At 38.4% G+C, this 71157-nt stretch overlaps 6 protein-coding genes and 1 long non-coding RNA gene across 9 annotated transcripts in view; 3 read left to right on the top strand and 4 right to left on the bottom strand.

The window, feature by feature from the left end:
- The window catches only part of LOC110878321, a 2754-nt gene extending 1911 nt beyond the window's left edge, over positions 1-843 (top strand). The window contains exon 4 of the long non-coding RNA XR_002557831.2: positions 606-843. This is a non-coding gene — a long non-coding RNA (uncharacterized LOC110878321). The remainder of the gene's footprint in view (positions 1-605) is intronic.
- A 19534-nt stretch (positions 844-20377) lies between these two features.
- On the bottom strand, positions 20378-22039 carry LOC110878324. Its single transcript, XM_022126606.2, has 4 exons — positions 21882-22039; positions 21690-21795; positions 20546-20629; positions 20378-20472 (listed from the first exon to the last, which is right to left on the bottom strand). Exons 1-4 carry the CDS (start codon positions 21981-21983, stop codon positions 20429-20431), a joined length of 336 nt encoding a protein of 111 aa, XP_021982298.1. The 5' UTR covers positions 21984-22039; the 3' UTR covers positions 20378-20428.
- Positions 22040-25807: 3768 nt separating this feature from the next.
- Positions 25808-27813, top strand: LOC110878322 (tRNA (adenine(58)-N(1))-methyltransferase catalytic subunit TRMT61A). Of its 2 annotated transcripts, XM_035977523.1 has the most exons (4): positions 25808-25865; positions 26106-26864; positions 27353-27607; positions 27655-27801. In XM_035977523.1, the coding sequence occupies exons 2-3, from the start codon at positions 26171-26173 to the stop codon at positions 27595-27597; spliced, it is 939 nt and encodes a 312-aa protein (XP_035833416.1). In that variant the 5' UTR covers positions 25808-25865; positions 26106-26170; the 3' UTR covers positions 27598-27607; positions 27655-27801. The 2 variants fall into 2 exon arrangements, with proteins under 2 accessions (XP_035833416.1, XP_021982296.1); XM_022126604.2 differs by having other exon boundaries at positions 27353-27813.
- Positions 27814-28645: 832 nt separating this feature from the next.
- Positions 28646-30846, bottom strand: LOC110878323 (transcription factor MYB98). The gene is made up of 3 exons (XM_022126605.2): positions 30105-30846; positions 29786-29912; positions 28646-29192 (listed from the first exon to the last, which is right to left on the bottom strand). Exons 1-3 carry the CDS (start codon positions 30296-30298, stop codon positions 28665-28667), a joined length of 849 nt encoding a protein of 282 aa, XP_021982297.1. The 5' UTR covers positions 30299-30846; the 3' UTR covers positions 28646-28664.
- A 218-nt stretch (positions 30847-31064) lies between these two features.
- Positions 31065-38887, bottom strand: LOC110878325 (ATP-dependent RNA helicase-like protein DB10). Of its 2 annotated transcripts, none has more exons than XM_022126607.2 (9): positions 38699-38887; positions 37734-38099; positions 37382-37534; positions 36726-36794; positions 35948-36217; positions 35499-35849; positions 34391-34668; positions 33264-33656; positions 31065-31543 (listed from the first exon to the last, which is right to left on the bottom strand). In XM_022126607.2, exons 2-9 carry the CDS (start codon positions 38067-38069, stop codon positions 31327-31329), a joined length of 2067 nt encoding a protein of 688 aa, XP_021982299.1. In that variant the 5' UTR covers positions 38070-38099; positions 38699-38887; the 3' UTR covers positions 31065-31326. The 2 variants fall into 2 exon arrangements, with proteins under 2 accessions (XP_021982299.1, XP_021982300.1); XM_022126608.2 differs by having other exon boundaries at positions 38695-38884.
- Positions 38888-49289: 10402 nt separating this feature from the next.
- LOC110878327 (ras-related protein RABH1e) lies at positions 49290-52988 on the top strand. The gene is made up of 6 exons (XM_022126609.2): positions 49290-49583; positions 50768-50838; positions 50947-51035; positions 51569-51680; positions 52227-52317; positions 52659-52988. Exons 1-6 carry the CDS (start codon positions 49467-49469, stop codon positions 52800-52802), a joined length of 624 nt encoding a protein of 207 aa, XP_021982301.1. The 5' UTR covers positions 49290-49466; the 3' UTR covers positions 52803-52988.
- A 3245-nt stretch (positions 52989-56233) lies between these two features.
- LOC110878300 lies at positions 56234-60152 on the bottom strand. Its single transcript, XM_022126577.2, has 5 exons — positions 59843-60152; positions 57890-58150; positions 57100-57196; positions 56886-56991; positions 56234-56491 (listed from the first exon to the last, which is right to left on the bottom strand). Exons 1-5 carry the CDS (start codon positions 59867-59869, stop codon positions 56419-56421), a joined length of 564 nt encoding a protein of 187 aa, XP_021982269.1. The 5' UTR covers positions 59870-60152; the 3' UTR covers positions 56234-56418.
- Positions 60153-71157: the final 11005 nt, after the last annotated feature.

Here is a 71157-nt window from a genome sequence, read left to right as displayed (position 1 = left end):
GTGCATAACCAAGGGGAAAGATTTAAACTTAAAAAGTTTAAATCTTCGAAATAGGTCAAAAGAATTATGCGCATAGATTGGGTACTAGCTGCGTAATTCATAAAATTTACAAAACCGAATTAAAGAGTTTGAGATAAACATGTTGATGTATGCTTAATGGTTAATTAGAAACAAGCTTGTGGTTTAAAAAACTCGAACAGGTCAAAAGTCTTTAAAAATGAATTTTAAAGCCAAGGGCTCGAAGCCTATTAATTTGTGAATTCAGATGTTAAGTTTGAAAGCTACCGTAAGTTAAGGTAGCCACCGTAACTTACGGTAGCGAATAAATTGTTACGGCAGTTTTCTACTGCCTTACGGCAGACCAGTTTTGCCCAGTGGCTACCGTAACTTACGGTGGCTACCGTAAGTTACGGTAGAGCCCAGTCACTTTTGCTGAATTTTGCATATCATAGTTAATCGAATCCGTTTTGAGCATAGTTTCGATTACGGCACGCGACGGGTGTAAAACCTGCAAATCCTTGTTATTTTAATTGTTTGATACATGGGACTTGTATTAACTTGTAAATAAACTATCAAAACTAACTTTTTGTTGGTTTTGATTCTAGGTGAATGTTATATGCTTCCGCATGAAGATCAAGCCACAAGCAAGAACCGAACACACCTCTCAATGAAGCTTCCGCATTCGATCTAGTTTTCTTTTAATAAAAGTGGATTATGTAAACACTTTTAACGATGTTTTGGATGTTGTAAACATGTTTAAATACTTATGATGTAAAAGTTTTTGTTAAGTGGCATTTTTCATATAAAATGCTTACTTTAATGTTATGTAAATGTTAAAAATTATTATGGGTGTTACATTCGAGTAAGCCAGAGGGTCTTTGATGTTCAGCCTTGACTCTTGCACAAGTCAGGCATCTTCCGACACAGAGAGCGATATCCCTTTTCATGCCCGTCCACCAGTACTTGTAGCGAATATCCTGGTACATTTTATCGGCACCGGGATGAATAGAATACCGGCATTTGTGGGATTCGTCCATTAAAATCTTTCGCAATTCGGTCCGCTTAGGGATCCAAATTCGGTCCAGAAAATAGAAGATCCCATTCGATTTGCTTACAAGTTGAGCTCCATCGTGATAGATTCTCTCCTTCTTCAAGGTGCGTTCATTAAAACAAGCATGTTGGGCTTCACGGATGAGGGTTTCGAGATCGTGTTGGGCTTGGGTATTACGAGTGCTGAGCAAATAGCTCCGTCTGCTGAGCGCGTCGGCAATGACATTTGCCTTGCCTGGGTGATATCGAATCTCATAGTCGTAATCGTTGAAGAGTTCTACCCATCGGCGTTGACGCATATTAAGTTCTTTCTGATCAAAGATATGTTGTAAATTCCTGTGATCGGTGAAGATCGTACACTTGGTACCATACAGGTAGTGTCGCCAAATCTTTAATGCAAAAACAACTGCGCCTAGCTCGAGATCATGGGTTGTATAGTTCTTCTCGTGGATTTTGAGCTGTCGAGAAGCGTAGGCTATAACCTTGTTTCGTTGCATGAGAACACAACTAAGACCAAGGTTGGAAGCATCACAGTAGACAATGAAACCGTCATTCCCATCGGGCAATGTGAGAACAGGAGCATTGCAAAGCTTGTACTTGAGGGTTTGGAAAGCAGACACTTGTTCAGTTCCCCAAACAAAAGACCTGTCTTTATGCGTAAAAGCGGTAAGCGGCACAGCGATCTTAGAGAATCCTTCGATAAATCGTCGATACTAGCCCGCTAATCCGAGAAAAGAACGGACTTCAGACGGGTTCTTTGGCGTAATCCAACTCTTAACTGCTTCAATCTTCACAGGATCGACATGGATACCTTGACTATTCACGATGTGACCCAGAAACTGAACTTCTTCTAACCAGAATTCGCACTTGGAGAACTTGGCATAGTGTCGGTTCCCCTGGAGTAACTCAAGAACCAAACGTAGATGTTGCGCGTGTTCGGCTTTCGATTTGGAATAGATCAAGACATCGTTGATGAACACGATGACGAAACGGTCGAGATAAGGTTTACACACGTGATTCATCAGATCCATGAAAACCACGGGTGCGTTGGTTAGACCAAAAGGCATAACAACGAACTCATAGTGGTCGTAACGAGTGCGAAAAGCGGTTTTAGGTATATCTTCTTCCTGGATGCGTAGCTGGTGATAGCCTGAGCGTAGATCGATCTTCGAGAAACACGTAGCACCTTGCAGCTGGTCAAATAAATCGTTGATACGGGGTAGGGGATAACGGTTCTTGATGGTTAACTTATTCAATTCCCAGTAGTCGATACACATCCTGAACGGCCCATCCTTCTTTTTGACGAAAAGGACTGGTGCGCCCCAAGGAGAGGTGCTCGGGCGAATAAAGCGTTTTTCAAGTAATTCCTGGAGTTGGATCGATAGTTTCCGCATTTCGGATGGCGCGAGTCGATAAGGGGCTTTGGCTACGGGGTTAGCTCCAGGAATGAGGTCGATACGGAAGTCGATATCACGACTTGGCGGGAGTCCTGGGAGATCATCAGGAAACACGTGAGGGAATTCACAAACAACAGGTACCTGGTCTACCGCCATTTCTTTCTTTTCTTTCTCCGCTACTACAATGTTAGCCAAGAAAGCTCTGTATTCCTTGCGGAGATACTTGCTAGCTTGAACACACGACATGAGCTTAAGACCTTTCGAAGCAGTTTCGCCATAGACACATAATAAATTACCATTCGCGAGTGAGAATCGAATCATCTTGTCGAAGCACACAACTTCAGCATGGTTTTCGCGAAGAAAGTCCATGCCTACTATGACGTCAAAACTTCCGAGCTGCATCGGAATGAGGTCGATTGGGAAGATGTGATTGTTGAGCTCGAGAGTACAATCACGAAGAACAGAATTAACGGCGAAAGTTCTTCCAGTGGCGACTTCAACTTCGAATGACGAGGGGAGATAAGAGCGTTTACGACTAAGGAGCTTCTCGATTTCAAACGACACAAAGCAGTTATCGGCTCCAGTATCAAACAAACATGATGCATAAATACCATTCACGAGGAACGTACCATTAACCACGTTGTTGTTAGCCTGGGCTTGACTAGCATTGATGTTGAAGGTTCTTGCGCGTGCTGCTTGTTGATGTTGTTGATGCTGTTGAGGTTGCTGCTGCTGCTGGGGCTCTTGCTTCACCACCCTGTTCGGGCACATGTTTGCAAAGTGGTTGGTCACCACATGCAAAACAGACTCGAGCATTGATCGCGGGTGCTTGAGCTGCGTGTTGGCCTTGCGGGGCTGGGAGTAGAGCTTGATGAGCAATGGCAGGAGCTGCGGTGTTACGGGGACCATAGCGACAGTTGGCAGTGAAATGACCGTACAAATTGCAATGAGCGTAGAAACGATAGGCAAGACCCACCGGATGATGATACGAGCATGTCGGGCAGAGCGGGTGGGGACCTGTGTAAGCACGCTTTGCTGGCAGCGCTTGAGTAACTGGTGCTGGTCGATGATGAGACTGCTGCTGAGCCGGTACGGCCTGCAGAGGAGGAGCAGTGGTAGTGACAACACAGTTCTTGTTGTTGGAGCTGCTGTTGTTGTTTTGCTTCTTCTTGCGGCGTGATGACTTGGATGGTTGAGCAGTGGCGGCTTCGGCGGTTGGTGCAGTGGTGGCTTGATGCAGAGACTTGGAGGGCTTATCCCAGAAACCAACTTTTACTCGCTTGTCGTTGATCTCGGCGGCAAGCAAGTAAGTCTCTTCAATCGATGAGGTCTTCGCGGCGTGAACAAAATCGGCAACACAATCTGGTAGAGCTCGAATGTACTTCTTGATGGCCATGTCTGACGTCTTGACTTGATCGGGACAAATGATGCTGAGCTGTTTAAAGCGAGCAGTTAGGGCTGCGTTATCTCCATCCTTCTGCTTAATGTTCCAAAACTCGTCCTCCAGCTTTTGGCGTTCATGGGGAGGGCAGAATTCGTCCATCATAATGGCTTTCAGCTCTTTCCATGTCAGCTCATTAGCTACATCATTCCCACGTTTGTTTCGCTCGGCCGTCCACCAGTCTATAGCTCAGGACTGGAAGACGCCGGTTGCGTTTAGGGTACGGAGATTTTCTGGACAGTCGCTTTGGCGCAGAGTGACTTCGATGGAATCAAACCATTGAAACATAGCTATTAGGCCATCTTCTCCGGTGAATTCCTTTAGTCCGCATGCCTTAAACTGTTTGAAACTGAAAACAGTCTTGGTAGCATCTTTGGGAGCTTTAGTTCTCGACTCCTCAGATGATTTGCTGATGTTTTCATAGACATCGCTCACAGCTTTTGCTACTTGTTTGGCGATGATAGCAGCAAGACGTCTGTCTCTCTTTTCTTGGCGGGTAAGTGGGGTTCGGTGTCCAGATGACGACATGGTCTGCAACAGACATCGTCGTAGGTCTCAGACACATCAAAATCGAATCTCACCTCACACGTCTACTACTTACTAAAGCTTAGGAACACGTCGAAATACGTATCGCATAAACACATAAGCACATAACCACAGATTCACGTAGTCACAGAAGCACATAAGCACGTAGGCACGTAGAGCACAGAGACACATAAACACAGAAGCACATACACATTTAATCACAGATGCAGTCAGAATACAGAAACCTATCATTCAAAGCTCGCGTGTCGTTTGTAGATATAGCATATCGAGTAGTAAAGCATAATCGTATGGCATGTCGAGTATAGTATAAGCGTATATCGCAGCATAATTCGTCTAGATTGTAGCGACTTGTCAGCGAGATGTGGCGAGTGTTGTGAGATCAGCGGAAGAAAGAGGTGTTAAATCGAAACCAGTGGTATCTCAAAACACTAACAAATAAGCACAAAACCATATAAACACATAAACTACCCATAAAATCGATGGGTGTCAGAGTTGGCAATTGCGAGCTCAGAATCGAAACACATAAAATCGAGAAATAGATTGTCTGCGGCTATTAGACATTGACTACCCAAAGCGATTCGACTATTCTCAAGAACTTGTCATCACATTTCGACTTTCGGAATCGGCCTCTGCCTCGATTCTTGGGCATTCGGCGCACATCCCTTGAGCCATACTCGTGAGTTCAGTTCGTTGGAGTCCGTCGAGGCCTTGGTGAGAGTTTTGGTAAAATCACGGGCAAGCTGGCAAGGTTAGGGTTTCACCCCTGGCTTGACAACTTTTCCTTGATTTTGGTAAAAATAGAGGAGATTATTCATCAAAATATGGATTTCACTCCTGATTTGGTATAATCTCCCGTAGAACAAGCGTTCATTATTAAAAGAAATAATGAAGAAGTCATTGATAAGTTTGATAAAACAGCAGTGATCAAGCAACTTAGTCGAGAGTTTGCGGTTTTCACACCTAATCTCGACTAAACCTCTTGAAAAATCGAGTGCAGTGATAGTGTAGAGTAAGCGAGAGATAGCACATAAACTTGGTCTGTTGGTTCCTAACTATAGTCTAGGTCTCTAAGACATCGACCCGGACTAGGTCGTGTCTAGCGTAATTCCCTATAGTTATGGCTCTGATACCAATCTGTCACACCCCAACCGATGGCGGAATCATCAGGGCATGGCACTGAGCGAAACAGATTGTCCAGAAGTTTCCATAACAACTATCATTACTATTCAATTTATATAATACGTCCCATACCGTACCTCAAATAGCAAACAAATTATTACAGATAACATCTAGTCAAATATTCTGTTCCGACAACTCAGATTTAAATATAAATACATCAATTGTTTATCTGCTTCTAGAGACCCATAATTTGACCACTACAGACAACTATTTGTTGGGCTCTAGAGCTTTATTCTAGCCTCGCTTTCCTAGCAGATAAGCATCTTAAACACCTGTCACATACGTTGAAATAAAGTCAATACATAAAATGTAAAGGTGAGCATACAAGTTTGATAATAGCATATAGAGTTTGAAATAGTTTACGCATAACCAGCACGTACACAGAGGAAAACGAAGCATGTTAATTATCGACATGGATCTATCGATACCAATGACTGCGGGTTGACTGCCCGAGGCAGTTCTCAATACATGATTATCACTGTAATCCATGCAAGTAATTGTCCTTAACAACCCCCGTGTGAACGGGTGCTGAGTCCAAACTATAGTACTATCGTCGTTAAGGCAGGTAGACAGCATTCCACGTGTAAACATAACAACAAGCATTCATTTAGTCACGTAATACATGCGGTAACGGTTAGCGTTTAAAGTAATTGAGTAGTGTGATCGATTGTGGTTTAGAATAAGTAACGTATGTAACACCCAAAAGTGCTAAAGCAAAAAGGGTTCGAGTATACTCACAGTGATTGATGGATTGAAGGGAGCACTTGAGAGTAGGGTTAGCCTGAATAGTTCGATATCATAACGATAAGCAACGCATAAAACGGAAAACAAATGTCAGAGGGTCGGACAGCTGGTCGATTGGACGGTTGTCCGATCGGACGGCTGGCCGTTCGGCTTGACAGTCCGTTCGGACAGCTGTCCGGTCGGTCGATAGGCCGATCGGATGGCTGTTCGAGTGGATTGTTTCTTCCTCTGAGAAGGATGTGTTTGTGTATGATGGTTTGACTTTTGAAGTTTTCGTTGTAGCATTTGAAAACATTGAAGTATCTTTACCTTTCAGGTCAGTCGATCGGACAGTTGTTCGATCCGGCTAACCGATCGGTTAGGTACTTCAGCAGACAAGTTCTTGGCAGGGTGTCACCTGATCGGACGGCTATTCGATCGGGTGGCACTCCTAGTGCATTGTACAAGTTGAAAAATCGACTAAGTGTTGAAGCATAGTATCTCATGATCCGAAGAGTAATCCAATCGGACGGTAGTCCGATCGAACAACAGTTCGTTCAAAACTAGACTTCAATGAATTGCTCAAGTGTGGGACCATGTGCTAGTCGATCGGCTGGCCCGGTCGATCGGCTGACTGTCCGATCGGCTGGCTGTCCGTTCGGACAGCAGTCTGATCAGTCAGCATCCTGACCTGATCAGCTTGTTCGTCTAACACTTGGCTGTTCTGATCGTTTGTCGTTATATCGAGGTGTTTTAACAAGAGGTTGAACCATAGAACCCTCATTCTTACTTGTTTCTCCTACTCGGACAGGAATCACCCAAATCCGGCCGGTGAACTATTCGGAACAGAGTTTAACGTTTGTTGGGATTGAACCCTACCAGAGAAACAGATAATTAAAGCCAAAACTAGATCAGGTCAGTGGATCCGGAATAAGCAGATGTTATGCATACAAGTCTCTCCCCTTGAAAGTGGTTTCAACATCTGCTGACCTCCTATCTACTGATCATACAAACTGCTAACCTATAACTGCTGATCAAGTCAAAGACTGATGAAGAACTAAAGCCCTGCTGCCCAATCTACTGCCTTGAGTCAAGCACTGCTGATCATGACAAGTACTGCTGGGTTCACAGCAGTGGAAGGATGCAGCAGTAGTTTTGAAGCCACTGCTGGATCATCAAAGTCACCAGCAGTGGCTAGCTCAGATGATTCACATCTGCAGCCCTCACCACAATATGCCATTGTTCCATACCAAGGATAGTTAATCTTCTTGAAATCTCATCCACCAGATCAAATTATTGGCAACATCAATGAAGGGGTGCTCACAAGAAGTCAATCCCAAAACATTTGTCTTTTTGTTGGTTCTCTATCACTCCATCAGCCAGTCAAGTACCAAGAGGCACTGAAAGACAACAGCTGGGTAGAAGCCATGCAAGAGGAGCTCCAACAGTTCAAAAGACAACAAGTATGTGAGCTTGTACCACTGCCAGAAGGTGTATATTGGCACAAAGTGGGTCTTCAAAAACAAAACTGATGAAAGGGGCATTGTTGTCAAGAATAAAGCCAGGCTTGTGGTTCAAGGTTACAGACAAGAAGAGGGCATTGACTATGATGAAACATTTGCCCCTGTAGCAAGACTTGAAGCTATCAGACTCTTTCTGGCCTTTGTTGTCAACCACAACATCAAGGTGTATCAAATGGACATAAAATGTGCATTCCTCTATGGTAAGATTCAAGAAGAGGTTTATGTTTGTCAACCTCCAGGCTTTGAGGATCCATTTAATCCAAATCATGTCTACAAGCTGAACAAAGCTTTGTATGGCCTGAAACAAGCACCAAGGGCCTGGTATGAAACTCTTTCCACCTTTCTACTTTCCATTGGTTTCACCAGAGGCGGAAATGATAGAACACTGTTTTTAAAATGGAGAGGGAAGGACTTGATGATTGTCCAAATTTATGTGGATGACATCATTTTTGGAAGCACATGTAACAAAATGTGTGAAGAGTTTAGGCAACTCATGACAGCTGAGTTTGAAATGAGTGCAATGGGTGAACTCCAGTGTTTTCTTGGTCTCCAAGTAAAACAACTGCAAAATGGCACCTTTATCCATCAAGGCAAATATGCCAAAGAACTTTTAAAGAAATTTGATATGGATGATTGTAAGCCATGCAGTACACCCATTGCAACCAATAAACTAGTCATGTTTGATGAGAAGGATGAATTGGTTGATCAGACCTTATATAGAAGCATGATTGGGTCTTTACTGTACCTAACTGCATCTAGACCAGACATCATGTTTGCAACATGTGTCTGTGCAAGATCCCAATCAGCCCCTAGAAAGTCAAACCTTATTGCTGTAAAAAGGATGTTCAGATACCTCAAAGGTGCTCCCACACTTGGTATCTGGTATCCAGCTGATGGTAAAATTGAGCTTTCAGGTTTCTCAGATAGTGACTTTGCTGGATGTGACAAAACAAGGAAGTCCACTTCAGGAGGGTGCCAATTCCTAGGCAATTGCTTAGTGTCTTGGCAAAGCAAAAAGCAAGCAGCTGTTTCCACATCCACTGCTGAGGCAGAATATATAGCTGCTGCAAGCTGTACAGCCCAACTGCTCTGGCTTCAAAATCAGTTGCTGGATTTTGGTATCACTGCCTTGAAGACAGCACTCATGTTGGACAGCCAGGCAGCAGAAAATATCATCAAAAATCCAGTTTCTCATTCAACCACCAAACACATTGACATCAGACATCACTTTGTGAGAGATTGCTATGAAAAAGGTTTGATTTCTCTGCATTATGTCCCAACTAAGGATCAGCTGGCAGATGTGCTAACCAAAGCATTAGACACATCCACCTTTGAAACTTTGATCTCTAGGATTGGCATGCTAAACATGGAATAACAGGCAAAATCCTGTTTTTCTATGAATAAAAGCATTAAAATATTTTCAGAAAATCAAAAATCTATCCTTAAAAATAGCTAAAAATGAAGTTTTCATTAAAATCCTTAAAAGTCTGCCATAACCACTGATGAGTTCAAAAGTCTGTATTACTTCAAAAATCTGTCCACTGCTGAAAATCATCCCCTGCTCTCTCATTCCTTTGATAAACACTGTTGTTCAAAAGCAGTTTTGTATCCACTGATGACCTAGCCTCTGATAGCAAAAATCATCCACTGCCTTCAGTACCGTTACATCCACTGCCTTCATCAGTAATTTTCATAAAAGTACTGTCCTTCACTTCATCAGGGGATGGTACGTGGACAGTACATCGTGGTCAGACCTTTCGTAACCGCTGCCACGTCAGCATTCACTTTTCCACCATAAAACCCCCATTCTAAACCCAAACAGGGTTTACTGTCGAATTGAATTCTTAAAAATTCTCTTCTCAAAGCAGTTTCTTCAGCCTTTGTCAAATCTCTTCACAAATTTCTTCGATCGTCTTCTTCAAAATGACTAAATCGAAGTCCTCCGCAAAATCTTCCAAAGGGGCCTCTCAAAAGGCTAAACCCACAGAAATTCCACACAAACCCTCTCATAATCTTCTGGGTCTTCTCACAAAACCCGACACCATCGATACCTTTGATTCCATCCTCGATATGATCTCTGCGTCAAAGTACAAAACTTTGCTTACAGCAGATGCTCCCATCTACCTGCAAACCCAGAGAGAGTTTTAAAAAAATTGTACCCTTGACAAATAAGGCGAAGATGTCATAGCCATTAACTCTACTCTACAGGGAAAAGCAGTCCAAATAACACCACAATCCATATCAGAGGTCTTTCAGCTCGATGATCAGGAAGGTAAAAATTCTTTTCCTAAAAATGAGTTAAAAATTGACTTCATTGAAAGAGGGTATGCAGACACAATGATGAAGAGGGATACCTTACAAAAAGGTTTCTTCCCTCCTGCAACAAGGTTTTTATTCCATACCCTCCTTATGTGTGTTTCAAAAAAAACCAATTCTTTTAATGAAATACCATTGAAGATTCAAAACTTAGGATATGCTATTCTACAAGAAGAAAATTTTAACTATTCTAAGGAAATCTTCAATGATTTGGTTAAAAATGTTGAAACGAAATCTTCAATGATTCTTACTGTTTCAAGATTTCTAAGCTATTTTTTGAAAAGAAATTCAGTAAGGATGATATTTCTGTAATAAACCAAGGTGAATTTTTCCAAATGCACAGCTTAACTGCTGAAACTTTTACAAGAATGTCAATACCTTGCAAAACACAAGCAGAGGTGCCTGAGCAGAATTTAGCAGCAAACACTGCTCCTCAGGTATCTGCTGCTGAGCCCACTGCTCAAGGTGATCAAGGTAGCAAAACAACTGCTTTGAAACCCACACCTATAATCACCAAAAAGCCACAGAAAAAGAAAACTCAAAAACCCCCAAAACCTACCAAAAAGGCAACTCTGGAGGATGAGATACCAGAGAAACTGCCTATGACAAAACAAAAGTCACAAGAAACCACTGCTGCTACTTCCTCACAGCAGTTGGTAAAAATATCTCAAACCATGGCTGAAACTCCTCCTGCTTCTTCTAAAAAAGAACAGGTTGTACAAATAGGGACACCACATCATGATGCTCTGGAAGCACTTGTTTCCATCATCCACAGCCCATTGCCCGGGGTAAATTCTCTGTCTACACCTGCCCTCACATCCCCAATTCCACCAAATACAAAAATCGTGTTGGATGCAATTGATTTGAACCAGGCACAAACCAGTCCTTCTCAATCACCTGTTCATGAGAATATGCCTTAACAAAAGACTGGGCCTGATGCATCAATCTTTGCTAACCCACCAACACAACCTGAGGAGGTTACACCCCTTGAGTTACAAGTAACTCTTGGTGGTATTCCAAGTGAAGCAGCCACTACAAGTGTTGAACCCACTGGTTTACACTTGGACAGTGGTTACATCAATAAGACTTCCTTGGATGCAATTCCTTCTATAACACCTCTGATATCTACTAGTGAGTTTGTTCTGACCACTGGTTCCATCAAAAGACTATCAAGTGTTGAAGGAAGAAGACCCCAGTACCAAGAAAAAGGGGCATCAGTTGTTGATGTTTGGAGTACACTCCCTACCTCAACCTCTGATAAAACCACTGCTAGTGGGAAATCAGATGATCCCATTAAATTGGGTGATGGTTTAAAGTACCGTGAATTGACGAAACGTGTTGAAAAACTGGATACTTCGGTTGCAGAAATCAAAGAAATGCTGCAACAGTTGTTAACAGTACAAAAGGTGCAATCCCCTGCTGATACAACAGTTGTTCCACCTCAAACATCTGCTCCACAAGCATCTGTTGCAAATGAGCTCTGGAACTTCTTTCAATCTTTTCTCCAACAACAACAACAAAAAGCTGCTCAGCAACATGAAAAACATGTCCAAGAGCTGAGAAACACAATGGAGTCTAGGTTCAAGAACACACAAGCTGATATCAAGGCTATAAAGGCCCATCTATTGCAAACCACTGGCACTGTTCCTCCAACTGTTCTTTTTCTTGATGAACTCCCCCCCAGATAATGCCAAAAAGGGGGAGAAAATTCGGGAGTGGAGGAAGAAAGGGATTGATAATGGTCTGTATATTGAGCTAGAAAAGGATGCTATGCTCAGAAAAATCCCCTTGCCAGATGGTAGCAAGAAGGTTGATGTTACTCGAAATGCACTTGATGAAGGAGTAGCAAGTGTAAAAAGAGATAGAGCGGCAAAGGATATGTCAAGGTGGAATGAAGAAAAAAGAGCTTACATGGAGCTGAATGCGCAGGGTTGTTCTGGGTTAAAGGATGTTCAAAATCCTGTGCCAAAAAGAAATCTTACTAGAAAAGTAAGGAAACCCAAGTCCACACCATCCAGACTCACTAAGCATACTTCAAAACCACCATCCAAAAGCCACCAACATCAAACCTCCACCCAAACAGTTGCTGAAACTCCTGCTGTATCAACATCTGCTGGTACTTCAGTTGTCTCAACAACTGCTCTCACTACAACACACGCCACTTCAACACACACTACAACCACTGCCTTAGCACCACCACCACCATCACCACTTAAAACAACATCTCCACCATCACCTCCTGTCAAAAAGCAGAAGACAGCAGATGTTACAACATCTGTTGTAATGACAACAGTGGTTGAAACACTAGTTGTTTCAACAACTGTTAGTCAATCACAAACCACTGCCTCTCATATCACCACCACTGTTCCACTCAAAACATCATTTGCCTCTCCTACAATTAAAGGAGAAGGGTTATAATACCAGATGATGATTCTCCATCACCACCACCAACATCATCAAAACCTCTAGCACTTGTCACAATTCCAAATCTCATTCCTCTCTCTTCAGCTCAAATTCAAAAGCCATTACCTCCTGCAGGTGTTTTATTTCCTTTGGAACTCATAGCAGTTAGGGAAGAAATCAAATCTTTCTATTATGAGGATGACCCTGCTAAAAGGAGTTTGCCATCAGTTGAAGGATATCCCAGGCCAAACAATATTGAAGAATATTTGAAAATCAAGGCCAAGCAAGCAGAAGATATCTCAAATAAGAATAAACAAGGGAAATCTAATAGAGAATTTCAGAAAAATTATTAGTTTCTCCTCACACATGTCAGATCTTTGGAGCAATTTGCTAAAAATGTATGTCAGCAAATCTCAGAAAAGGCAGATGAGTCCATGAGAAAAGACTACATTGATAACATCATGGCCTACAAGAAATACAAAGGAGAGAGATATATGTACAAAGACTGGACCATTTCTGAGCTCGAAAATGAAGCAGCCAGGATTCAAGAAATGATAAAAAATAAGGTCAAGCAGACTCCTCCTGAAAAATTCAAAGAGTTTGAATCTGACAAAGCTTTAGAGTTGAAGAGAATGAAAGAGGAGCTGATAGCAGCTGATTATGGGTCAAAGAATTCTGTATCAAAGTGGGGAGAAGATAGGGTCAGGGCCACCTACAAAAAGTTGGAGGAACTTAGGAAGAAAGATCCAACAGTTCCACAAAAGCCTGACTATTCCAAAGCAGAGGGCTCAACAAGACCACCAAAGCTGCATGTCAAAAGAACCACTGCTCCAGCTGGTGCTGCCATCTACAAAAGAAGGAATCAAAACCAGATGGGTGCTGAAACAATCCAAGAACTAATGGCTGGTGATGCTCTTGTAAAAGAGGGCATTAAGATAATGATTAAAGAAGAATCTGGATTGGAAAAATCTGCAAGTACTGTTCAGACAGTCATGAATAGGCCTGCATCACTAAACTCCTCATCCAATAAAAATCTCCCAAGAAACCCACCAGGCTCAAAAGTACTAAAGTGGAAAACTGATAAACAGACCCACGTACTGACAGTGTTCAAGTCTAGTGGAGAAGTGAAGAAATTAACAAGGGAACAAGCTCTTGGCCAGAGTCTTGAAGATTTGCAGGATCTCCTTGATCTTCCACTTAGCAGGGATGATGATGACACAGATGCCTTAACCTTTGAATTACAACTCAAAGGGCAAATAAGGGAACTGCTGATGAGGCAATAAAGATCTACAATAATGAGGAGTTTTGGCATTATCTGTTCCAGGGGGAGATTGTTGGGATTGAACCCTGCCAGAGGAACAGATAATTAAAGCCAAAACTAGATTAGGTCAGTGGATCCAGAATAAGCAGATGTTATGCATACAAGTCTCTCCCCTTGAAAGTGGTTTCAACATCTGCTGACCTCCTATCTACTGATCATACAAACTGCTGACCTATAACTGCTGATCAAGTTAAAGACTGATGAAGAACTAAAGCCCTGCTGCCCAATCTACTGCCTTGAGTCAAGCACTGCTGATCATGACAAGTACTGCTGGGTTCACAGCAGTGGAAGGATGCAGCAGTAGTTTTGTTTACTTTATGTAATGAATTGTAATAACAGTAGTTAGTATAGCAGAGGTTGTATAGATCAGAGGTTAGAGTTTGTTAGGAGGTTATATATCCCTTTCATAGTGACGTCAGCTTAGATGCTTCAGTGGTTTGCTCGTGCCTATAAATAGAACAGTGCTCTGTACTGTTCTGTTTAGCTCTTTCACCATCTTCTTCCTGCACGAACAAATACTGTGAGCTCGGGCTGAGGGGGAGTTTGTATTCATTCATGCATTGTAATCGTTATTGAAATAAATTCAATCTTTCGGTTCTTTGTGGAAAATGTTTGATTAAAGCAATTCTCCTGTTTGATTGTGTACAAAGTTTGTTTCCATTATAATTCCGCTGCACAACTCATTCATCTTCATCTTATTTCAAACGTAAAACACAATCAAAACCAAACTCAGATCCTAACAACGTTTAACCCGAAATCGGTGAACCATGTGGATAGAATCCGGATCTTGAGTCATGCAACCACCGGAATGATTAGCAAGTCGGCAGAAGCTCCGTTTCTATCGGTTTGAAGGCATTGAGTGTAAAAGAGTTGAAAGAAAGTTGGAAAACCATCTTTCAATCCTTTTCACCGTGTAAATGTTTAGATCTATGAAAGATCCTTGTTTGTTTATGTGGAAATCGGCTAGATCTAAGTGATTCTTGGTGGATTGAGGCCAAAACATGAAGTTCTTCAAGAACACGATGATGACATCTTCCTATAACACTTGAATCTTGATGATTTCACGGTTAGAAATCAAGATTTGAAAGATAGAAAGGTGTAGGAGTGCGTGTAGATCAAGAAAGTGCAAGATTTAGGATGAAATCTTACCGGAATCGGAAGGAATCTGAGAAAAGGAGGGGAGCACGAGCTGGTCGGTCAGAGGTTTCCAAAAGTAGAAAGTTTGAGAGTGACAAGGGGTATTTATAGGATGCCATAAGAGGAAAGTGTTGGCCGATCGATCAGGCAGCACGATCGGACAGCCTGTCCGATCGGACAGCAGTCCGATCGGCTGACATATCGATCGGCTGGTAGCCTGATCGTTCAGCTGCACGATTCAAGTGTTCGGTGCGACGATTTTTGATTTTTCGATCTTGATTGCGATTGATGAGAATACGATAGAGTTTCCTATTCAAATTACTTTTAATCCCTACCACTATATCTAACATACAATCATCTATATCTCGCGTTATCTCTTCTCCACCAATTATCATGATTCGATTCCGATTGAGTTCGATTGAGTTTCGATTTCGAGTCGAGTTTCGATTGATTACCACACATAACATAAAGTAAACACGCACAAGTAACATATAAGGCACACACACACGTATATTAACACCAAAATTCGCGTAATTCGAGTCTCGAGTTCGATGATGATTAGATTAGCTCGATTATTGATTAATTGACTTTATCGCATTGTTACTTCCTATTATTCACAGTCGTAAAGCAGTTCGCATCGATAAATAAACTTCGATTAATTCGATTGCACTTAATTACTCCACATAATACAACTAACGTAAACATAAACATAGAATAGACTAACTACGGTCAAAGGAGTCAATCTTGACTTTGACTTTGACTTTGACTTTCGGTAACACGGGGTGTTATAATGATGGCTTATATGACTTCGATTTTGAGAAGAATGTCACTGATACCACCACTACTGAAGATATCTTTGAATTTAATGTTGATACTCAAAGAATTGACTTGGAAACCACCACTGCAGATGTACCAGTTACGAATGTTGTTTCTGATCCTGTCATCGGGACAATGCCACCTGTTACCTCTGAAACTGAAGGACCATCTGGAATTATTCATAACGAGCCTGGTAGTTCAAGTGGTAAGAGGATTGAAAAGCCATTGAGGATGTTATTTGATGACGATTCAAGTGATGATGATGAGTTCATCAGTATGAGGGAAATGAAGAAACGACTAGTTGTGCTTGAGCAAGATTCGATCCATAAAGATGCTAAGATCATTCAACTTGAAGATACTATAGTGCAAAAGAATCAACAAATTGATCAGCTTCAAGGAGACATCAATTTGTTGTTCAACATGGTTTATGATCTGCGTGGAAAGTTGGAAAAGAAGTTTGGTAGAGAGTTCTCTGATCCAACTGATGTGGAAAGTCGAAGAAAAACCGATGAAGATAGAGCAAGAGCTTTTGCTAAGGATGATGCTGAACGGAGTGCTGCTATGGAGCATTATTTCACTAAAGTTACTGATGTAGAGGCTGACAGGGCAAAGGCTGAAAGAATCAAGAAGAAAAGAGAGTTCGTTATTCTGAAAAATAAGAATATCAATCCAGAAGATGAAGATGCTAATGCTACTCATCACTTGATGGATGTTGGTGAAACTGTTTATGATAAAGTTGGGAATCGTTCTGGAGTAGTAAGCTAGGGTTTTGATCATGACAGACGAAGATGGTGGATTAAAAGAAAGGTTGGACCTGTTGAATGGTATAAGAATCCCGCTCAGTTCCAGACATTTACAAAGGTAGATTTGATCAATTTGTCAAAGTCACCTTATGTGGATGATCAGCCTGGTGGTCGTGGATATTTTTTTTGAAAGATTACAGAGGGAAGTTGCTCGCAATTTTCCTTCGATGCATACTGCTGAATCAATTGTTACACCAGCTAAAGGCATTAGAGATCCATACACCAACAAGCGGATGAAGATTGTGCACTGGCCACCTACTGATAAGGAAAAGACTATTCCTTTTGTCAAAAGGATTCCAAAAGGTGCTCTGAAGACCTTGCATTTTTGGGCTTATGATGAGCGTCTAGGGCAAGCAGTGATGGTGTGTGATGTTGAAGTGACTTTTTCATATGGTTGACCAAGTTGATCTGCTGAATCTTGCCTATGAAGATTTGGAAGTGCTAGCTCGTAATCAGATTAGAGCTACTGAGAAATACGAAGAAATCGCTAAAGGATGGACTGCTGTTGTTGCTTCAACCATTCATATTCGCACAAAAGGGTTTGGTGGTCTCAAGGATCGTTTGGGTGGTGACAGTGAACGTTGAAGTCTCAAGAACCTCTATGCATAAACCTAGGGGAGATTGTTGGAACCTGAAGGTTTATACATAGAGGGTTATAAAGTTTAAAGGTTAATTAGTATGTTTTGTTCATTAGACTTTTGGGTCGATATGTATTAGTTGGGTCGTGTAGGTGGTTTCGAGTGGGCCTTAGGGTTTAGACCCATGTGATTAGTATTTAAGTAAGCCTCAACCTATTGGTTGAGGTTGATCAGTTGTCGAGAACAAGAAGGGCCAGCCGAAACCAGTTTTGTGTCTTGTATCCGTCACCTTCAATCAGTGAATGCAAGATATCTTGGTTTGTTTTAATTACTTTTAGTGTTTCGGTTATATTTGTTCTTAAATCCACTTGTGTTTGATTTCCGCTCTTACACAAGTTTCTGTTTGATATCATTGAAAGATCCTCAAGGGTTTTACAAAATATAGGAAAAAAGAGGAGTGTAAGGGTATCTTGGGAATATCATATTTATTGAGTTTCTCTCTTCACATGCAAGACACATACATATTTCACCCTCATTTTTTAAACGTTCATAACTTTTTTATACAACATTATTTTTCATAAAAATTTCACTATAAAATCGAGCGTTTTTTTTTTATCTTTAATTTGAGTACCATATTACTATATAAAATATGACGACTAAAAAACCCACAAAAATGTGTTATATTTCTATCTTGTATAACATTTTTTGTACTGGATTTTTGTACTATATTTTTGTGCTAAATTTTTTGTGCTGAATTTTTTTGCCTTAAAATTTTTTTTCTCAATTTTTTATGTTGGATTTTGTGTACTATTTTTTTGCTGAATTTTTTCGTGCTATATTTTTTTGTACTAGATTTTTTGTGCTATATTTTTTGTACTGCATTTTTTGTGCTATATTTTTTTGTGCTGCATTTTTTATGTTATATTTTTTTTGTACTTGATTTTTTGTGCTAGATTTTTCGTACTGTATTTTTTGTTGTATTTTTTAGAAAACAAAAGGGTGTCACATGTCATTTTCACACTCCTATAAGGAGCAAAATGTCCTTCATTCCTACTTATATGGAGTGTCACATGGCATCATCACAATCCTTCTTAGGCTACTTAGGAGACTGAGGGTGGTCCGTGATGAAGGTTCCATCACGAGTGATGAGCATCGGAACACCACTGCCACCATTAAGTTTCACGCGTTAAACTTATAACTCGTGAAAAAGTTCACGCGTTGAACTTCAACAAATTTGGACATGCAGCATCTATATAATCCACTAACAACATCTTTGTATTACACTTGTCACCCCTACACTTATACTTTTATCCCAAAAACACCCCCACTCCCCTAAGTGATGTACTACAATTTTTCTCAAATCTTTATCAATGTTTTCTTTTTATTTAAATCTGGAGTGAAGTTTTTAAATTTTAAAACTGTAATTTATTTTTTAAATAACTTTTCATATTTTTTTAGAACCGAAATCCACAAAGTGGAGCGAGTGAGGCGACTATCATGCAACAAGCCACCGAAGAATATTTTAATGAAATTTATAATTTAGTGTTTTATTGTTAATTTCTAGTTTAAAAAAAATTGTGAGTGATGGAATTCCATCATGAAGAGGTATGGTCCCAATTCTTTGCCTACATGGCAAGGACCACACCACTTTTTCATCTAACATGGCGCCTACCTCAGCAAGTGCATTCAGAAGCTTCCAGAAGCTTCTGGAAGACTTCAAGGTGGCACCAAAAGATGCTCCTCCCGACAGGAAGGACAACACGTGTCACCAGTCACCAAGCGCCATGTGGACCTGCAGCAAATCCAGGAGCAGACCGACAACAGCAGTACGACGTCTCCAGCATGGGCAAATATAGGCGCGTCACGTGTACCACCACCCTGACCACAGCAGAGGGGACCAAGAGGATATTCCCCTTGGTTGGACAGCTGACGCCCTATAGCAGCTGGCAAGGTTGCTCCTCCCTCCTTCACCCTCCGGCTATAAATAGGACCCTTCATCATTCAGGTTAATTCTATTCTACTCTCCACACTCTCACACTCAACACACACTGTTTTATTCATCAGAACAGTACTTATTCTCACGCCGGAGCCTGGTTAAGAGGAAAACCCCCATATTCCCCTCTTAACGAGCTAACGGTGTTGCTGTTTTGCAGGACCATAGCCATTCGACGAGCAGAGAAGGAGATTGAACCCACAGAAGAGACAATCCCACAGATTAACCTTAGTGTTAACCTGTGTTTCATCACTAGTGATGACCACCGCCACTAAAAAATGCTTGTGAGTGATAGAATAGTGGTTGCTGACATGACGGAAAATGATTGGATTTTTATGAGTGATGGAATTCTATCAGTAGGAACACCCCACTTTCCTTAGACAAAATCTACTTTTTAATGAATCTTTCCCCTTTAATAACCTATTGTTTAAATGATTTATACGGAGAGCAAATAACTCAATTTTACATCTTTATTAAAACTATTTAGATTAATATAATATGTGTGACCCATTTATAACTTGGGCATTTTGAATAAATTGATGGTTTATATTCCTAAACTTGAAATTCAAAATTGTCAATGCTCTTACTGGCAACTCGGGTTATGGAAGTCCATGAACGATGACATGGCACATGACGAATGAATGTAGCACGGACACGTAACGTGTGTGTCTATAGTGAATATTATTTTTATATGTTTTGCGGTGTTCGTGGGACTACTGCGATGTTAAACTAGACGGAATCTACTAGTTCGATGGGTGTTGAGTGGCGGATCTAGGAAATTATTATAGGGGCAACGTTTTAAAGATAAAGGGGTAACGAAATCGAAAAAACGTGGGTGTCCCCTCCTACCCTGCTATCATCTATGTTCTTGGGTTCTTGGAGTTCGAATCGATTTTATTACTTGGCAAAATAATCATATTTGGATTGTATATTTGTTAGAGAAAATGAAATATGACGGTGACCACAACCGTGGTGACAGGAAGTCTATATGGTGAAAGAGCGAAAGATTTTGTTCTTTTGCGTTACATTTTCAAATCAACACATAGTTAACTATTGAATTTTAGATTTCAATGTATTACCCCCAAACAAACAAGTTCAGATTTTGATTTGACCAAGTAAAGTAAGGAAAAAAACATTACAAACTATATAAATTAAACATTTATGAAAAAAAAAAAAAAAAAAAAAAAAAAAAAAAAACTATGTCACCTCCTCCATGTTCTTCCATTACTAGTCTCTTGTGGGTGTCCTGTAACAATATATAAATCAAACATTAATAATGAACAATGAAAATTTGGTTGAGTATATATTGATAAACTTACTGTTCAATACATTGCTTGGTAGCATACGACGTCGTGAGTACGCTTCAAAGAAGACCTTATTCTCTTTAAGCAACTCATCCCAAACTATATCAAATTTTCCGACCAATATAAATATCAAAACAATAATTTAGTATGAACTATGAAGAACGTTTAACCACTAGTTATTTAGTATGAACTATGAAGAACATTTAACCACTAGTTATGTGATTTGATGATAAAATTATAACTTATATGAAGCTTTACACAGAAAGTTAAAAGAGAAAATACAGTCACACATTCGACCTATAAATTAAATTAAAAAATTCACTAATTAATCTCAAATAATTTTAGTGGGTTAAGTTATTCTACAAAGTCTCCTTAAAAAAAGAAGTGTAAGAAAACATTATAGAGTGACAAGTGTCCAATAACCTAAAACCTAAACTCACTGCATCACCACCCAAAACCTAAACACCCACCCCTACCCAAAAACCTAACCCCCCCCCTCCCCCCACACACACACACACACAATAAATGCTAAAAACTAAATCATAAAGCTAAACCACACAACTAAATGCTAAAAAAATCTAGAAAACACACAATTTTTTTTAATATATATATATTTTTTAAAATCGTTACTTTTCGTCACCACAATAAAAAAGGGTGGAGAGGGGGAGGGGGGGGAGGTTAGGTTTTTGGGTGGTTGGTGTTTAGGAATTTTTTTTTTTTTTTTTTTTTGTAGTAGATTTATTTTTAGGAGCCTTTGTACACTTCTTATTTTAAGAGTTTTTGTATTTGATTCTAAACCTAATTTTAGTATATATAGTTTATTTTTTAGAACTTGTAACATCAAATAAATAATTTATGTTTTTTTAGTTTAATATAAGTCTCATGTATTACAAAAGTTTCAAGGAACATAGATGTTTGATATAAGTCACATGTATTATAAAAGTTTGAAGGAACGTAGATTACAATAGTGTATCTAACTCATCACAACGGTGCGTCCACTTCTTGAGTTTGATTTATTGTTGTAATGAATCTTGATGCACGTATACAAGTGTACGTCTTATCCATTACAAGAGTATGCTCAGTTGAATACTCAAATGCCAAACAAATGTAAAAACACAAGTAATTCTAAAAAAAATACGAATATACTTCCAAACTATACCTGTAAAGGTAACAAGAGGACTAATATTAGCATGCTTAGCAAGCGTCCTCATGCATTCATCCCGACCCATACGGAAAACTATGCACCTTTCTATTAGATGATGCACCTATAAATACAAAACTTTTAATACATGTGAGCATGTATAATGTGTATGTATGTGTGTACGTACGTATATATGTTTGTAGGACTTACCATTCTAATGAAGCCCTGAGGATTGCAATCTAAGCATGGTAGCTTATGGCCATGAGGGTGGAAATGTAAGCATGATGGTTTGTGGATTTGAAGCCTTCTCATATCTTCTTCTCACTGTATATGTTATATCTGTTTCGCTACATTTATATATGTGTCAAGTAAATATCTTGTAGGTGTCACCAAAAGTGCAACTATTTAGATATTTTATGGATCAGATATTTTTATTTAATTATTTAAAAGTTAAATGTGATATTAAATCTGGTTATCCATAGGGATATCCAAGTGAAGGGCCAAAAAAGCATGAGAAATCCTATCTATTTGTGATAAGTCGTCTTCTTATTATCTTATGCTGGGCCCTGGGACATTTACTATAAGTGGGCCGGATATCATTACGTGTCCATAACCTATAAACCCAATGGAACAAGTTTTTGATTAGTCCAATAAAAACTAAAAAGGCCCATATACCCATGGAGCATAAAATTCTCATTAGATTTGTTTCATTTGGATTATTTATTTATTTATTTTTTGCATGTGGATTAGGGAACTTGATTAAGGTTGTTTAATAAGGTCGTAAACAAGCGATAAAAGTTTAAATCGAACTGAGTTTGAATCTAATTTGAAACTTCTTTAGTAAATAAGCCTTTTGCTATACTAAATTTGATTAGGCACGTGAGTTTAAACAAGTCTATTATTTTTATAAATATAATAATAATAAATTTTAATATAATAAATATATTACACTAAATTATACTATTATATAGATAATGTTTATAAAATAAATAAAGAATGTTTATTATGTTATATATAGCTATAACTATAAATAGTTAGCAAAATAATTATGCATTAAAAAAATAATAAAGAATAAACGATTCAAACACGGAAAAGCTCTAGCTTTGGATATAGGAATCAAAATAAGTCGAGCATGGGCTATGATGCGGCTCATGTACACCCCTAGTTGTTCGTAAGTTGAATCAAAACTAACATCAACTCGGACTTGAGTTCGTTATAGATAGTTATCTCCTATTGAAAGCTTAGCTTGTATTTAACTCCACTCAATTCAACTCGTGACTTAATAAGTTTAACTTTTTTTTTTCAAATTTCAATAATTTTACATCTCTTTATAAAAATCTCAAATCCCAAGAAAGCTAAAATTTCAAATTAGGAAAAAACCCTCAAATTATCTACTAGAACTTCTTGGAAGTTTACAACAAGACTAAATTCAATAAGAAAATACAAATTATTTATCCTAAAAATATAAGAATTTCCGTTTTAAAAAAATACTAGCAAGTTGAGTTAATAAGACAAAAGATCAAATACAAAGTATCTTATCGTACAAGACGTACGAATAGAGTGGAAAAATAAAAAAAAAAAACGCGGTATCATTTTCGTAATTATTTTACTCATAGGGTAATTATCAAAATTACTCTACAAATGATCTTGTAGGGTAATTTTGATAACATAATTACTCTACAAGTGATCTTGTATGGTAATTTTGATAATTACCCTATGAGTAAAATAATTACGAAAATGTCACCACGTTTTTTACCTTTTCACCCTATTCGTACGTTTTGTACGATAAAGCGTATGTGTAAAGGATCTTTACTTAATAATCGAGTCCGAGTAACGTGTAAGTTCGTCCACGAACAAGATCTAGAGGACTTACTTGTCATTTATCAAGTCTTAAAGGGTGAAATAGGAATTTAGTAACTCAATTATATTATATATGTATAGTTTTCGAAGGATGATGGATAGTAATTCCAATTTTAAAACTTTATATAGCTTTTTAATTATTATATTAATATATTTTTTAATATTTATTTTTTACTTTTAATATATTTTAATTTTTTTCCTATTTACTTTTAGCTTTTAACGTATTTTTATTTTTCCTTTTCTAAAAACCATATTTTCTTTATTATTTATTTTGTTTTTCATAATATTTTCTTCTTTTTCTAAATTTACCTTCACTTTATCAATTAATTTGATATTTCTTTAATAAATTATGTTCGTTAATTTTTTTCTAAAAACTTAAGTACATAGTTGAGCTTACTTTTTACCCTCGATTAATATAAGTTTTATTAAAAACGAATTTATATTCAAAAATAAAGTATTTATTTGCTATCGTAAAATGATACGATGATAAACTGAACCGATTCTAACGGTTTGGTTTTCTAAAGAGTAAACTGCTAAATTCGTCCCTGAGGTTTGACTCAAATTGCTAGATCAGTCCAAAATCAAGTTTTGTTGCTAAAACAGTCCCTGAGCCTAGTTTCTATTGCTATTTCAGTCCAATAAATTAACACCGTTAGAACCTCAGTTAATGAATGGGTAAAACTGCTAAATTCGTCCCTGAGGTTTGATTCAAGTTGCTAGATCAGTCCAGAATCAAGTTTTTGAATTTGTTAATTATAAACTTATTTAGGTATATAATTTTTCTAGACTTGCATTAATTTTTTGAATTTGTTAATTATAAACTTATTTAGATTATAAACTTATTTAGGTATATAATTTTTCTAGACTTGCATTAATTTTTTGAATTTGTTAATTATAAACTTATTTAGATTATAAACTTATTTAGGTATATAATTTGTTAATTATAACTCAATACTATTTAGATTAAGTGTGATCTTATTTAGATACTTACGTATATAACTACTAAATATTTACAAAGTTATAACAATAATAATACCCAAAAACAGTTTAAGGCGGGTCCAGTTATATTTATGTTCGTTGAATAAATTATTAATATCACAAGAGAAAAAAAATGGTAAATGACAGGTTCTTAATGCATCAATACTTGTACCAAATGCATTATATATTTTCTTAAATGTCTTAAAATTTAAGATAAATTACAAGTCTACCCTAAATATATAATTTAAATTTGTGTTTAGTTATAAAAATATAAACAGAATGTAGCTCTTTTGGAGAGCGCAATTTTATTTGACCTGTCTTAAACACTGGTTTGACACGACATGTTGTCTGACCTCACCTGAATGATAATATTATTAAATACGAAACCACTTAATTAAGTAGAAAAAATGAATAAAAGAACTTTATAATACAAATATTAAATTAAAATAATTGATAAATATTAAACATTAAATATTACGATTTAAATAAAAATAAATAAAAATTATATTAATTTCTTAATATTTAAATTTACATATAATGTTTGTATTTTTCATAACTAAATATTGTTTAAATTAACTGTTGTCTTATTTAAATCCTTAAATAAATACTAAATATTTACATGGTAACAACAACAACAATAACAACATCAAAATAAAATCAGTATTTAAGGTTGGGCCGGTTAAATTGTGCTCTTCAAAAAAGCTACATTTATATTTTTAAAACTAATTTTATTTAAATTAAGTATTATCTTATTTAAATACTTAAGTATATAATTAGTAAACATTTAATGATAATAATAATAATCAAAATAACTAACAAATAATTTTTCTAGACTTGCAAATTATATACCTAAATAAGTTTATAATCTAAATAAGTTTATAACTAACAAATTCAAAAAATTAATGCAAGTCTAGAAAAATTATATACCTAAATAAATTTATAATTAACAAATTCAAAAAACTTGATTTTGGACTGATCTAGCAACTTGAATTAAATCTCAGGGACGAATTTAGCAGTTTTACCCATTCATTAACTGAGGTTCTAACGGTGTTAATTTATTGGACTGAAATAGCAACAAAAACTAGGCTCAGGGACTGTTTTAGCAACAAAACTTGATTTTGGACTGATCTAGAGAGTCAAACCTCAGGGTCGAATTTAGCAGTTTACTCTTTTCTAAACAACATTCTACATTTTCAAATAACGTTTGTTTTACTTTATCGTTTGCTCCGTCTCGCCGCAACGCGCGACTGGAAAAAAAAAAAAAAAAAAAAAAAACTAGTTGTAATTACTCACATTCACATAAACCCTAACCCCTGATTTTGGAGAACACACACTCATACACGCTGCCGGAATCAGGTACATACTCTGTAATCATCAGCAATTGCACACACATTAATCCTATAACTTGTAATCAGATCACGAATCTCCTTCCCCCTTCATAAAAGTCTGAAACATATGTATATTTTCGTCAATTCAGTTAAATTGTTTTCTTTTCAGCATTGTTCTACTATGTTTTCAATATAGGAATAGTTGACTCTACATCATCACTCATCAAAACCTATATTAATTCATGAAATTTTGAATTTACACTTGCAGAGCTTGTTACATATATATTTACCAAAATATCCAGTTAGTAGCCAGCCTGTACCAAGATCCAAAGGATGTTGCTTACTGATTCAACAAAGAAATTATCGTTTAACCGAAAAATCAGCGATGGCGATTTGGTTATAGTATACGAGAAACACGACACCATGAAGGCTGTAAAAGTAAGCGAGAAGTCTGTTCTCGAGAACCGATTCGGTGTGTTTAAACACTCGGATTGGATTGGGAAACCGTTCGGCTGCAAAGTGTCTAGTCACAAGGGCGGTTTTGTTTACTTGCTGGCTCCGACACCGGAGTTATGGACGTTAGTTTTAAGCCACAGAACTCAAATCCTTTACATTGCGGATATAAGTTTTGTGGTCATGTATTTAGAATTGATTCCCGGTTGTGTGGTGCTGGAATCCGGGACTGGAAGTGGATCATTGACGACTTCGTTGGCAAGGGCGATTGCTCCTATGGGTCATGTGTATACGTTTGATTTTCATGAGCAGAGGGCTGAGGCTGCTAGAGCGGATTTTGAGAAGACGGGTTTGAGTAGTTTGGTGACGGTGGGAGTTAGAGATATTCAGGGTGAGGGGTTTCCGAAAGATTTGGTTGGTGTTGCAGATGCGGTGTTTTTGGATCTGCCGCAGCCTTGGCTTGCTATACCGTCTGCTGGAGAAATGTTGAAACCAGATGGTGTTTTGTGCTCGTTCTCGCCTTGCATTGAACAAGTACAACGTTCGTCTGAAACTCTGACATCGAAGTTTACTGGTATACAAACATAACTCTCCGTTCTTTATTAAATTTTCAAGCTTTTTAAGGTCCAGTGTATAGAGAACTTAATATTTTAAGACCTTGATATTTCTTTTATTATATGTGACAATTTCAACCCATTTGCTTATTAATGGGTTGATCCGGGTTATGTTTAATCTCTAATGGGTCGAATGGGACAAAGGTAAAAAGAACTTGATCAAATGAAGTGTATTTTTAATGCATAATACTTTATAATTTTTTTTAAGAAAGTTAAGTTTTGTACTTATTTATAACACGCAGATTATTCTAAAAGAAGATTTTGGAGAAAAAAAAATTGTGTGGGGTCAACCCAGTCAACCCGATCTGTTTTGACCCGTACAGAAACATTATCTGTTTTGCCAGCTCTAGTATAAAAAGAATGCTATAATTGAAAAAAAAATGTCTGTATGAATCTGTATAAAACTAAAGTGATGTGAAATGTAATTTAAATGCTGGATATTATGCAGATATAAGAACATTCGAGGTGCTTCTGCGCACATATGAAGTTCGAGAAGTGAAAATGGATCAATGTCAAAGTGAAGAAGGTACTCCTGGGTCCCACCGCCCAAGCAAGAGGAAGCACCGTGCAAGTGAAGCAAGTCATTGGCAACAAGATAGTTCCGGTTCACCTGTTGTGATGGCTAGACCGTCTAGCGAGGCAAGAGGTCACACCGGATATTTAACATTTGCTAGACTCAGATGTGTTGAATGATCTAGACTTGCTAATTGTGGAGAGCAGTTGGTTGTTTTTGGCACAATGTATGTCTTGAATGAGGCTTGATAACTAGCACTTTGTTTTGCATTTTTGTTGACCAAACGTGTTACAACTGACAATAGAGACCGTTGACGTGGTTTTTTTTTATAAGAACATCCGTGTACTTTACTCATCGAGATATTTCAGCTCATACTGACTAAAGCTTTTGTATAATTGAGGTTGTTTTCTTATTAAGATTTTTAAGCTATTAGACCACTCAACTCAAGCGCAAATATCTTCCCGGAACCTAGCTCAACATTGAATCATGAAGGCATGTCAAGCTATTGAATTGCCCTCAAGCATAGGCTAGGGTGCTCACTAGTCACGTCTAGCTCAAGCCATGTCAGCTCTGTGGCTCTTCTCTTTTGCAGCGGCATTCACATGGCTAGTTGGATTTTCGACGTGAATATTCCGTCGGATGTGTCTTTTCTGTGAGGAGCACAACGAATCGGTGGAACACTTTTTTTATGGCATGCATGTTGTCAAATAGAATCTGGAGGGGTTGGTGCAACATTCCTCCGTTATACGTCTTCGCCTTCGCCTTCAAAGACCTTATTCATGGCCTTTTAATAATCACTTGTTGGTGCATATGGAAAGGGATAAATGAGGCAGTTTTTTCACAATATTAAGCATGGTCCGCAAGATATCTTAGGGGAAGTCAAGTCTAGAGGGTCTGTTTGGCAAAAAAATAGGTCTTTTAAATCAATACGTTGGGTCGGAGGTTTGTTGTATTGTTGGCTTTTTGCCCGTTTGGGTCAGAGGCGTGTTAGTGAAGTTTATTTTTCAAAAAAAAGTTGGATTTTCGACGCAGCCAAAAGATCACATGTTTGTCTATCAAAACAATTCCATAGAATATACCAATATCACGACATAATACACGCAGAGGTAACAAAACGCATTTTAAGCGCAATACTTTATCCTGCCATAAAGGCATGAAGAATATAACAGAAATCTATTATATAGCGCGGTCCAGAAGTAAAAACATAAACTAAACCAGGCTCATACAGAAAACAGTTAAAAGACTTTTATTGATAAAGCATCTCCAGAAAATCCATCTCTTTCTGGAAATCAAACTCCAACTGACTAGTCAAATGAGATGGCACAGGGTCAAACTCAAAACAGCTCTCGTTGACCGCTGGCGCGCCTGGTATGTAACCAAACATCGCACCTAAACCATAGTCCTCTATAGAAGATGAAAACGTCGCAGTCACACCAGACGAGAAGCTTGTTTGCAGAGACGTGATTGGTGCGATTGGTGCAATAACAACCTGTGAATTATTATCAGCGTTACGTTTGATATTGATCTGATCTTCAGATGAAGAAGAAGAAGATGATGAAGGGACACTCCTGATGTACTCTTGCAAGAGGGACTGGCACTTTGTTTTGCCACGCCTCCGGGATGACAGCTGGCGCCTTTTGGTAGCATTCCAGTGGTTTTTTATGGTGTTTTCGCTCCTACCTGGTAACCTCCTTGCTATTTCTGACCATTTGTTTCCAACTTCTTTGTGAATCGCAATCAGTAACTTGTCTTCTTCCTCGGACCATGCATCTTTCTGTCGATTTTTTTTAACAATCAATGATACCATAAGAACTAGAGATGGTAAAATGGGCGGGTTGGGTAACGAGTCAAAATGTGGTGGGTCGGGCCATAGCTCTTTTATAATGGATCAGGTTTGGTTGGCCTCACAATGCTTTCTTGTTGTACCTTTTCATTGTTTTTGTATATCATTAATGTAATAAATATGTTTTAAAACTATATGCTTAAGATATTTAACTTTTTTTTTTTTTTTGACACTTTCAATCTGACCTGCCAACATTTTCCTTTACCTTTCTTAAGTAATGTATTATATATGATTAACAACTATAATATTAAGGTATTAAACTACTTTTTTCGAATATTTAGATTTAAGAAGTTGTAAGCATGTAAATACACTTCGGGTCACTTTCAACCCTTTAACCCGTTATGTCCTATTTCCGGTTTTAGCTAAGTTTATATAAACTTTACTAGTTTGACCAATCACGTAAACAGGTCAAAATTGTCACCTCTAATAAGAACTCATACGGGTCATATAAAATCTTAATCTTTTTGAATAATGGAACCAGAGGCTTCTGGGCTGGATGGACTAATTCAGAAATTAAAGGATACCGTAATATCTGGCCTCAGATGGTTTTGCCATCTATCTCGGCACTGCTTGGCGATCCTTCCGGGAAGCTTTTCCGCAACCCTGGACCATTTGCTGTCCCCATACTGCTTCACCAACTGCACCAACAACCTTCAAATAAACACATCCTATTAAAATATATACCGAAAAAGCCTCGATGAAAATTAGAAAAAAAAAATCAATATTTAGAAAAAAAATAATTAAGTGTGTTTTTTTAGGTTGATCATGAGAACCAGTTAGGGAAAACTCACAGGGCCCACGAATACCCTGCTAACCAGTGGGACTAGTGGATGCAAGTGTTACCTGTCTTCTTGGGAATTCCATTGTCCTTTAACGATTAGACTTTTCCGACAACTTTTGCTACCCTTCCTTCTGCCCTTAGTCTTCCTACCATTTCCTTTCATTTGAAGCCCGTTATCAGCCGAGGTCAAGCAAGAAACTTGTTGAGATGAATGTCCGAACGTCGATCCAAACATTTGAAAGTTGAATGCATCCATTGGTTCCTAATGATCTCGATAAGGAGATGAAGCATATATAGAGATAAGGAGATGAAGCATTTATTGAATAAGCTTGATATGGATTAAATTGATGAGAAAGGATTTTGGTTGAGAATTTGGTAATTCAGATATGTTGTTTCCCTACAAGTAATTCATAGATGGTAAAGTGGATTGTGTTATGAAAGCAGAGTGTATTAAAAGCTTATTCTTCTCATTTATTTCACAAAATTTACCAAATTTTGCTACACAGATGTGTTGAAGTTACCATGAACAATTCTTTGCATAAGTTGATTATTCGTATTTCTTGAGTTCGACCCTTGTGTGTGAAGAGAGCACGCCTCTTCTTTCCCCAATCACGACGTGAGACTAAACCATGATTACCAAAAATCAAAAATTAACTTGGTTTGAGTGTTAGACGGAAATCACAGGCTGCAAGAAGGCGTGATTGCAGTGTATAAACTTTAAGGTCACATGAAACACAAAAATCTATCTTAATGATCTGTTGACATGCAGCGGCGTGCGTGGTGACGGTGGCAACCAGTGGTGTGGTGACAGCGGCAGTAGTGATAGACATCGGCCGGACCAATTCTAAGTTGGCTAGTATAGAAATCTTGGTCATCTTTTCTATTTAATGAATAGAGAGTGCTTTAAAATCAGATGTTTTGAGTTTGTTCTCTCAGGTGCAAGTGTTTGTCATACAAACATGATCATTTACCACAAGGTTTCCAAGAACATAAAAGTAAAAGTGATATAATCTGCACCAGGATTTAAAACGCCATCTTTAATAGCGAAAATGGACAAAAATAAGACCATTACTAGAATGTGTTCCTCAGTTTTACATTTATAAGTTTGTTTTAACAAACAATTTTTAAAAAATAGTACAAAACAACAAACAAATTTAGAATACACTAAACAACACAAACCATCTACACTTCGTCTGAAATCAGATGCCTAAAATAGGGTCTCCTACTTCCAAAACCATGTTCGTTGACCCAAAAAAATAATAAATGGCAAGCCATCATCAGAGCTTAATCCCGGATCAGGCCTTCCTCATCTTCATCAGAAGGACGAAAACGAGGGCCGTTTGATCTAGGTGGCTTATCAAACCTCTCAGGGCTGCGGCTACGACTGCCCCTACCCCATCCTGAACCGTATTTGCCAGGTGGACTTCTGCTCCTGCCTCGCTTCTCTCCAGCACCCGCAATGCTTTCATGGAAGCTCCTATGATTGTAACCACCCCTATTGCTGCAATAAATAAAACGAGTTAACTGCCATTTTCGTCCCTGTGCTTTGGTCACTTTGGCCATTTCAGTCCATTTTTCAAAAATGCGCCATTTTCGTCCCCCACGTTCTGGAAAGGTGCCATTTCAGTCCAAAAATCATAACCCAGTTAAGTCAGTTAGTAAATAAGGACTGATTGTGTAAATTTGTAAAATAAAGGACCATTTAAGTAAATATTAAACACCACCACCACTAGCCCTGCCACCACCACCACTCCGCTGCCACCACCGCCACCACCGCCACCACAGCCCTGCCACCACCACCACAGCCCTGCCACCACCACCACCACCGCCACCACAGCCCTGCCACCACCACCACTCCACTGCCACCACCACTACCGCCACCGCCACCACAGCCCTGCCACCACCACCACAGCCCTGCCACCACAGCCCTGCCACCACCACCACAGCCCCGCCACCACCGCCACCACAGCCCTGCCACCACCACCACTCCGCTGCCACCACCACTCTCACAGATCGTAAACAACTCCCCACGCTTTGTAATTGTTCAATAAGCATGCCCAACACCACGTGAAATCGGAGTTTTTATAAAAAATTCAAAGTGGAGTTAATCCACAGAAGTTTGTCGATTAAGTGTCAAATTGTTGTGTTATTTAGAGTCCTTGAACCCATACGAAACTCTCACACCCTTCAAAATCCTTTACCCCTTCGAAAATACCCTCTGTTCATCGTCTGCAAGTCTCGCTTGAATACCCGTCGCCGGAGACTGTCGCCACGCCGTTGCACGCGATACCGGATCAGTTTTAATCACCCAATCGGTATGTTTATACTTGTACAATGTTTCTGCAAGTTTAATTTGAATATTATCCGGTATTGATCGAGAATTAGGCCGTTTGACTTCTGTTGACCGTTTTGGGGAAGACGATGAACAGTAGCATGGTCACCACCACCGCCGCCGGAACCACCACCATCAACGTCATCATCGGGGAAGGCAGCCCCACCGTCGCCGGTTCTCTCTCCCGCCTCGTTATCTCTCTCTCTCTCTCCGACTTTCTCCCTCTCTCGTCTGATATGATGATGAACCGGCTGTGGTGGCGGTGGTGGCAGGGCTGTGGTGGTGGTGGCAGGGCTGTGGTGGCGGTGGTAGTGGTGGTGGCAGCGGAGTGGTGGTGGTGGCAGGGCGGTGGTGGCGGTGGTGGTGGCAGCGGAGTGGTGGTGGTGTTTAATATTTACTTAAATGGTCCTTTATGTTACAAATTTACACAATCAGTCCTTATTTACTAACTGACTTAACTGGGTTATGATTTTTGGATTGAAATGGCACCTTTCCAGAACGTGGGGGACGAAAATGGCGCATTTTTGAAAAATGGACTGAAATGGCCAAAGTGACCAAACCACAGGGACGAAAATGGCAGTTAACTCTAAATAAAACCGATAGTAAAAAATGTATCCAAATTTGCATTTCAGGAAAGGAATCATAACAAAATAAAGAGCAAAATGCCATTTTCGTCCCTGAGGTTTGACTAGTTTTGCAACTTTCGTCTACAGGTTTGTTTTTCCGCATTTAGATCCAAATAGTTTGAAATTTTGCCATTTTCATCCCGACTTGTTAACTCCATCCATTATTCTTCGTTAAGTCAGGGGTATTACCGTCTTTTTACTTTTTTTATTAAGCTAGGGACGAAAATGGCATTTTACCCCAAAATAAATTTTGTTTTTGGTACCTGTCATGGGCTCCACCCCTCCCGGAGTTCCAACTACTCCTTCCACCAAAGCTTGAATCAGAGCGTCCTCCACGACCTCCGCCGCTACTCCTTCCACCAAAGCTTGAATCGGACCGTCCTCCACGACCTCCATCACGACTTCCGTAACTCGGACCAGAGCCCCAACGTCTAGACCGGCCGCCCATCCCACCGCTACGTGCCGCCATGTCTCGAAGTTCCTTCGGAACACGTTGATTTGCACCTTCCAATACTTTGACTAGATCAGAAGCATGTTTTGCGTCCTGTTCTGTGAAAAACGTATAAGCCTCTCCGGTCGCACCTGCCCTCCCGGTCCTTCCGATTCGGTGCACGTAGTCCTCCACTCCCGTAGGAAAGTCGTAATTGACCACCACCCTGTAAACAATTTATGTAAAAACAAAATTTAGCAATTACACAAATCTTAAATTGAAAGGTCAGTGCCAGCCACCTTTTTGATTTGACAAAAATCACCCCTCAACTCTTCTAAATTGATAAAATTCACCATTTCACCCCTCAAATTTCTAACTTGACAAAAAACAACTTTCTAAGACAAAGTCAAAATGACCCTCCTACTTTCTAACTTAGCAAAAAAGCCCCATACTTTCTAACTTCTCTTTAACCATCAAACCTTTGACATGTAACCCATTCTACCCCCAAACTTAGCTATAATGTCAAAGGTTAACTTTGTAAATGTCATTTTGACCCCCCTCAAGTTTCAAAAGTTTCAAGCTTACCCTAAAACTATTTCTTACGTTTTTATTTTGTAGATGTGTCGGTATAAATTCGAATCCGTCTACGCTTTAACGTAATTCTTGTTTGAAAATGAGTCGGGTCAATTATAAAATGTTTTTTGTGTACGTTTTGAATTGGATTACGTTTTGACTTGAATTTTTTTTGGAAAAAATCGTGTCAAATGTAACACACTTTGATTCGACGGTATAAATTTGAGTTATCATACGTTTTGACGTAAATTTAGTTCGAAAACGAGTATAATCGATTGTAGTCTATACGTTGTCATTTCGCATACGGCGCAGTGGGTAAAAAAACTAGTTGTATATTAATTAAAAAGATTTACATTGAATAAGTACACAAAATAACCAATTTTGTACCTGATGTCCTTGATATCTAATCCACGAGCAGCAACATCAGTTGCTACAAGCACAGGAGAGCGGCCACTGCGAAACTGATTCAACACGTAATCTCTTTCACCCTGAGATTTGTCTCCATGGATAGCAGCGGCAGCAAATTGACGGGTCAAGCTGCGAGCCAGCTGATCACACATCTTTTTGGTTGAGCAGAAGATGATGACCTTCGATCTCGGTTCTTGAGATCTTAAGATTAGTTCCAACCGTCTGTTTTTCTCCATTGGAGCCAAAACCTCAATATGCTGCAACCATAAATAACTCTCAATTACAAGATCTAACTGGTTTTTTTACCAACCGCGCGTTGCGGCAGCGCCATATGTGGCGTGATAAATTATAAGTTACAATCAACCCGACTCGTTTCCGAACTAAATTTACGTAAAAGCGTCGAGTAATCCAAATTCATATCACTGAATAAAAATTTATTATATTTGACCCGACTCGTTTCCCAACTAAATTTACATAAAGACGTAGAGTAATCCCAATTCATATCGTTGAATAAAAATTTATTATATTTGACCCTACTTGTTTCCAAACAAAATTTACGTCGAAACGTAGACCAACTCAACGTACATAAAAAATAAACACGTGCGTTGGCGTCATACGCGTCATGATAAAGTATAGACTACAATTGACCCAACTAGTTTCCCAAACTAAATTTACGCCGAAAGGTATAGTAACTCAAATTTATACCGTCGAATGAAAACGTATTATATTTCACCTGATTTGTTTCCAAACAAAATTTATGTCAAAACGTAGTTCAACTCAAAACGTACATAAAAATAAAACATTATATAATTGACCTGACTCGTCCCAAACAAAAATTACATTAAAGCGTAGATGAACTCGAATTTATACCAATATGTACGAATAAATAAAAACGTAAGAAATTAGTTTTAGGGTAAACTCGAAACTTTAGAATCTTGAAAGGGTCAAAGTGACATTTACAAAGTTAGGGGGTTAGTTTTGGAAATATCACAAAGCTTAAGGGTGCAAAGTAAGCCACCGACCTTTCTTTTTGAGGTATTATAAATAATATTTTTCAATAGGTAATAAATAAAAATAAAATAAGTACCTGAGTGATAGCCTTGTTGGCAACAAGCTCGTCGACATTGCCAATGTTGACCTGAATTGGATTAACCAACAAATCTGCAGCTATTTTGCGGACCTCCTTTGGCCAAGTGGCGGTGTACATAAGTGTCTGACGGCGAGCTGGCACCTCCTTAACAATTTTCCTGATCTGAGGTTCAAATCCCATGTCCAACATCCGATCAGCTTCATCCAACACCAAAAACGTAACTTGACTTAAGCTTAGTCTTCTCATCTCCAAAATATCGTTCAAACGACCAGGTGTTGCAACCACAATATCCGTCCCGCGATCTAATTCTCTTAGCTGGGGGCCCTTCGGTGCTCCTCCATACAAACACTACAGATCATTTTTTAAAGGAGTCAGAAATCAGAATACGTTCTTACAATCATATAAAGAATTTAAGAAAAAAAACAGAAAGGGGTCAAGGACCATACAGTGCACAGTATCTTTGATGATCTTCCAAACTTGACGGCTTCAGCTTGTATCTGGGTAGCTAATTCTCTGGTGGGTGATAAAACCAAAACAGTGGGACCCATTTGACGATTCTTGTGAACTCTTTTAAGGTGAATAAATGCAGGAATCAAGTAACCCAAGGTTTTTCCTGACCCCGTTTTTGCAATGGCTACAATGTCACGACTTTGAAGGGCAACAGGCCATGACTGTGCTTGTATTGGAGTCGGGGCTGTAAACCCAGCCTCAAGTACCTAAAAAAGCAAATCTGTAAGCTGCGATACGCATCGGATTGGATCCATGTTCTTTATGGGCTTGATCATCATGTGAGATTGATGCAAAGAAGTATCGCATCATCCCCACGAATCCAATCGGAGGGAGGCCTCTTCTTCAGACGGACCAAGCGGCAGGCAAACTGAATCATCATCACTGGAAGTCAGCCACCACACGACCATGGATGATTCGGAAAGCCCTTCGGGAAAATTGGTCCACCATTTAAGAGTAAACACTCCAGATATAATATGCAACCCCATTGTAAGAAGGTGGGGTGGCACAGCGTACGACATTTAGCTCCTCCCTGGAGCAAATATCGCACCTGGGACAAAAAGTAAAGATGGAAAAGCAAACATGAGTCTGAAAGTTGATGAAACTTCCGTAATGACAGATCAGCATGCATAAAACAGTTACAGTACCTAGTTTATATAAGTTACACAATAGCATGTTAATCAATGGGAGTGGAAATAAATGCAACAGAAAACATACCTCTCTAAGTAACTCAGATGGAAACCCGGTATCTTCAAATGATGTAAAAGGTGGAGGCACATTGTCTCCCTAAATAGTTAAAAACCAAGTGTCAGAACTAACATCTAAAACCATAAATAAATTAAGTTCTTTACTTCTACAAAAATTCAAAAATAAAAAACAAAATCTTGAGATGTTCATGTTGCTTATAAGAAGAAAGCGATGCATGCTATGAAGAACAGTTAGCGGGATAATGCATGATAAAAGTTTGATTTTCTTCTTTTCTTCATTTTTTTTGAACCAAATTAAATTCTGTTAGTTTTGAATGAACTAATGAAGATGGTTTTAATCGACCCAAATAACAGCTTTGATGTATGACTATATTACGAAGATCATGAAAAAAAACAAAGACAGTAGATGAACAAAAATGCCCATAAAAACACATTTGCCATTATGGTCATATGCATTAGTGTATAGCACATTTATAATGGAATAATGGATATTCGTCAAAGTTAACATTAACATTAGCAGAAAGAAGTAGTATCAACTGAACATCTTAGACCAAAAATGTTTATGCCATACTCTACACAAAGCAGCAAGCAATTATGCATGATCTAGTTCTATGAGCCGAAAACTTTTTCTATCAGAACATATGACATGGTCCTTTTGATGCTTACAGTTACAGTTATCTCATGCTGCTGGCGATAAGCATCTGGGGATAAACCACTTCCAACTGAAGGCCCATAAGGTCGTCCTGAAGTTCCTCCGGGTCCCGCAGCTACTGTCCCGCTTGAATGGCTGTGTGAATTATGGGACCCGCTTCTTGTACTCTAATCAAAACAAAGCCCTGACCAGTTAATATAGCATAACATATAATCTAAAGCAATAAACATAAGCAAAAGAGGACAAGTATACGTGAAGTCTGAAACTTAAGAAAAATCTAAACACTTTCCACAATACAAACATAGAACAAGCTAACTTCATGCACAAAAAATAGCATAATATCAAAATGCAGGTTTAAACACATACATCGTAGCCTCTTGTTCCAGATGAATGCTTTGATCCACCATTGCTGCTTCTACCGTATCTATAATCATCGACAGAGCCATTCTCTTGATGTGAAGACTTTTGCACCTGAACTGCAGAACTTATGGCCACTGAAGACGATTTGTGTGGTTGAGAAGAGCCCTTAGACCCTGAGGGCCGCTCATATTGAGTAACATTGGTCTCTGGGTTCCAATAGTAGAGATATCCAGTTGTACCGTCAACTAACCCTTTCCAAGGTTTAGGAAGGGTGGGGTCCTCTGGAGCGTAACGTGGAGCAGCAGTAGGTGTCGCTGCTGTCTCGGTCGCAGTAGCAGCCATATGAAAAATCGTTATCAATTCTCAAAAAGCCTACACCAAACAAATTTAAATAGTCAAATTGGTATACATAGTTTAAACACAATAAACAAAAGGCACATCATCAACGCGATAGATACAATTCCAAGTAATAAATGAATAAACAGTAACCTACGTACCATGCTCACACTAAACGACAAGCGAAAACGTCCCCTCAGATTCCGTAAACTAGGTTAACATTCGGAATAAGCATAAAGACTAGCAGAGGTTTAACTAATACTGGTATTGATAGGTTTCCAATATCATTAGAAAAGCTAAGGAACATAAACATGATAAAATGTGAGTCAAAAGATATGACTAATCAACAGAGGTTTCCAGCTAATGATTGCTGGCGCTAACAAGTAATAATGTTACCCTAACAAGTAATAAGTGAAGAGGTATGGTCGAATAACAAACTCGACAATCACAGATTCACACGGCATATCTAACAATATCTTATAATTGTTCAAAGTCAAACATGTCAAGGAATAAAACCCTAATTGCGAAAAGTAATATATGGAAAATGGAAACCGTGTGGAGTTTAGGGTTTATTGGAATATGTAGATCAGATCTGCAGGCAAATAGGAAATGGAAAGAGAAAAGGAAGTACCTACCTGCTGCAGGCGAATCGAAGGTGTAGGCAGATCAGGGGAAGGCAGCCCCTTTGGGGGTGAAAGTATTGTTCCTGGTGGAGAGGAAAACACGCTTCTGATTCGGAGGGAAGAGAAGAGAAGGGAAGAATCTGGTAAGGAGACGCAACGTATTTATAGCGATAGGGTAAGATCCACCCACTCGGTTTCAGACACCCTCACTTTTTCTACTTCAATTTACGTTTTCTTCTTAGCTTAGAGGGTATGGTCATGGTTCTCCCTTAAAGATGATCCGCCAGCTAGATGCTACATCACAGTCTTTAAGAGGATGGTCCATCCCATAAAAATAATGGAAATAGGAGGATGATCCTACCCCGCTATTTTATTTATTTATTTATTTTTTTAACCGTCAATAGGCATGGGACAACTCACCAATTTTTGTCTTCATCTGCATCGTTGCCAACGTCCAAACCTCGACGCTGAAGACGGGGACCGGGGGGGGGGGGGGGGGGGGGGGGATGGTGTGCTGCCGGCGCCGTTCCCACCAGCCTTAGGGTGGAGGGTATGGTTCAATCACTTTAGGGTGTTTGAGTTATTCTCTAGCCAATAATATTATACCATGTCAAGTCCCAATTCCACTCCTCATTTTGCACTCAATCACTAGGTATGGTTCAAACACCTTAAGAGTGGTAAAGAATTAAAAAAAATGTGATTGGTTGAAAGGGGTTGGGACCCACCATTAAACTCAATCAATCATACTCAAACGTTCGGTGAGTATACACCGAAACCCCTCACTCAATCATACTCAATCAACTACTAGGGATGGTTCACCGATCGGTGAAACCAATCACCGAACCCACTCAATGGAGTAAAAAAGGCGAAAGGTTCACAATGGTGTAAAACTAAAATGAGATATAGCGGGCTAGGATTCGAGTTACAGGAACAAGGGCCAAACCAACCACCCAAGAATGGAATCGTCGAGCGAAAACACTTGACAACCTCCTGGAAGCAACTTTTCTTGCCACCAGACCTTTCTCCATCAATTAGGAATCTGATGTCGTCACTAAAAACATTCATTAAATTGTAGCCATTTTTTGAGTGTTTATTTTTTGGCGTCTAATCCGCATATATATCACCATTACTCTTGATTCTCTTGATTGTATATCTCTTAAATGTCAACATATACACATGTGATTTAGTTTCGAAGATTTTTCAATGCCGAGAACCTCGATTGGAGAGTAAAAAAGGCGTAAGATTCACAATGGTGTAAAACTAAATTGGGACATACCCGGCTAGGATTCGAGTTACAGGAACAAGGGCCAAACCAACCACCCAAGAATGGAATCGTCGAGCGAAAACACTTGACAACCTCCTGGAAGCCGCTTTTCTTGCCACCAGACCTTTCTCCATCAATTAGGAATCTGATGCTGTCACTAAACACATTCTTTAAATTGTAGCCATTTTTTGAGTGTTTATTTTTTGGTGTCTAATCCGCATATGTATCACCATTGCTCTTGATTTTCTTGACTGTATATCTCTTAAATGTCAACATATACACATGTGATTTAGTTAACGAAGATTTTTCAATGCCGAGAACCTCGATCAGAGAGTAAAAAAGGCATAAGTTTCACAATGGTGTAAAACTAAAATGGGATATACCGGGCTAGGATTCGATTTACAGGAACAAGGGCCAAACCAACCACCAAGAATGGAATCGTCGAGCGAAAACACTTGATAACCTCCTGGAAGCAGCTTTTCTTGCCACCAGACCTTTCTCCATCAATTAGGAATCCGATGCCGTCACTAAACACATTCCTTAAAATGTAGCCATTTTTTGAGTGTTTATTTTTTGGTGTCTAATCCGCATATATATCTCCATTGTTCTTGATTTTCTTGACTGTATATCTCTTAAATGTCAACATATACACGTGTGTTAGTGCATACGTCTGTCGACTTCGTCTTGTATCGAGTCTTGCATTGTTCATGGCACGAAGATCGAGAAATCATGCAGAAAGCTAATTCCGCTTGAAGAGTTCAAGTTAATTCCGCACGGAATTAACATATAATTCCGCTTGAAATGTAATATCGCTTGTATGTGTAATTTCGTGTGAGTAGTAATTTCGTGTGAAGCATGTTTCGTACGAAATTAGTCATGTCTATATATAGGGTTGATTTCGTGACATTTGGTACGAAATTAGCTTGGTGTTTTCCAACGGCGAAGCTCTGTCGAAGTGTCGTCTTGTTGTAAAAGTGTTTCAAATCAATAGAAAAGACTGCTTTAGTGTAGATCTTGCTGAATTCAACTCATTATGTCTGTTTCCGCCTTTCATTTTGAGTAGAACGAACGACTCGTTTTGGGTCAGACAACGATCCTACAACTGGTATCAGAGCTCAAGAGGAGGAGTTCAACCGATTTCAGCTCATTTTCATCTCATTCTCTTACTGAGTTACTTCTACACTTTCTTTTCTAAACTGAATAAGTTTTAATGGTCATAATGATCTAAATTTCTCATATAACATGCGAAACAGTGTTTTAACAAAGCCTTGAGATAATTGGACCATAATTCAATCAAAATCTGACAAAACTTGTAATTTCGCTTGAAATTCTGTTCGAAAATGATGACGTCAGCTTAATTCCGTTTGGAATTGTACTTTAATTCCGCACGGAACTTCAATTTGGAGCTAATCTCGTTTGAAACAACAACTAATTCCGCACGGGATTAGTTTCCCGCTTGAAAATTTTCAAACGAAATTTTAATTTCGTTTGAGAATTGTAATTTCGTTTGAATTAGTGCCTAATTTCGCACGAAATTAGGTATTTTCGTTTGAAGTAATTAATTTCGCGTGAACTTTTAATTCCGTTTGAAAGTTGTGTGTGCAGGTAATTTCGTTTGAAAGCAGTAATTTCGTTTGAAAGTGTTTGTTTTGAAAAACGTGTTACCGAATTATGGAAGAAGAGTTCTACAACGCGTTTGCTTCATCCCCAACTACTCCGACTGCCATTGCTCAAAGCATGAGCATGGAAAACGAAACCGGAACTTTGCAAAAGCCCCCGAAGCTTATGGGAATCGAGGAATATTATGGATGGAAAGATCGATTTGAAAACTGGGTGCAAGCCAATCATTTGAGATCTTGGGAATGCATTGAGAAGAAATATGTTAGACCTCGTACTGATTTGGGTGTCACAAAAGCAATTTCTGAATTGAATGACAAAGAGAGAGACATGTATAAAGCAGAGAAGATGATGATCAGTCTTTTACAACAAGCTGTGAAGGAATACATTTTTATCTTACTTCAACATGATAACACTGCACGTTCAATCTGGGATGCATTGAAGGTTAAATTCGAGGGTAGTGAGAAAATGATTAAGAGCAAGAAAGCACTACTAAAGAAAGAATTCGATTTGTTTTCAAGCTTGGCGGGAGAAACATCGAAGAAGCTTATTGAAAGATATTGCCACTTAGTTCGATCTATGTCTTTGTTGGGAATAGAAAAAAGTCAAGATGAGTGGGTCGACAAGTTAGCGGATGCATTGCCTCAGAAAGAGTGGGGTACATTTTTGATGATCTTGAAGAACACCGGGGAATATGATAATTTGACTATTTCACAGTTCATTGAAAAGATTGAAAGTCAAGATCTTGAACAAAAAAAGATTGCGAGGATGAATAATCCAAGTGGTCAACAAGATGTTAAAATGTATTACAAAGGTGGTATTCAAGATGTTGAAATGAGTCCTAAAATCCAAACTGCTTTTAGTGCTGGAAATTCATCTGATTCAGCCAATCAAAGTCCAAATAGCAGTAGTGGAATTTCTTCATATCCAAGTGTGAATCCGAAGAGTTCAACTACAAGCTTTCAATATCAAAGCTCAAAAACTGGAAATGGTTGTGTGATACAGTGCAACATTGCATTAAATCTTCCAAATAGTCAAAGTTTTTCCGAAGAAGTTGCTAAAGATCACATGGAGTTACTTGCTACCGTGCTACAATCTTATGAGGGATTGGTTGCTGGAAGGATCGGAAATCCTATGCTGACGAAAGAGGATTACGATCAGATCGATGCTAAAGAGATGGAGCTCATGGACATCAAATGGTGCTTAGCTAGTGTTCTAAGAAGAGCTGAAAAATTCAAAATGATTACAGGGAGAAATGACTTTCTGGATGCACATGTTTCTAATTTGGGTTTTGATAAATCTAAAGTGACTTGTTTTTGATGCAGGGAGAAAGGTCATTTCAAAAGAGAATGCAAAAATCAAGAGGCTAATGGAGCAAAGAATCCTTTTGGAAAAGATAATTACTATCGAAAAGCCATATATCAACAGGTTGCTCATCAACCGCATCAACAAAAGGATTCACAAACTGCACATGGGAAAATGATCGAAGATGCAAATAAGAAAGCTTATTGCATCATTGATCAAGATGATGAGAAAATGGCTCCAGGATTTAGCTGGGATAAGTTTGTGAATGAGAATGGGGAGTTTAAAGCTTTCATTGCTAAAATTGTAAAAGAACCAGATTTGTTTATAGAATGGATGAATATGATTGGTGTTAATGCGAAGAATCAAGATGAAGAGTCTGTTTCATCAGATGGAAGTTCAGAAAGAACAACAATTCTTGATCAAACACCATCTGATTCTGATTCTTCAGATGATAGCTCAGAAAAGACAATTGAGTTTGATCAATCACCAACTGATGATAGTGGTGATGATGAGGAAGAAAAACACATTAATGTTGCAAAAACTCAACTATCTCCTGAAAGTTTACAATTTTATTTTGCAGATCGCTTGGAGAAAATGAAGGAGGGACGAGCAGCAAAAGAACAAAAGAAAATGAAGTTTGAAAGTGTTGATAAAAAAGAAGAGGCTGTTCAAAATGAAGAGCTTAAAATTGTTGTTGAGGAGATTGTTGAAACAGAAAAGGTGATTGAAGCTGAAAAAGTTGTTGAAGTCGAAAAGATAGTTGAAGTTGAAAAAATCATTGAGGTAGAAAAAATTGTGGAAGTCATCAAGCCTTGCTTAAAGTGTTTGGAATCTTGTAAGCAGTGTACAGAAAAAGATGAGAAATTGAGTGAACAAGACAAGATGAAAGAACAATTATTGTTCAATCTCAACTATGTGAAAGAATCGTATGACGTATTAAACAGGACAGTGACTGGTCTTCAAAAGACAAATTCTGAAAGAGAAGATGCATTGACAATGATGAATGCTGTGATGATGTCGAAGCAAAAAGCTATCAATTATTATATTGAGGAGTGTGCTAAGCTAAAGCAAGAGTTGGAGACTGAGAAGATTGAGAATGAAAGAATTAGAAGACTGTTGCAAAGTTATTCTAGTTCTGATTATTTGATTGATCGAATTTATCCAACTGTTGCAGGTATGGAAGCATTTCAGGATGACAAACCAAAGAAGAAGGATACTGGTAAGAAACAGAGTATTAGCTATAACAAGTGTCCGCCTCCAATATGGGAAGGTTATTCTCCTAGAAAACCAAATGAGGAGCAAGTCCAAAAGGCAGTCAATATTAAACTGAAGTCTGATATAACCGATGATTTACCAGAAAACATTGACGTCACTTTTACATCTTCTGACACTGATAATGAGTCCGAGTTAATAAAAAAAATGGTCGATCAGGTGTTGGATAAAGATGAGGAGTCTGAGTCTGGAAGTTCGAGTTCGTCAGTCAACAATTCAAAGATGTCGGTTAAACGGGTATATAGTAAAGAATTTTTGTTATCAAAATCGAATTTGGATGACGAAGCATTCGAAGTTGCATATACTTTGAGTGATTCTGACAAGTTATATTCTGATAAAGAGTTTTCAATAAGAAGTGTTAAAACTGATTTGATAAAAAAGGTTTTCAAACTAACATAAATTAATATTTCTGAAATAAAAGATTTAAATCTTTCTGCAAAACCTAAAAAATACACTTCAAGGGTTCAACAACATTTAAACAAGAAAAAAGGTTACAATTCTGGTTATGGTTTTCAAAAGAAACCAAACCATGATGGTAATTTCAAAAAGAAAGGTCTTGATTTTATTCCACCCAAAAATTATAAAAATGAGAAAATTTCTAAAACAAATACAAAATTTGTTTCAGGAACAAGCTGTGAAGAGGAATCAAAAAGCTCATTCTGGAAACAATCAAACAGTGAATTCATTATCCAGAAACAAGAGTGAATGGGGACTGGAGTTTTTCATAGAAAGGAGACAAGAACCTGTTACAAATGTATAGTTTGGACTCAGCACCCGTTCACACGGGGGTTGTTAAGGACAATTACTTGCATGGATTACGGTGGTAATCATGTATTGCGAACCGTCTCGGACGGTCAACCCGCAGTCATTGGTATCGATAGGTCCATGTCGATAATTAACATGCTTCGTTTTCCTCTGTGTACGTGCTGGTTATGCGTAAACTATTCGAACTCTATATGCTATTATCAAACTTGTATGCTCACCTTTACATTTTATGTATTGACTTTACTTTAACGTATGTGACAGGTAACTAGGATGCTTATTTGCTAGGAAAACGAGGCTAGAATAAGTTTCTAGAAGCCCCCAACAAATAGTTGTCTGCCGAGAACAAGCGTCTGGGGCATAGTTGTCTGTAGATCTTGTCCTCTGGCGTTACAACCAGAAAGTCAACAGAATAGGGGTCTAGAAGCAGATAAACAATTGCTGTAATAATATTTGAATCTGAGTTGTCGGAACGGAATTTCTTGTTTGGATGATTATCTGTAATGACATGTTTGTTTATTCGGGATACGGTATGGGACGTATCTTTAACTGAATTATATAAATAGTTGTTATGGAAACTTCTGAACAATCTGTTTCGCTCAGTGCCATGCCCCGATGATTCCGCCATCGGTTGGGGTGTGACACAAACCAACCACCCAAGAATGGAATCGTCGAGCGAAAACACTTGACAACCTCCTAGAAGCAGCTTTTCTTGCCACCAGACATTTCTCCATCAATTAGGAATCTGATGCCGTCACTAAACACATTCCTTAAATTGTAGCCATTTTTTGAGTGTTTATTTTTTGGTGACTAATCCGCATATATATCACCATTGCTCTTAATTTTCTTGACTGTATATCTCTTAAATGTCAACATATACACGTGTGATTTAGTTTACGAAGATTTTTCAATGCCGAGAACCTCGATCAGAGAGTAAAAAAGGCGTAAGGTTCACAATGGTATAAAACTAAAATGGGATATACCGGGCTAGGATTCGAGTTACAGGAACAAGGGCCAAACCAACCACCCAAGAATGGAATCGTCGAGTGAAAACACTTGTCAACCTCCTGGAAGCAGCTTTTCTTGCGACCAGACCTTTCTCTATCAATTAGGAATCTGATGCCGTCACTAAACACATTCCTTAAATTGTAGCCATTTTTTGAGTGTTTATTTTTTGGTGACTAATCCGCATATATATCACCATTGCTCTTAATTTTCTTGACTGTATATCTCTTAAATGTCAACATATACACGTGTGATTTAGTTTACGAAGATTTTTCAATGCCGAGAACCTCGATCAGAGAGTAAAAAAGGCGTAAGGTTCACAATGGTATAAAACTAAAATAGGATATACCGGGCTAGGATTCGAGTTACAGGAACAAGGGCCAAACCAACCACCCAAGAAAGGAATCGTCGAGTGAAAACACTTGTCAACCTCCTGGAAGCAGCTTTTCTTGCGACCAGACCTTTCTCTATCAATTAGTAATCTGGTGCTGTCACTAAACACGTTCCTTAAATTGTAGCCATTTTTGAGTGTTTATTTTTTGGTGTCTAATCCTTAAAGTTTTTGATATAAGTATGACTCGGGTAGCTAACCCTCATCATATTACTAAACTGTGTATTGAACGCTGACATTTTCGTTTGTGCCCTGAATAATGTCTATCAACATTAAAGCAAGAGTGAAGGTTAGAAGTTCACGCCCAGCCTCCAGCACGGTGTGAGGTTTGTCAAAACCAATAGCGCTATCAACTAATACCCCGCGTATACCCACTCGGCAATTTAATCTGTAAAATACATGGACTTTCATGATAGAGTTTTTCATTTAGTCTATGTGTACTATCCACCTCCAGTGGATAACATGTTTCAATAGTCCACATAAAGGACTCGCGCGTAGCCCAAACCCGGGCTATCGTAAAAAGTGTTGTCCCAAACCAGGGACGCATGCTTTTAGAAAAAGTTGTGAACCCACCTTAGTTTGCTCGGTAGTAAACTTGAAAGGTAGTCAGGAAAGTCAATCTCTTCATGATATGTTTACCGTTTCAATTAGTTTAATTTATGAATCCTACACGTAGTCTAACACATAGTTACAGAATCACGTTGTCATGCAATTACTGTTCAGGTAAGTCTGGGCATATAATTATCTAATTCCATATAACGCATTCATAACATTTCTAATAACATTTAACAGCTTATGCTAACATGTATGCGCATTTAAACATTAACAAATACTTTCAGCTCAAGCAGTTTCACGTCAACTTTTAGGCAGTTTTCCGGAATTTATTTAAAATAGTAAACGAACTCATAAAATCATGACATTTTAATACAATATGCTATTTGGTTCCCGAATACTAATTTATTTTTTTCATGACCTGAATCTTTACAGAAAAATCACTAAAAACCATTCTTTACACCTAAATCTGATTTATAACCTTCTGATGACAGTTTACGCCAAAAAAACATTTAAAAATCCTCGTTTATTCTTTTTACGAAATTCTAGTTGGGGATTTTTCGGAATGACCTGAAGGTACTTACAGTAAAAATTTCAGATCATAACTCAATTCCTACATTGAGTTATGACATTCGTAATGAGCTGCAAATTCTGACAGAAAATGCAGCTTAGACTTTTGACACGAAATAAATCATTTAAAATACCAAATGACGTCGAAAAAATGCGATTCTAGTTGGGTTTGAAAGATATTTCCTAGAAGTTCATCATGGACTCAAGAAACATCAGTTTTTTTTATAAATTATGACCCGGTTACAACCGATTAAAATTGGCTGTAACTGTGTGACAACTTACTGTTTTCGTTACCCGATCCCACAAACGATTATCTAGCGAACTCGCGACACATTAATATTAATCACAGCAGGTTATTAGTCGTCAATTAGATAATATAACAACTGATTATCATTACTAATCATATTTAACCCATCAACAAAACTCAAGAAACTTAACCGAACTCATAGTCCGCTATAACTCTAACAATATGATTTTTAGTGACCTTTTATTACAAGTAACCATCAAGACATCGAGAATCATCATCAAATTCAGAAACGCAGCCAAGTTTATGAGGGATTTACAATCAAAAGCATGTATAAACTAAAAGAACTATAAACAAATAACAAGATGTGATACCTAGTGATTAAGAGTGTATGAATTAGCCTTGAACCGAAACACTTGGAGCTTTTAACCTCTCTTTTGCGTCAACAGGAGGCAAGGAAAAAAAAGAAAGGAATTATATTCGTCTTAGGGTTTGGTGATGGTTATAATTATCAAAAACGGTTATTGATTTTCTGTACCCTCATCTAACCAAAATTATCTGAATGAAACCATTCATATTTTCATATATTTCTAGCTTTTATACCTTTAGTTCATGTATTTCATATTTATATCCCCATTTTATGTATTTATACGTTCATTTCATATACCTATACATCCATTTCATGTATTTACACCTAAATTTTATGTATTTCTAATAAAAAGTTTTAGCCCAAGTTTGGTTGTGGCTATTAACCGAAATTAAATGAATCAAACAAAAAACCGTCAATCTAACTAAATAAACCACACCGATTAACGGAAACGGATTGATTAATAAAATAGACTAACCGATAACCTCGATTTCGGTTGAGTATAATAATCTATCCAACCGAACAATGCACACCGTGGCAATGTCTGTGTTTCCCGTTGCATCTCGCGTTATCGGTGAACAATAACTAAACCGTTAACCTAAACCAAACCAAAAACAGACGAAACCAAACTGAAATCAACCAAAAGCTGAATTAACTGAAAACCGAATTAATCAAAATCCGGTTATCAATTTTTTTTACTCTCGTTTAACCAAAATTAGTTGAACTAAACCGAATCATTCATACTTTCATGTATTTCTAGCTTTTATACCTCCGGTTTATAAAATTTATATTTATATCTCCATTTCATATATTTATACTTTCATTTCATGTATTTATAGCTCAATTTCATATATTCATAAGCAAAAGTTTTAGCCTAAGTTTGGTTTTTCTATTAACTGAAATTAAATCAATCAAATAACCGTCAATCTAACCGAATAAACCGAAGTGATAAACCGAAAACCGATTGGTTAATAAAATAGACTAACTGATGACTTTGGTTTCGGCTTCGGTCGAGCAAAATAACCGAACCATACACAACACAACGAAATGAATTACCCGATTACTTCGTTTTTGATATATATCTATCACAATGATGCTATAATAAATATTATACGAATAAGAAACTAGAAAAAAAAGAAACGAGTATCTTAATACGATATGTTGTTCGTGTCGCATCGCGCGAATATCCTGTTGCTAAAATCATATAAGAATCATGTAAAAAATGATGCGATCTTCGTCACCTTGGCGGTTTCTTCTCCGTGTGGTATAAATCCAACCCGATTGAAAATCCAAACCCAGAAATATCATTTTTTTCTTGTTTCTCTCTCCTCCGGACTTCTCTCTCTCTCTCTCTCTCTAACATTTCACAGATTCAGATCTGATCTGATCGCCGAGAGAAACAACACCTGAAGAATTATCATAATAATAATAATGGCGGGTGTATCACCTCTTGCCAAATACAAACTTGTCTTTTTGGGCGATCAATCCGTCGGCAAAACCAGCATCATTACCCGATTCATGTACGACAAATTCGATACCACCTATCAGGTATAATTAATTCCGCTTTTTTTTTTAATCGTTTTCTTGTTGATTTATTTCTGAATTGTATGCAATTGATGACGGATGATCGGATCGTGATCGTTACGTACGCGATTTAACTTCTGATCGATGTTAGGTTAATGAATTTGTTATTGTTTTGATGAATTGAATAGTTGATTAATGGTTTAAGCGCCTGATTTTTGGGAATCTTATAAGAATTGGAGAATATTGTGATTTTGAATGATGATAATTAGATAATCAGCTGTAGGTAATGGTGCTTGAGTTGATAATATTTAAGAAATTAATATATGAAATGACTAAAATAAATGTTTATTTTTGTAAAAGAAAAAGATACAGGGCTTGTGATATTGCAGCTAGTGTGAAACTGTTAGAACCCCTAAGTTGGTGTTTGTCTTTCTAAAGAATATATATGCAGGCTCTTGTGTCTGCGCCGCACAGACCACACGCAGGCATTGCCACCTGCAGATTGTTTGTTTTTCCGAAGACATTTCATTAAAAAACGTCTGCGCGAGCTCTTCTTTGTGCAGACTTGGCCCAACCACTTCTAAGATATTCTAAGGTCTGCAGAGGATTAAACACCACCACCGTCAACCACCATCACCGTCCACCACCCACCACCACCGTCTACCACCACCACCCACCGTCCACGTCCACCACCCACCACCACCGTCCGTACACCACCACCACCAGTTTATTTTAGAAATCTACATACATTAAAAAACAAACAGTCTTCTTCTTGCAAACTGCAGAGGTTTGGTCCACCTCTCCTTCTACAGATGTCAGCAGATGTGGTCCGCAGATTGCAGACATTTTACCTCTTAAAAAACAAACAACACCTAAGTAAATAATGATTAGAAGTAGAATGTGTTTATCCAAAACATTAAATACTGAAGTCACAATCATAACATGTTTGGATTCAAAATGAAAAGCCAAACACCCTTTATTGTTTTGACCACAAATATGCATGTATGCGGTTAGTTGATAAATGATTGCAAATAAATTTTTTTTGACAGACTTGTTAGAATAGATTGATAGGAATACTAACTGATTCCATGTTTGAGAAAATTTGTTCAAATGTTGTCGTCTGGTAGATGTTTATAGCAACGGTTGCAGAATTTTCTGTTACATTTGATAGAAGATCGGACTTACATATGTTTGGATAATAACTGCAGGCTACCATTGGTATAGATTTCTTGTCAAAGACTATGTACCTTGAAGATAGAACAGTTCGGTTACAGCTTTGGTAGGTTTTCTCATTTGGTACTTGTAGCTTCTTCTTTTCTAATTGCCCCTAAAATCAAGTAAAATATCTGGTTAATCCTTTTTTTAATGTTTGTTTAACATTTTTCAGGGATACTGCTGGGCAGGAAAGATTTAGGAGTCTCATTCCAAGCTACATAAGAGATTCATCAGTCGCGGTCATTGTGTATGATGTTGCTAGTGAGTCACAAATTATCTCAGTCATGTTTTTCTTCTTTGGATAGATAGTTTATATTTAATCAGCGCAGACACGTTTCATTGCTTCTTACTTGAGATACATAGAAAAAAATGAAGTTATTTATTAGCTCATGATGCGTTTCTGAAGTCGCAATTTCAACCTATTTATATGTAAGCGGGTTACTTCAGGTGGCAATGGTAATGGCAATATATTGATAATGACAACTGGTCAAATGTAGGCAATTAGTTAAAACTGAAACAGTAAGAACGGGCCAAAAGGTGCCTATCGTGTAATCAAAATGTTCGTCATTTTTTAGGCACAAGAATTAATCTTATTATTTGATAAGATAGTTTTGTTGTCTTACAAAGGGTTGACGAGGACTCAGTTGACACTATCTATTTTTTATGCATGCATCTGAATCTTTATGAGTAAACACACGTACATATAAAGAAAACACACATACACATGAAACTAGTACAAGGTATATTTGTTCTGTTGTAAATCATCTCCTGTATCGGATTTGTTATTTTTGCAGATCGACAGTCATTCTTGAACACTGCAAAATGGATAGAAGAAGTGCGTACAGAGCGAGGCACTGATGTCATTATAGTCCTTGTTGGAAACAAAACCGATCTTGTTGACAAAAGGTTTGATGTCAAAAGATGTAACCTCTACTATGCTTTAAAAGCTGCTAGTTTTTGTGAAACTAGTTAGTTATAAGCCAACCTTTTATCTGCCGATCTTGTTTGGTAGGGGTGGCAAGATGAGCGGGTTGGGTGATGAGTGAAAAAGGGTTCGTGTCAGAACGAGTCATTTTTAATACAAGTCAAAATAGGACGGGTGGGTTGGGATGAACCAGGAGAACTTCGTTTCCTCCTTTTGTTGATTTTAATAATTGATGAATTAATAATGATTACAAATGCCTTTTTTATGATAATGGTGAGAATAATAATAATAATAATAATAATAATAATAATAATAATAATAATAATAATAATAATAATAATAATAACAACAACAATAACAATAATAATAATAATAATAATAATAATAATAACAACAATAATAATAATAATAATAATAATAACAACAACAACAATAATCTAAAGTGTAAATAAAGAGTATTAAATATACACTCAGGCGGACTTCCAACATGATTGACCTGTGCTTGATGTAATTGTGTGATGAAACAGGCAAGTTTCAATTGAAGAAGGAGATGGCAAAGCTCGTGAATTCGGCGTCATGTTTATAGAAACCAGTGCAAAGGCTGGATTCAATATCAAGGTTACACTCTTACCTTTTATATACACTCTTGTGAGTTTTCCTGTAATGTGTTCTCATTGTTACCCTATAAAAAAAGTTCAACTTACCATCATTTCTTTGTATGCAAAACTGATTTTTAGTTACATGCTTTGCATCCATATAGTTGTACTCACCGGCCTGTACATTTGGTGGTAAATGGGTGGGTGTATAACTTAATATATCAGGTTGGCTGCTAATGGGTCAAAATAGATGCCTTTTTAGTGTGGGTCGGGCGGCTGGCCCACAAAGATTTGTGAACACTAGCATGGTTGACTCAAAGTCAAACAATCTCTCATAAAAAACATTTGTCTGATATGATACAGCCTTTATTCCGAAAGATTGCTGCTGCATTACCGGGGATGGAGACTATTTCTTCCACAAAACAAGAAGACATGGTTGATGTGAACTTGAAATCTTCAGGAAACGCTTCGCAGTCAGAGCAGCAAGGTGGAGGGTGCGCGTGCTAGAGATGCTTTATAGATTGTAATGTTGATAATTTTGATATGTAAGTTACATGATCAAAGTATGCATCTTTAGAATACCTTTTTGAGCTTTGACAAACCAAAGATTTGTGTTACTTCCTTTTATCTGTCGGCTTTAGTTATGTTACTTGGAGCACAAGGTAATAAATGTTTCCTTGGGTCTTAATGCCATATCTAGTGTCTCCCTAGCAGAATATTGTTAGTTAGTATATGAAAAGGGGTGTAAATGAGGGGAGCTCGATCCATTTAACTACGAGAGCTCGACTTTGAGTACAACTCGTTTCGAGCTCTATTTCTAAAGCTTAAACTCGGCTCATGAGTAGTTTTTCAAGAACCGATTATTTTATTATAATTTTATATATGATAACAATTACTACGTAAACATATACATTTAACATATAGTTTTTTTTTTTTTTCAGAACATCAATAATTTATATATTGTATATAAAGGACATAAATGATACATTTGTAACTTGTATAGGATCTTGTGCCTATTCAAGCTCGAGCTTGACTTGATTTAAGCTTTTAGCAAACCTATCTTGAGTAACATATGAATGGTTTGGCTTGATTAGATCCTATCCATGAAATTAGGCTTTCATTGTTCTACATATGGTCCCCACCAGTTTTTTAAATCAATCAAAAAGCAAAGTAACAAATGGTATTAACCGATGAGGGACAACCACATCATTTTTAACCAAATCCATGGAAAGGTACCCAATTTGGTAGGGGGCCATATGGAGAAGTACCCAAATGACACCAACCAATGAGGGACAACCACCTCATCGCCACCCCATATTCACAATGAGTTTCCTCAACATTCACAATTGGTTTCTCGTACCCAATTCTCACTACCCAATTTCCAAGCCGAGCTGCCAGCGATGGTGTTGCTGAACCGAATGGGGTACTCAAGGGTACCCCGAGTACCCTAAACCCATTTACTTTGAACTTATTAGAGCCCACGGGGTGGGTGCGTGATACTATAACGGAACCTTATATAACGCGTTATATCGGCCGCCGGTCGTAAGATTAACGCGTTATAGTATAACGCAAACCATTTTCCGTTATTTCCTTCACGCGTTATCATTTTTGTTTGTGAGGGTATTTGTTGGTTGGGGGGAAATTGTTGGGTGTGGTGGTGAGTGATGACCACCCCTACTAAAAATGGTTGTGAGTGATGGAAAAATGGTCAATGACATGGCGAAACTTGATTGGTGCTTGTGAGTGATAAATTCTATCACTAGTGAACCACCCCTAGTCCCCTTAGCAAATAATTGAATAAAATAATTGATTAAAATGGTTTTCACGTATTTATTTAAAATATAGTTTGATTATTTTGATAAGATTTTCATACTTTAAAATTGGGTATATAATAGCATAGATAGAAGAAGGGTATATTATAGCATAGATAGAAGAAATTAGGGGTGTAACCACGACGACTCGCTTGTGATCTACTCGAGATTGGATTCGCTTGCCAAAAGCTCGATCCCGAACTCTAGCATAAAAATACCTTGTTTAATAAAGGGTCATCTTATTCCCATACCCTTTCACTTTGTCTCTCTCTCTCTATATACATAAGTTTGAGCTTCACTTATCGAGCTCGAGCTGGCTCGCGAGTCTAAACGAGCCTATTATTTATATGTGGTAGGATCATATACAAACTAAATTAAATCTAAAAACTATAAGAACCAATAGAGTAGTAACAAATGGATAACTTATAAAGACTCAATAAAGGTATATTTGTCTTTGACAATATACAAGGATTATGGAAAATCTCTATTTTCATGCTATTTATAATTTGTAAATTTGATAATGTCATTTTTTTTTTAATTTTGTAAAGAACACATGCTATTATGTAACTAGCATAATTTCATGTTTTTTTTTAATTACACAAAGAGCACATACTACTACATAACTAGCACAAGCACAATTTCATGTATTTTTTTATTTTGTAAACAACACACATGTTGTTACATAACTAGCATAATTTCATTTTTTTTATTTTGTAAATAACACATGTTGTTACATAACTAGCACAATTTCATGTTTTTATTTAATTTTGTAAATAACACATGTTATTACATAACTAGTAGAAAACACGTTTATTTTCAAATAGGCTCCCAATAACAACATAAAAGGAAAAAAATAGCAACATATAAGAATTACACAACAAAATAAGAATATACATATAGATTTAAAATCAACACAATATATTTTTCATACTAGCACAATCCAACTACATAACTAGCACAATTATAAAACATCTTTTTGTAACTTTTTTAAAAGTTACTTTTATAAATAAAAAAAGTATAGCAATATGGTATCAATATTAAAGAAAAAAAATACTTAAATTGTATTTTTTTTAAATAATGAAGTATTTAAATGTTATTTTAGTTTAAAAACCCTTGGTGGAATTAGTATTTAATGGAAAATGGCTAAATAACTAAAATACCCATATATCTTATTGTATAATATAGTAATTGTTAATGATGAACTCTAATCAATCTTAGCCCTTGATTTAATTAAACAACAATCAAAATTTGTTCCTACTGCTCTTAGGTAACATAAGGTTTGTACCGGATCTTAACTCTTATTTATATAGCTTTTGTTAAATATTTTAAATGTAAAATTATATAATAATCATAATTGTATATAAAAATGTGATAGAAATACATTTTGTGTATATATATAGTTTCAGAAGAAACTATAATAACAAATATATAAAAATAACTATAATTGTAAATAAATTAATTAATAAACAATAAATAAGCAAGCCAAGCTCGAGCTCAAGATCTTAAAAGCTAAACAAGCCGGGCTCGAGCGCAAGCGAGCTCGGGCTCAATTGTTTTCACCTCTATAAAGAATAAGTCAGACAGTGGTTAGTTTTTCCACATTTAGTTTTATTTTTTGTTTTTCATTTTTGTTCTTTTAGTAATAAAACAAAAATATTGTGTATTTTTATTCGCAGAGAAGTCCCAACTAGACCTGTTTTTATGTAAATAAGTCGAAGAAATTGTATTCATGTAAGTCGGGTTTAACAGGCTATTCATGTGACAAGGATTTCACTCTATTCGTTAGATAGACTAGGGATGACAATTTCCGCGTTACCTAAAAAATGACACGAACACAACATAAAAATAATCACGTTTTATATTGGCATATGTAACATGTTTAGTTAAACAGGTCGACCTGCCAACCTGTTTAACCGAACATCACGAATAAAAAATGGGTCATATTCGGGTTAAACAATTCAACCTGCGAACCTGACACGATTTACACCCTAACACAGTCCCCAGAACTTTGGATTCATTACAAGTTTACAACACTCATTAGTCGTTTCCATCTGTAGATTAAAAATTTAAAATCATAGTTTCAACACTATTAGGACAAAGGCTTCCAAAGTAGACAAGAGATCAATATATCCAAAAAAAATGACTTAACATTTCAACAGTGTTTTTCTCAACTTATGTACATATCAAGACAGAATTATGCGTTATCGGATTTATAACAAGTCATCGTGCGCATCAACTTTTTTTTTTTTTTTTTGAATTTAACGAAACTGTTTCCAGGAACAAAAAAGTGAAATTGCAAAGTGACGGCGAGTTCAGCCCGAATAAATACCCATCTGTCTTACTCTCAGTGTCAGATATATAAGTATAATCGTCCCCAAACTCGACCTGCAAAACAGAGACAGTTTAGTGCTTGTGTGAAATAAAAGAAGCATATACTTGTCACCCAAATTCACATTTATATCCACTGGGTAGGTCAGGCTCGGTAATGGGTCAAGTTGCCCGTCAAACACTCTTATGTTCCATTGTTGATAAATAGTTAATGTCTTAATTATGATTATAAAAAGAAGATCATAACAATAAATCTTTTAATAAAATGATTTAGGGGTTTGTATACATTTTTCAACTTGTTTGACCCGTTCCTCTTTTAGCAAATGCTTTTATTTGACCCATTTGAAAGGAAACTCACCGTAAGCGTTTGATTTGTGTTGACTGGATTTTTTTTCTAATGTAACTTTGATTTATAATTTATATTTAAAATCATGAGAAGTTGCAAGCTTACAAGACTGAGAAGAGGAGAACAATTTTTCTTGAATTAAACCCCGAGCCAACACGCTTATGCTTCCTCGATCTGGGAGCATCAACAACTTTCTCGCCAACAATTTTATCTGTTGAACAAAAGCAAGCGCATCATTAGTCACATGTTATGTTTGATCATATGATCACATGGTAATTTTGTAGCAAGAAATGAATTGAAGTAGAAGACGGTTAAGAACCTCGAGTGGAAAACTTGGACAACATGAGGCTGTGGTTCATCAACATCTGCATGTACTTACCTCCCATGTCGAAGCTGATCTGTTTCTGCAGTGATTTCTGCACAATACCATTACCATGAAATTAACATTGCAAAATCATTCCAGTAATTACTTCTTGAATAGTAACAATTTCATATCGATCCACAACAACGTTTGAAACAACTCGGTTTTACTTTTTAGAGAAGAGTAAACTGCCATTTTGGTCCTTGAGGTTTAGTCACTTTTGCCATTTTAGTCCAAAACTCAAATCTTTTGCATCTGGGTCTCTGTGGTTTCAGTTTTATTGCCATTTTGGTCCAAAAATGAAATCAGGTCATATTTGTCTTATAAAATCCTGCTATTTTGTCTTTTTCCTCATGGGCAAAATGGTCATTTCTTTTTTATAAATAAATATCAAATTTTATAAGACAAATATGACCTGATTTGTCCCTGAGGAAAATGACAAAATTGCAGGATTTTATAAGACAAATATGACCTGATTTCAATTTTGGACCAAAATGGCAATAAAACTGAAACCACAGAGACCCAGATGCAAAAGATTTGAGTTTTGGACTAAAATGGCAAAAGTGACCAAACCTTAGGGACCAAAATGGCAGTTTACTCTTTAGAGAATCAAGGATACCAAATTTCACCCCTTAACTTATGAACGAGTCAACATGGATTTTAAAATATATCTAATAGGTTAAACAGATAAACTTTTTTGTTGAAAAATTAGTGAGCCCGTCCGTATAGAATTACTTGATCTACTCACCGTCAATAGTTGTTGTTCGTTCTTCAAATTACCAAGAGTTTCCTCATTATTGGTTTCAACATCTACAGAATATGCAACTGCATTTTCCACCATCATGTTGATGTAGCTTTGATTGCTCAAACGGCCATCCAACGAAAGCTGGCTTTTAAGAGGAATAACCACCTCTGTCGCTGCAGGACTTGAGAAATCTATTGGCAGTTCATAATGGAGACCGCTGTCACATTCATCAGACAATACTACAACGCTATAATCATCACATCCCTGCATGCATACAAGAAAACAATTTATTGAATAAAAACAACGAAACCAAACACATAGGTCATTGCAACAACAAAAATGTATGTGAAAAAAATGGATTCCCCTAAGACAGTACAGAAATCGTTAAAGATCTTGAGACGTTAGAACAGAAACTGATAATAACAAAATGTACTGAGCCCGAAAATTTTCTGAGTTAAATGCCATTTTAGTCCCTGTGGTTTGGCTATTTTGCTAGTTTAGTCCAAAGGTTTGAAACGTTGCTGTTTTGGTCCAAATAGTTCTTAAACATTGCCATCTTAGTCCGCTGAGTTAACTTCATCCATTTTTTCTGTTAACGAGAAGGGCTTCTAGTTAACAGAATTACATATAAAATGACCGAATTGCTCTTCTTGTTAACATAAAAATGGATGAAGTTAACCCACTGGACTAAAATGGCAACGTTTCTAACTATTTGGACTAAAATGGCAACGTTTCAAACCTTTGGACCAAATGGGCAAAATGACCCAAATCACAGGGACTAAAATGGCATTTAACTCAAATTTTCTTTTAAGAGCAATGAAGGGTGTTTAAATGGTTGAATTACATAAACACTTGTACATCGTGATACATAAGGTGGTTCTGTAACCACCTAATTGCGGTTCTCATAGTTAGTTCTATACTTAAAATTGTTTCAAATTTGGAAAGACAAGTAATTGTCATATGTATTATCGTTCATAGTCATACTAACGGAAACAAACATACAAACTGCAGTTTTTCAATATACAAAAGACCAAACACAAAGTATAGCAACAAGTGTTTCAATGAAACATTAATCTGATTCACTAAGGTTCAAGCAAATTAAATTCTTGAACATGCAAAATCATCTTTCATTTCAAAATGGAAACCGAAAAACTACAGTTAGCATGAATGACTAATTTCGGAGCAAAACTGATAACCGAATCTATTTTTCTATATTTATGTATTTTCAAATAAATAACCATGTATCCTCGCTGTTTGGCAACTTCCGAATGTTAAGTGCTGAACCAGTAAGAGGCCTGAACCATTAAGTGCTGAACCAGTAAGAGGTCTGAACCTTAAGAGCCAGTATAATGCTTAACCGTTCAGAGGCAAATCTCTGACCAATTCAGATTAGATGTCTTAACCATTCAAACTCAGTATAATGCCCACGAAACAATGAACCATTAAGTGCTGAACTAGTAAGAGGTCTGAACCATTAAGAGTCTCGTTAAGAGATAAACAAACAGCCCATAAGTCCTAACACATGAGTTAAAAGTGTCTAAATCACTGGTGCAAAAACATCAAACTATAATAATTGTATGCATTTAAAAAGAAGAAAAGATATATAAATTTTGGAATGAAGCCGACCCATTTGAAAAAAAAAAAAAAAATCCCAACCCAAAAGAGAAACAGCATCATTTATGTTAAAAAAAAAAACACATAGGGCTCCATCTGACATCAATGATCATCTCCTGTCACCATCTCATTTATTACAGACAATCTTAGGTCAACACACCAGTCGACTGTCGCGTGAAAACCCTATTCCAGCATCAGAGATCGCATTACATCAATATCAACAAATCAAAATCACAGATCCATATTTTCCAACAATTTAAGCACGTATAACTCAAAATTAAGAACAAAAATCAAGTTAATTTCAAAGCAAAGCAAAATGCAGAGGAATTGAGAGTGAAAAACCTCTTCTTCAGTAGAGTTGACCGCCATTGAATTGAAGTTGAGCAGCTTTAGCTTTAATGGTGTTGAAAATAATGCTGTGGGGTTGGTTATATATGAGGAAGCAAAAGATGGGAAATGTAGAGGTGAAGAAGAAGGTGGGTTTTGAGCATGATTTGGGGGTATCAATGGAGATTAAATAGTAGTAGTAGCAGTAGTATAAAAATAATAAGGGGGGTTGTTTCTGAACACCACCAGCATTACATTGATGAAGACGACAAACATTTCTCTTTACCTGACAAAAGCAATTAAAACTGGCTCGTGAACTTATTCATAGATCTACGTCTCTCTCTCTCTCTCTATATATATATATTAATTTAAACTTATTATTAGATGACAACCAAGAACTAAAATATTAATTTAAACTTGTTATTAGATGACAACCAAGAACTAAAAAGTATTTCTATATATTAGGGGAGGAGGGGTGGCACACTAGTGATAGAATCTATCACTCTCAATTTCCAATAAAATCATGCCATGTTATCAATCAAATTTCCATCACTAGTGATAGAAATGTAGGAGGGGTGGAATCACTAGTGATGGAATTCTATCACTCCCAATTTTTTTTTAATTTTCATTTTAAAATTATAAATTTCACAAATTTTTTAATTTTTTTATTTTAAATAAGAAATTAACAATAAAACACTAAAATTAAAAATTTCATTAAATTTAAAACATACTACTTCAATTTAACATACTAGAAACATACAATTTAAAAAAAAAAAACTACTCCTCGTCCGAATCCGGAAACTCCAAACCTAGAGAACCTACTAGTTCGATTAAATTGAATCTCAACCGAAAGTGTGTGACAACCCTCACTAAACCAGGTATCCGTACGATTTAATTAATAATTAATTGCTGCTTAATTACTGTGCTTAACTGAAATTGTGAATGAACTGCTACTTGATTTCTGATACTTGTATATTCCTGCATCATACTCTATTTACTGTCACTACACTATTTACATGCTGAACCTTAGTGACGAACATGATGCACAAAAGCACAGTAGCACTATGAACGGATAACCTATTGAACATGCTGACAAAGCCAGCATCAGGCAGATACTGCCTCTAAGGCCTGTATGAGCCAGAATTACTTTACTACACCCATAGTGAGTGTAGGGATACAAGGGTTGTTGAACTGCGTCTCTAGGAATAAGTTACGATGACTGGATGTGCCTAAAACATACACTGAGCACAAAACACAGCACTTTAATTAACATTTCAGCTTCTGGCTAGCTAATAAAGTGCCAAAACATGAGAAAAATATTATTAGACACTTTCCAAAGTGTCAGGAATAAATTGTGTCACTAAAAATGGTATTTACGACACTTAAAAGCTTTGTTAAGCGCTTTAACGGATTACTATCCAACCGAACAACCGGACTATACCCGGAACATAAAAATATTGACATTAACAATATTGATCTTTTTCTGAGCCAGTTAGGGTCCCTGAACACCCTAACACTCGCCTTAAAACACAACACTCAACTAACCAAGTCAATCCCTAAATCTAACTTAGTTAACCTAACTAAACATCAACTAATCTAGTTGGAATCGAACTAGGGACCCCCCCCCTTGGGCCGATCGGTCACTATGTGACCAAGACTTGTACCATCTTTGAATATTATAATGTCTCTTGTCCCATATCTAGAATACACAAAATCCATTGGATTATAACCCTAAGTGTTGCCTATAAGAACATGTTAGTGCACATGAGATAATCACCATCCAACACCATCCAAACTCTCTCTCTTTCCCTCTCTACAAGTCACGGCCGAACACCCCCTTGGCCCTCCCACTATTTTTCGACTTTGATCTTCAAGTTCCAAGGTTATACAAGCTTCAAGGGTCACGTATTAGGAAGCTCGGAGCAAACGGAAGGCGAAGGACCTCACTCTCTAGCTTTTTTCCACGCATTTTTCGCATAGATTCTTCCCTAGCCTCGAGCTAGAGGTTTAATGCTTAAAACACATACTTGAACTATTCTAAAGTGGTTAATATGTTATGTAACGGTTAAAATACGGAAACTTGCAATTTGAAGCACAAAAGTCTACTAAAAACATGAATAATGTTGGTTAAAAGATCATTAGTTGTGTAAATGTTGTAGTAATTGAAATTTGTGATTATTTAGACCCGATCTACGTTGTGGTAGCTCGGATCATCATTTAACCCGGTTTGGTTAAGGTCATGGATCTTGACATAAGCTTGTTTTGAATAGAACAAGGGTTAAAAGGTGAAACTCTACCGCACGCGAATCATGAACTTGTGTAAAAGTGTTTTACTTGTGGAATAGTGTTTAAAACTAGCAGATCTACGTATCTGCAAGTGGTATTTTCAAAGGACCAAGCGTCAAAGAAAATCATGTTTTCTAAAAATAGATCTTACATTAACAAGTATGATTTTATAAACCACAAGTGTATAAACACTTGTGAAATGAAAAGTTTCGACAAAATAATAATCTTTAAAAAAAAGATGACGAGAAGTTGTAAAGACGGATTTACTTTAAAAACGAGGTTTTTACGAGATCGAATTACTTTATATAAAGATCCACAATATATAATGGGATTTACACTATAGTTTCGGAAAAACTACAAGTTCATGTGACTTATGCGATTTACATACTTGTCGACTAGTTTGTTGTGTCGGAAATTGTTTGATTGAATAAAGAAGTGTTGAAATTGATTTAGTAAAAGAAAATGATACGCTTGAAAGCGTGGCCACCTCCAGTTACAGAGGAAACTCTGGTGAAATTTTTCTAAAAACCTAACACTTAGAATTATTTACACTACAAGTGTTAGAATTATTTTTGACATGTTTTCAAAATATATTTCGCCACGACTTTATTTACAAATATTTGGAGGTGGGATTTTCACAAAAACTAAACGTGATAAATATATATATTTAGTAAATATATTTTCACCACACGGTTTATGATTATTTTGTGAAAAATACATAAATATTATTTTTAGAGTAAAAATAATATTTTCGAACGTTAACAGATCCAAAATAATACGAACGCCTCTACGATAACTATATGAGTTACACCGGTAATTACTATTACCACTCGAACGTTAAAACGTAACTTACGCATTATACGGAATTAATCATGAACGCGTATTTTGTCAAACGTATTATTTTTGGAGAATATTATGTGAAGTAAAATATAATATTTTTGAGAAAAATATTTATATTTTGGAATTAGAAATGAGTATATATTAAGTGAGACTTAATGATATAATTTGAACGCACATGTATTAAATCCGCCATCCTTGGGAAGGAGATTAACTACCAAGTATATACGAAAAGTAAACACGGAATAGTTGTCTAACTATTTCCCAAAAACTTAAAAACTATAAAGCTAAGGCACGTCCGTCCGTCTAATAGAATTAGCACATGTAGGTCGTTGCACAGCTGCCTGATTTGGAGTACTTGGTAGAGACGCACCGACTGTGAGTTCATGTCCCCCTTTTCTCTTAACTGTTTTCAGTTTTCTAAACTGCGGGGGTGAAATATATGTTACTATGATTACGAGTACTTTTACATGGTATGATTAGCGTAAGGAGGGTTACTACTTAGATCATGTGAGTGGGTAGGCGGGAACTGGAGGACATTAATCCTCATTGTAGGACCGAGGGACGTAAGCGGTAGATCTATCTGGGTGTAGCGAGCCCAACCCCAGGTCCAGCATAACGGACCTCGGGGTGACTTTGTGCCCCGACGCAAAATCGCAAGGGTTGAGTCTTCCTACTTGCACTTCACACATATCAATGGCCTTGCAAACCATTGGTGATCTCTTTTTCCTTATTTGCTACATACCAGGATTTTGATAACTACAAAGGTTTATTTACTCACTTTCGCATGAACTCGCTCAACATTATTGTTGATTTTTCAACTTACATGTATTTCAGGGAATTAAAAGATCTGGCACGGTATGGCACGTTTTCCCGCTGCACTAGTTTCCGAGGTCATCCGGGGTTTAGGGAATGTGACTCTTTCCTGGACAAGTCACAGTCTTTAAACCATGTTTATGTTTTGTTTGTTTGTTGAACAGTGTTATGGTTAGTAGGGTGTTTTCCCGTTAAGACAATGGTATTGTATTTGGTTTTTAATACTTAATGGATGATCTTGCATGTTTTTAATTCATATAGCTTTGTTATGATTAAGCTATGGTATTAAGAAGTCACACCAAATTAACCACGCTTCCGCAAAGCCAGGGTGTGACAGCTTGGTATCAGAGCTCTGATCATAGCGAACTAGGATTCCTTCTCGAGTCTAGACTATGATCACTAGGGCTCTCACGAAAACATTTTTACTGCATACCACTTAAGTCCAGATCCAAAACCTTTTTATAAACAAATGTTGAGCACATTTCATTTATTTTATTTTAGGCTCAGTCTTGGAGGCTGAGGCTCGGTCTTGGAGACCGAGGCTCGATCTGAGAGATCGAGGTAGATGGCTAGTGAGACTAGGATGAGTAGGCTCAGTCTTGGAGGCTGAGGCTCGGTCTTGGAGACCGAGGCTCGATCTAAGAGATCGAGGTTGATAGCTAGTGAGACTAGGGAGAATAGGCTCAGTCTTGGAGGCTGAGGCTCGGTCATGGAGGCCGAGGCTCGATCTAGGAGGTCGAGGTGGATGATAGAGCAGTCTTAGAGACTGGGAAGAATTTGGCTAGTGGGACTAGGAATGTCAGTCTAGGAGACTGGGAGGCTAGTGGGACTAGGAGGATTATGTGATTTCTTACTTGGTGACTTATGTGATTACTTGACTGTATGACTGATTATTTGTGCATATTTGTGTTTATGTTACAGACTCATGGACTCGCCCGGTACAGGCGATTCGGACACCACTGGACCCATACCTGTAGTATCTGATGACCTCCCATCCTCAGAGCACGAGGTGCACACTTCTGATTACACCAGCACTGACGAGGACGATTTTCAGCCCTTCGCACTACCTGAGGTTGCTGATGAGCCTGCAGATGGCCCTCCCGTTGAGTACCTACCGTTGGTAGAGATTTCGGCACCTATACCCTTAGCCGTTTATCCTGCGTATGATTTGCTTCTTGACGCCGAGGCTGACGGCGATATTGATCTGTATGACGATGAGCCCATAGAGGATGATGATCTTCTAGAGGATGAGATCCAGGACGAGGCCCTACTTCCTGCTGGCGATCTTCTGATGATCGCTGATGCTCCCGCCGAGGATTCGCCTGCGCATTCTCCGGTCCCAGACTCCTTTGAGTCTGTGGCATCCGCACCTTCCCACCCTTTGAGCGCACAACACTTTTCGCATGGTTCAGACCCCGACCAGGCATCCTCTGTTGCTCCTATTCCCAGCTTTGATTTTGACCATGATGACATAGAGGATTCGGATCCTATCTTTCCTCCGGGATTCGACCTGGATCATGATATAGAGTTCATACCTATGGATCAGCCCATGGAGGATCCAGCTGACCCAGTCGATCCTATCGACCCCGAGTTCGACTTCGAGATGGCTTTTGATGATCCCGAGCCTGCCATCGCCCCTGAGCAGGCAGCCGCTCTAGACCCTATGCCTGAGCATGACCCCGTGCATGCTGGCATCCCTGTTGAGCCTGTTATAGCTGACCCGCCTATCGATGATCATCTGGAGGGTGATCATGTTATTGCTGCCGATCATGTCGATCCACCTCTTATTGCTGATATACCTGTTGACCATCCTGTCGATCACATTGTACCCGTTGATCCTTTTGTTGCTCCCCCACCTGATCCCGTTCCACTAGAGCCCGAGCATGCACTGTTCGCGGCACACATGGATCCACCGGACGAGCACGCACAGCACAGGTGGATTCCTGCTGATGAGGATGTTCCACCTATTCCCCCACACCACACTGATACACGACATGTTGATTTCTCTTTTCAGGTTCCTCAGTTTGTACCTCCAGCGAGACCTGGAGAGGGTTCGTCGGCCCATCCCTTTGGGCATATGCCGACATCTGTTCCTGTTAGGCCACAGTTTCCACCTGTTGTACCCCCTGTATCTCCTTTTCATGTGGCACCTTTTGATCCCACCAGTACGCCATTCCTTTGGCCGTCACCGCCTGTCATGCCACCTACTGATCCTTACCATCCATTCCATGTGGGACACACTATAGAGGACGTTTTGATGTCTTTCGTTTTTCAGCATGAGTCACACGCGCAGCGTATCCAGGAGCTTGAGAGAGCTCAGCTGCCACCATGTTCGTGCCATGGTCAGACACACTCTCCTTTGCAGCCTTGTCGACCGGTACCCCCAGATTATGCTGCACGCCTCTTTGCTTTAGAGCAGCAGGTCGCTTCTTTCATCCGTACTCAGAGAGCCATGGAGGAGGACTGGCTCCAGTTACGTCGTTTGTTTTACACTCACTTTCCCCCTCCTCCACCGCCATCTGTATAGAGCTCATCAGTGCTGTTTGGGTAGACGTTGGTGAGAGGACCGCGATTGCTTTTGACTGCACAGCATTTTTGGAGACTACATGATGATACTGACTTTTGTTGACATGTATTTGATGTATTTGATGTATTTGACACTGACCTGATATAGTTTTTGGACAGGGGTGATGTAACCCCTAGTTGATTGATGATTGTATGACACAGTGATGTACTGATACACTTATTATGTGGTCTCGATATATGGCAATCGCAGTATTCTCGTCATATTTGATTCGCTTGATTGCCTATTTATATTTTTATGACATGAGATGTTATGTACTATTACTATTACTATATACGTACGCTTCACTATGGCCTGACCAACGTAAACACATCTTTAGAAGATGCCGCCAAGACGTCAACAACAGCAAATGCCTACGACTCAGGCCAAACTACAGTAAGTCATTGCTGCTGCTATCGCTCAATATGCTGCCTCTCAAGGAGGAATGAGTGGAAGCAACTCTGGCAACACTGGCAACAATAACAATCCACCTCATGGTAACCCTAAATCATTAAGACATACCATGACCTAAATGGATTTCCTTAGCAAGAATGCTAATGCCAATCATATGTTATAATGTATGTGCAGGGTGCACCTACAAACAGTTCTTGGACTGTAAGCCCGTAAACTTTGATGGCACAGGAGGTGCTGTCGCCTTTGTCCGTTGGGCCAAGAAAACTGAATCTGTTCTTCGCATGAGCAAATGCGCACTGGATCAGCAAGTCACCTATATCTCTGGGCTATTTTTGGATGGAGCCCTATCCTGGTGGAACTTGCAAGTACAGACACTTGGCGAAGCTGCAGCCTACGCGCTGACCTAGACCGAATTGAAGGAACTCATGCGCAAAAAGTACTGTTCCCGCGCTGAAATCCAGAGATTGGAGACCGAGTTCTGGCATTTGAAAATGGAAGGCCCAAAGATAGCAGAGTATGTTCAGAGATTCCACGACTTATCGCATGTGGTACCCTACATGGTCACTCCTGAGTTCAAGAGAATTGAATGTTTCATTTGGGGATTAGCTCCTCAAATCATAAGCATGGTGACCTCCTCCAAACCTGCGACTATCACTGAAGCCATTGATTTGAGCGTGGCTCTCACGGAAGAGGCAATTCGTTTGAACAAGTTTGATGAAGTTGAGCCAAAGAGGAAAGAGACTCATGTGGAGTCATCAGGAGGGAACAAGCGGAAGTTTTCAAACTTCAAGCAGGGCACCGGGGTGGTGGTTAAGAAAGGGGAATCAAGTATGCCAGTTCAGGATACAACTGGTGGTAGGAGGAAAGGTAAGGGATATATGGGTGCACATCCCAGGTGTAACTCTTGCCAACGCCATCACTCTGGTCGATGCGGGCCAAAAGTATGTGAAGCTTGTGGAAAGACTGGTCACTTGAAGGATTCTTGTTGGGCTAGTGCTGGCCGGGGAGGCCAAGGAGGATTTGGGAATAGAAATAATCGTGGTGGTATTGGGAATCGCCCACAAGGAAACAATGGAGGTGATGGGAATCGGGTCAACAATGCAAACCAAGCGGGCACTATGAATCGTAACCAGAGAAACAATCAAGCTGGAAACGGTGGTGGAAATGGGCAGAGACCCGGATGTTTCAACTGTGGTGATCTTGGGCACTACAAGAGGAATTGCCCGGAATTAAACCAAGCCCGCGGAAGGGTTTTTAGCATAGAAGCAAGGGAAGCGCGCCTGGATCCCAATGTTGTCACTGGTACGTTCCCTGTAAACCAACGCTATGCATCCGTTTTATTTGATACTGGCGCCGATTATAGCTTTGTGTCGTTAGAATTTAAGAATATGCTTGGTTTAGCCGCTAGTAAATTAGATGTTCCGTACTCGATCGAATTGGCGAATGGGAAGTTAGTAGAAGCTAATGAAGTGATTCGAGGCTGCGTAATCGAATTGGGAGAGCGTGAGTTCGCTCTAGATCTACTACCAGTCCAGTTGGGAAGCTTCGACGTGGTAGTAGGAATGGATTGGTTATCGAGTAACAAGGCCGAGATAGTTTGTCATGAGAAGGTCGTTCGTATCCCGACCGAAGATGGTGAAACCATTGTTGTTCATGGAGAAAAGCGTGAGACGCCATTGAGGATTATCAGCTGCCTGAAAGCAAGGAAGTGTTTGCAGAAAGGATGTGTTGCTTTTCTGGCACACATTGTGGATAAGAAAGCTGAAGAACCAAAGATCGAAGACATCCCTGTCGTAAGGGAGTACCTAGAAGTCTTCCCAGAAGATTTGCCTGGCTTGCCGCCTCAAAGGCAAGTGGAGTTCCGCATTGACTTAGTTCCAGGCGCCGCGCCTGTGGCTAGGGCACCTTATAGACTTGCTCCGTCTGAGATGCAAGAACTGTCGACACAACTTCAAGAGTTGTTAGACAAGGGATTTATCTGACCGAGCTTCTCGCCTTGGGGAGCTCCAGTTTTGTTTGTCAAGAAAAAGGACGGTAGTTTTCGGATGTGCATTGACTACAGAGAGTTGAACAAGCTGACGATCAAGAATAGGTATCCTCTGCCAAGGATTGATGACCTGTTCGACCAACTTCAAGGTTCAAGCTTCTATTCGAAGATCGATTTGCGATCTGGTTACCACCAGTTAAGGATACAAGAGGAGAGTATCCCAAAGACAGCCTTCAGAACTCGTTATGGGCACTACGAGTTTCTGGTTATGCCGTTTGGTCTGACAAACGCACCTGCAGTATTCATGGATTTGATGAATCGAGTTTGCAAGTCATACTTGGATAAGTTCGTGATTGTATTCATCGATGATATTTTGATTTATTCAAAGACGAAGGCTGAGCACGAGCAGCATTTAAGAGCCATTCTTGAGCTGCTAAAGAAGGAACAGTTGTATGCCAAGTTCTCTAAGTGCGAGTTTTGGCTACGAGAAGTGCAATTCCTTGGGCACGTGGTAAATGGAGATGGAATCCACGTGGATCCAACCAAGATCGAGGCGATCAAGGATTGGGAAACGCCAAAGACGCCAACCGAGATTCGGCAATTCTTTGGTTTGGCTGGCTATTACCTAAGATTCATCGAGAACTTTTCAAAGATCGCTCAACCATTGACGCTCCTCACTCAGAAGGACAAGAAGTTTGATTGGGGAATCAAACAGGAGGAAGCGTTTCAGGTATTGAAAGATAAGCTTTGCAATGCGCCAATCTTAGCCCTACCAGAGGGTACAGATGATTTTGTGGTATACTGCGACGCATCGCGTCAAGGATTGGGTTGTGTGTTGATGCAACGCCAAAAGGTTATTGCCTACGCGTCACGCCAGCTAAAGGTACATGAAAAGAACTATACCACACACGATTTGGAACTCGGTGCAGTGGTTTTTGCTTTAAAGATCTGGAGACACTACCTTTATGGTACGAAGTGCACAATCTTCACAGATCACAAGAGCCTCCAGCATATATTCAACCAGAAGGAGTTGAATATGAGGCAAAGACGATGGGTAGAGCTGTTGAACGATTACGAATTTGAGATTAAGTATCATCCAGGGAAGGCGAATGTGGTCGCCGATGCCCTAAGTCGAAAGGAGAGGATCAAGCCCATAAGAGTTAGGGCTTTGGAGATGGTTATTCGAACCGATTTTCCTCTGCGCATTCGTGCCGCGCAGAAAGAAGCTCTCAAGGAGAGAAACCTTGAAGAAGAGTATCTCCGTGGGATGGAGAAGTTATTGGTACCAAACAAGGAACGTTGTGTTTTGAGAAAAGGATTTGGGTTCCTTTGTTTGGAGGTTTAAGAAAGGTTATTTTCGATGAAGCTCACAAGTCGCGGTACTCTATCCACCCTGGAGCGGATAAGATGTACCAGGATCTCAAAGATTACTATTGGTGGCCTAGGATGAAAGGCGATGTGGCTGTTTATGTGAGCAAATGTTTAACTTGTGCTAAGGTTAAAGCAGAATACCAGAAGCCTTCAGGACTTCTGCAACAACCAGAGATTCACAAGTGGAAGTGGGAACAAATCTCCATGGATTTTATTACGAAGTTGCCAAGAACGCCAAAAGGCCATGACACTATTTGGGTAATAGTGGATCGATTGACGAAATCAGCACACTTCTTACCTATCAGGGAGAAGGATAATACGAGCAAGTTGGCCGAAATTTACATGAGAGAGATTGTTACACGCCATGGAGTACCTCTCTCAATCATCTCCGATAGAGACGGAAGGTTCGTATCAAGGATATGGCAATCCTTCCAAGAAGCTTTTGGCTCGAAGTTGAATATGAGCACCGCGTTTCACCCGCAGACCGACTGTCAAAGCGAGCGGACGATTCAGACGTTGGAGGACATGCTGAGAGCATGTGTTATGGATTTGGGCAGTAGCTGGGATAAGCATTTACCCCTGGTTGAATTTTCCTACAACAACAGCTACCACACCAGTATTGGTGCCGCGCCATTCGAAGCTTTATATGGGCGCAAATGCAGATCACCGCTCTGTTGGTCTGACGCAGGTGATAGACAGTTGGTTGGTCCTGATGTAGTCCAGGAAACCACAGATAAGATTGCACAAATCCGAGATCGCATCAGTGCGGCTCGTGACCGGCAGAAGGCCTACGCGGATCGAAGCAGGAAACCTCTAGAGTTTGAGGTAGGCGATATGGTTTTGCTGAAGGTATCACCCTGGAAGGGTGTGGCACGCTTTGGGAAGCGTGGAAAGTTGAATCCGTGATATATTGGTCCGTTCAGGATTTTGGAAAGAATTGGGACCGTAGCATACAAGTTGGATCTACCTGCTGAACTAAATGGTGTTCACGATACATTTCATGTATCCAATCTGAAGAAAAGTCCAACGCAAGATACCGTTGTCATTCCTACCGAC

The sequence above is a fragment of the Helianthus annuus genome, chromosome 9, assembly GCF_002127325.2.
Source record: "Helianthus annuus cultivar XRQ/B chromosome 9, HanXRQr2.0-SUNRISE, whole genome shotgun sequence".
Taxonomy (NCBI): domain Eukaryota; kingdom Viridiplantae; phylum Streptophyta; class Magnoliopsida; order Asterales; family Asteraceae; genus Helianthus; species Helianthus annuus.
This window is presented reverse-complemented; position numbering and strand designations above follow the sequence as displayed.

Bases quoted from the DNA above. Each gene is read 5' to 3' on its own strand.
- LOC110878324 (XM_022126606.2), bottom strand. From the start codon at position 21,983: ATGAGAAGGCTTCAAATCCACAAACCATCATGCTTACATTTCCACCCT. The intron at 21,796-21,881 runs GTAAGTCCTACA...TTGTATTTATAG, and splicing joins CTCAGGGCTTCATTAGAATG to GTGCATCATCTAATAGAAAG. The intron at 20,630-21,689 runs GTATAGTTTGGA...AATTTGATATAG, and splicing joins TCCTCTTGTTACCTTTACAG to TTTGGGATGAGTTGCTTAAA.
- LOC110878323 (XM_022126605.2), bottom strand. From the start codon at position 30,298: ATGGATGCATTCAACTTTCAAATGTTTGGATCGACGTTCGGACATTCA. The intron at 29,913-30,104 runs GTAACACTTGCA...GTTTATTTGAAG, and splicing joins TGGAATTCCCAAGAAGACAG to GTTGTTGGTGCAGTTGGTGA. The intron at 29,193-29,785 runs GTATCCTTTAAT...AAAAATCGACAG, and splicing joins ATCTGAGGCCAGATATTACG to AAAGATGCATGGTCCGAGGA.
- LOC110878322 (XM_022126604.2), top strand. From the start codon at position 26,171: ATGTTGCTTACTGATTCAACAAAGAAATTATCGTTTAACCGAAAAATC. The intron at 26,865-27,352 runs GTATACAAACAT...GATATTATGCAG, and splicing joins TCTGACATCGAAGTTTACTG to ATATAAGAACATTCGAGGTG.
- LOC110878325 (XM_022126607.2), bottom strand. From the start codon at position 38,069: ATGGCTGCTACTGCGACCGAGACAGCAGCGACACCTACTGCTGCTCCA. The intron at 37,535-37,733 runs GTATGTGTTTAA...TGTTTTGATTAG, and splicing joins CTGGAACAAGAGGCTACGAT to AGTACAAGAAGCGGGTCCCA. The intron at 31,544-33,263 runs GTACCAAAAACA...TATTTATTGCAG, and splicing joins AGGGGTGGAGCCCATGACAG to CAATAGGGGTGGTTACAATC.
- LOC110878327 (XM_022126609.2), top strand. From the start codon at position 49,467: ATGGCGGGTGTATCACCTCTTGCCAAATACAAACTTGTCTTTTTGGGC. The intron at 49,584-50,767 runs GTATAATTAATT...TAATAACTGCAG, and splicing joins AATTCGATACCACCTATCAG to GCTACCATTGGTATAGATTT. The intron at 52,318-52,658 runs GTTACACTCTTA...GATATGATACAG, and splicing joins AGGCTGGATTCAATATCAAG to CCTTTATTCCGAAAGATTGC.
- LOC110878300 (XM_022126577.2), bottom strand. From the start codon at position 59,869: ATGGCGGTCAACTCTACTGAAGAAGAG. The intron at 58,151-59,842 runs GTTTTTCACTCT...GTATGCATGCAG, and splicing joins TCAACTCTACTGAAGAAGAG to GGATGTGATGATTATAGCGT. The intron at 56,492-56,885 runs GTAAGCTTGCAA...TCTGTTTTGCAG, and splicing joins GTTCTCCTCTTCTCAGTCTT to GTCGAGTTTGGGGACGATTA.